This window comes from Patiria miniata, unplaced genomic scaffold, assembly GCF_015706575.1.
Source record: "Patiria miniata isolate m_02_andy unplaced genomic scaffold, ASM1570657v1 HiC_scaffold_9, whole genome shotgun sequence".
In the NCBI taxonomy this organism is placed as follows: Eukaryota; Metazoa; Echinodermata; class Asteroidea; order Valvatida; family Asterinidae; genus Patiria; species Patiria miniata.
The window spans coordinates 25,698,128-25,770,216 of NW_024037076.1; the positions used below are offsets into that span (position 1 = coordinate 25,698,128).

Below are 72,089 nucleotides of genomic sequence, written 5' to 3' on the forward strand. Positions count from 1 at the left end.
GTCCAAGTTTCGTGGACTAAATACACGAAAGAAAAAACATAGAATCGTATTGTTCGTTCTAATTTACCATAAATGTACAAAAGCTATTTTGATAAACCTATCAATACACAACAATTTATAATTCAATTTCAAATCATACGGGAAAACCTTAATGTTGAGTCCGGTTCAAGGTATCGTTTTGATTTAACTTTATGATATGACGAGGAAAAAAAAAATCAACAGCTAACTTGGGGGGGGGGGGAGATACACTTCTAATAAGCAAAGGAATGGCGGTTAAATAATCATGCAGACAACCAAACGTAGAAAAAAAAATCAACATGGAGATACTTTCTTTTTTCACATTTCAGCCATTCGGAAAGGTTTTTGTTAGGATATTAGAATATAAAATAAAAATAAAACAAGTAAACCAGACGAATATTTTAGCCTACAGCAAGGTGAGGTTTCATAATAATATTGAAAGCGCACCGCCTTGTAGATTTTCACCGAGAAATATCTCGGAGTGTGTTTTTGACAAGTCTATATGAAAGACAAGAGCCAGTATTTGGAAGCAAAAAATACTCTCCAGTATTGACTTAGTCAAAGAAGACTCAGTTTAAAGTTGCGTGTTTACACGCATGTGCTTTTATCTATTATTTTATCTTCCACGAAAATAATCTTCTAAGATATATTCTGGGATTGATAATATCGTTGAATGAAGAGTACATGGAGGTGACTTTCAAATTAACGGAACACAATTAATCGTTTATCTCCAGATATCATGACGGTGTATTCCTCCCCGCGAAGCATTTTTCCAAAAGATTGAAATATAACTAATAGCACCAGCTTCTGAAGAGAGACATTTTAAACACATACGTCTGTACACACGAAGAGCAAAATAATTATGGGTAAGCTCTAGCACACTGGCACACACCAGACACTATGTTTGCTGCCCTCTGTTGACATTTTTGTCCGGTTCAATTCCATGAATTTATTGCTCATTTACAAACACTGGACGCTACTTTTTAAAGTCACATTACTAAAAAAAAAAAACATTTTCAATTTTTCTTCTTTATAAGATGGAATTTGCGTCTGGGTGAAGGGCAAAACCTAATAATAATTTTGTCTTCTTTTTTTCAATAACGGCCAAACAAATTTGCGACCATGACGTAACGAAAGAAATGTCCATTAAATTAACACCTTTTGTGAGGATTTTGAAATCACGTTTCGTCCTGATGGTTAATCATGAGAACCATGGACTATGTTTCCGACAGAGGGCGTCTAAAATTATGGACACAAAATGGCTTCACCCAAGCCCTGGTACACAAAGTAAACGAATGCATTACCACAGTACACATTTTTGTAATACGTGGAAAATCGCTATTTACCAGATATTGAAACCGTTAGGCCTCATTTTTTTCTGTCGTGTTCCCTGAATCCAGTTATTCAAACAAAAACGAGCGTGCCTTCGCACATTCGCAAAGTCGCCAGACGCTTTTTGTAATGATTGCTGTGTTTGCCTCGCTTTCAAACATATTTTGCAGCTGGGCCCAAAATATGAAACGGGGTTCATTCATAAATGAAATGACTATATTAATCACAGCACATTATCTACATGTCCTGTATATCGCCTATTCCAATAACATGCAGTGCCAACAATACTTAGGTAAATTATTGGACTGCGCCCTCAGTAGTCCAGACTTTTAACTTTTTTGTGTTCTGATATTTTCAGCTTTGTACAAATCCTATGGAATGTTTAAGTTTACTTTATATCATAATTGAAATTGATATAACCCCAGGGTACACGTGCGTGGGGTACGTTGTAATATAAGTATGCTTGATAGGTCAAAAGTCATCTTCTTATCAGAAATAAGGTAAACAAAAATATAAACATGATAGATTGCACTGCTCCAAGCATGGTAAATATAAAAACATCTCCAATCTGAAGCTACAAGCTACTCCAAGGACGATTACAATTAACACGCTTTCGTAGATGTATTGTCGGCGTTAGGTGCTCAGTTAAAAAGACACCGTGCTCAAGTTACCCCTTTGTGACACACGCATGCGCTTGTTGGTGTAGTTCCACTTATTCTCTCAACCCAACAATGTACAGCAGCGGTGATTTGATCATTCAGCACATTCAGCCCGAAAGCAGGTTGAGCATGGCACACTTGGGAACAAATTCAGCCTTTGTAGTCTTCCCTCAGGCCACTATGAGCGTTCATAAAATTATTTCCACTCCGTTGTTGGCGTAAGGTTCTCCTCCGTGTCCGATTGATATTTGGCGAGCCTGGGCCCGATATTGTGCTCCGGGTATGGCCCCTCCGTCTCCCCCTCGCATTCCTCCTTCAGTGATTCCTCGGTGACGAACTCCGTGATGGCCGTCAGCGTGTGTGCTGGGGCCGACTGCCGGCTGCTCGCCCCGGCTTTGGCCTTCTTCTTCCGCTCGTTCTTATTGGAGTCCACCTTACCGTTGCCCATGTGCATGAGCAGCGTGACCGTGGTACTGTACTCCATAGTCCGGTCCCGCAAGAACTGCTTCTTGCAAAGCAGGCGTTTGAACGCCGTGCGGAACTCCCGGTTTGTGGCGTAAATGAGCGGGTTCAGGGAACTGTTAATCCAGCCCAGCCACAACACGATGGTGAACACAGCACCGCTGATGCACTCCTTGCAGAAGGGAAGAATACAGTTGACCACAAAGAAGGGAAGCCAACAGAAGACGAACACACCCAAGATGGCCCCCAGAGTCTTGGCAGCCTTGTGCTCGCCCTTCTGGTTGTTATCGAGCACCCTGTTCTGGCTGCGTATACTCTGCTCCTGGCGCCGGGCCTCGCGGTAAATCAACAGGTAGGTTATGATCATGACAATGGAAGGAACGTAGAAGCTAATGCACGACGACAACACGGCGTATATTCCGTTCAGGATGAAGTCACACTTGGGCGGGTTGGCCAGGATGGTGTCCTGGGCGTCGTCCACGGTGTGAATTCCCGACAGGACCGGCACGAATGACATGACGCACGACACGATCCAGACGCAGGCTATCATCAGGAGGGCCCGCTTCCTAGTCATCTTGCTCTGGTAGTCAAAGGGCTGCGTGACGGCCCAGAAGCGATCCAGTGCGATCACGCACAGGTTCAAAATGCTCGCTGTGGACATCATGATATCCAATGCTTGGTGCACGGCGCAGAACCTGCCAAAGGGCCAGTAGCCGATGGTGAAGGCCGCGGCGTTCCAGGACATGACTAAAAAACCCACCAGGACGTCCGAGAGTGCCAACGAGACCACGAACCAACTCGTGATCTTGTGCCGCAGCTTCCTCCATGAGGTGACGGCGGCGATGACCAGTATGTTTCCGAAGACGGTCAACAGCGAGATGATGGCCAGCGCAATGCCGGCCGCCACGTTGGGATCCCGGCGGGCTAGAGGCTCCGACTCACTCATTGAGGCATTACGGTCGGTCCACAACTCACTGTACATGTACGGCGCGTTGGTGGTGGTAGTGGTGGTAGCAGCAGTGGTTGGCTCCTGCGTTAGCGAAGACAACTCGTCTAGTATGGTGCCCAAACTCACAGTCATCTTAATCCGCGACTCACAAGGTAGATCATAGTTTTCCACGTCATCAGTAACCAATCGAGTCCCGGCTCACAATCACACACGGCTTTTCAATGATAAAGATACCTTCGTTCGCCATCCACTATTATTGCCGTCAGGCCTGTGAAATTAAAGAAACAAACGATATTTAAACACTAAAGGCTGTGTAAATCCGAAATGGCTGGCGGAGTTGACGTGACAAACACACCGAGTCTGTGTTGCCTTTGGTTGCTTGGTATCTTCACGTAGACAAGTCAGATTTATGCAGAGTTTTTGTTGATACACAGCAAACCAGACGGCATATCGCTATCAGCTTTGATAAGGGAATAAATATGTTCCTGGAGGCGGATAATGGCCCAAGCCAAAGGCGATGCCCCTAGACAGTTTTAAACGAACTTGTGTTATACCGGTCAAGCACATATTTATTTCCATTCATAAAAACCTTTCGGTCAAAAACACAAAACAAAAAATCACAATTTTCCAACGATTTTGTTCGGCGCTGATTTGCACCTCATGTTTTGTGAACACCCCTCTGACTATGAATATTGGTGTGTTCCTCGCGCGCGTAGTGCTAAAGCAATTCCTTTTATGGAGATTCGGGGGCGCGTGGCGCGTACTGCGCGAAGTGTTTAAAGCCACCCACGTGACGGGCTCTCGACCAATAGGAGTGGGTGAACTGTCTTAGGTATTTATGAATAAGGTTTCAAACATTAACACGGTACACATTTAGCATCGGATGCCCATGGATGCGAAGCTATATACCAGGAGTACGTCCTCCCTCATTAAACCACTATCATACCATTCCGTACACTGATCGCATACCAAAATCCCACAGCCACAGTTCGACGAAAGCAATGCTGTGCGATTTGTTTTCCCCGTGACGTCACAGTCGTGCCGGGCGTGCGTGTTATTACTGACCACGGATTATGTTCCGGATGAGTAGCGGATCGTATTGCGGATCAGTTGCCCTGAAAACTGGTTCTTGGATTTCAGTTATTTGGAAAGAGTGAGTGAGAGAGAGAGAGAGTCAGGAGATAGATAGGTTTCTTTTGCTTTATAAATCAACAGAGTTAGCCAAAGAGAAATAGAATGACACTAGGTTGCAATAGGATCTGTTGGGATTTATAGGACAAGATTTAGAGATTTAGAGAGAGTAGGAACATCCGGGTGAGCTAAGTTTAAAACACTTTTACATGAAGCGAACATTACAAAAGAAGTAGAAGTTTTCGCAACAAGAAATCATGTTTGCCAATGTACTCCGGCTGTCCTCGTAATCGTACTGCGGTGTTTTTCTACGGCCTGGGAAGGATCTCGCTTGCGTGGCTAGTCTCCAATGCCACCTGCCAAGCCGTTGAAGCGATTAGTAAAGGTATTCAATATCTAATTACAACATTAGCCAATTGATTGGCGGCGGCTGGAACAGAGGCCAACCCCTGCTATGCTTATTTCAAGTGTCTGCATATGCACATGCACGTCAAAAATAGCTGTTATCTTCGATGCGCAAATGTTAACCAATTATGATAACATGACTATAATTTCACCGTATTTTTAATCACATTTTGACCGCCATTTTGAAATGAAATCTCGTTTTGCATATGTTCAGTGTTTTCAACATGTAGTTGAGACTTGGTTGTTGAGTAGTCTGAAATAACTGCATGATTCCAAAATTAGATACGCGCATTAGTCTTGATAAAAGACACAGTCGTTACATCTTACCATTGTTACCATGGTTTGATTTATTTGTCAATCCAGAAAAATAAATCACATTTTGCAAATACGAAAAGAGAGTAGGCCTATAGAATTGCTCCTAGTTTGGCTTAGAAACCGAATTTCTAAAGTAAACAAACTCTGCCGACACATTGGCCAGTTTGCCGTCAGTTTTTTTTCTTTTTTATAGTAGCCCCCACCCTACGTCTGCAAGTGCAGCAATCTCTTGCCAGTTGGATGCCGCGTGGCGCACCGCAAAGGCTGCCGCCACTTCCAAAGCATGCCGCCTCGGTCCCATTCACATATCGACATTCTGTTCCCGCGACGTGACCTTTTCCGAATATTGGACACTGCACTGTCTTCTCACGAGAAGAAAATAAAAATGTTCAAGTCGACAAGAATGAGAGTAAATTTAAAATCAGGTGAAATCGTGCTTGCAAGACTAAATTTAGATCCTCCTCTATTCACGCGCAAAAGACCAGGCGCAAGATGCCCTCGATTTTTGATCCGATTCGATCAAAACACAAACATCCTAATGCCGAGTTGCCGTTTTCAGTGACAGGGCAACTCTCCAAGGATCGTTCGAGCGTGAGCCACTGCTTTTTCTTTTCTTTTTGGCTACGGCAGTCGTCCGAAGAATGATGTGAAATCTTTGGTGGGGGCGGCAGACCCAAGGGTCAGAGTGGCCTTGCATTGGACAACTCCAACTCGACTGTATTCCCAGAACGGTCGGCGAGTTTGAAGCTGCGATTAACGGCAAGAGGATGGACGGCGATCTCCAACTTGAGAAGAGAGTTGTTCGGAGAAGTGGAAAATGTGGGGTTCTGCACGTACTTGCGCGGAAATAAAAGTATCTTTGGTGGAAGGGGAGACGGGAGAACACTGTAAAAAATGTTGGGCGAAACACTGTTGGGCAATATAATTTTACTCAACATTGGTTTGAAATTACCTCATTTGGGTAAAAATTGTCCAACTATGGGGAAGAATTTTCCCAAGAGTTTAACCTCTTTAACTGCTGTTTAAATCATGCATGTAGCATGTCATATAAACCACTGTTGTCTGATGTTTTTGAATAATCACAAAATTGAAATCGGTAATCTTTCAGGGGTGTCACTATTTTAAATAATGATCCAACGTACGGTACACATGAACTGCAGATCAATTGCCAGTTGAATTTGTCAAAATTCGAAGGAGGACGTCAAACATCATGTTTGACAGTTTGAGTTCCAGACGATCACCTATAAGATCATCCAATCACAGGACAGAGAAATTGAGAGGGGCAAAATATTGGCAAGTTGACATAATAAGGTATGAAATTCAATCACCACACAAAAGATGAAATAAAACGTTCAAACAAACAGTTCTTTTTTTGAGATTGGCCCGTCGGGCAGAATGGAAAATAATAGAAGTGGATATTGAACGATTCAACAGGAGAGACTCCCGCGGGCCGGTCGATCGGGCATCTTGGCCCCAGAGACACCCCCCCCCCCTTTACCTGACGAGAGAAGTCCTGAATGACATCTTCAAGTGACTGCTATTGATTCCAAAAAAGTGGGGAAATACAAGAAAAAGCAAGAAAAATCGTACTGGCACGAGTATAACCGCGCGGGCCGGGCAGCCTGGGGGCAGGATTCCCGGTGATTTGTCGCAGTGCGCGCTTTTACTCCCCTTCGGAAATATCATCCCGCTACTCAAGGAGAGTCGTTATAAGAGCGTTTTGTTTTGAGTAACGGTAGCAATAATGGCCGGCCGTAAGGACAATTTACCGGACGACAGTGATTTGTGGGATGAAATTTTGGGTCGGACAGATATAAATTCAATACTGTGTTTTTCTCTCTCCACCTACAGAATTTCATAACCACTGTATACTCAGTGTTGTCCGAGGGCTTGCGAGGAAATTTCACAACCTTACTCGGGTGGAATTCGAACCCACAACCTCCTGCTTACTATACAACAGACGTCTTACCACTCGACCACTGAGCTTGCGGGTAGACTGGCCGGCTTGAATCCGATAAAGGCAGGGCTGCCCTGTGCATGAATTTCTTTCGCAGTTTTTATTGTTTTGAAAATGTGTAGGATGACAATCAAAACATGGCTGCCTTGTGCATGAATTTCTTTTCGCGTTTTTATTGTTTTGACAATTTGTAGATACCATTATACTGATCTATATAAGGGAAACCCCATTTGCAAAAGGACCGATCTTGGTACAACTAACCACGCAAGTTTGCTTAGAGCAAACTAAATGTCGCTTAGCAACAAAAGGTTACCAGCTAGAATGTCATGTGATGTTAACGGTCATGAATGGTTCCCACCTATTTTGTTCACCACTGAAAAAAATGCTAAGCATTTCTGCCTTAACACCTCCATGAAATTTAGGCTTAATTCACGAGTCGGCCATATTGAATTGAAAGCGAGGTAAAACTGTTCATTTTGGAACTTGCGAGTAAAATAAAAGCAATGAAAGAAAAAATTCATTACAAATTAATACCAGTCTGTTCTGATGAATATTTTAAAATTTGTGATTGAACATATCCTAATGTTTTAAGCCGCTATTAAAAAAAAATTTGAAAGTGAGGCTTGGAACGAACTCCAATCATCAAATAGTCTGGCACCATTCCATTCAACAGTTTACAATTTATAAAATAGATTCAGGAAACACGATCGAAAATGGCTTCCTTGTGAATAGACCATTATCATTTTGCGGCCATCTTGATTTTTGCCCCATTCAAATCAACGTAACCAAAGCGAGGCTGGAAGGACAAATAGTCTGGTTCCTTTTTGCATAAAAAACATTATCATTTAGTTCTGTAACTGGATACAGGGAACATGACTGGAATGGTGGCAGCATGATTAAGGTCTATAAGGTCTCTCTGGCTCACAGCGTACCGCCACACCAGGCAGTTGCAAAGTAAAACTGAAAGGATTGAAACTTGGTTAAATTGCCAGAATTGTGTTTGAAAGTAAACAAAAAATAATTGATTGTTCGTTATACCAAACTCAAACCTTAAACGTAATTGATGAACGAACAAAACTCACAAATTTGAAAGGGCAGTGATACAGCCAACGCATTTTATATTTGCCAAAAGTATCATCACTACGAATATTCTGTTTGCCTTAATATGACTCACTTCACAGAAACAGAAGACTCAGAAAACATCATTTTTCATCCTTCGCTATTTAAAATTCTAGACTGCACATGTCAAGTACCGCTGTTGTAACTGGTAAAAAAAAAAAGCATCCCGTGTTTTGCACGACACCCACATAAACGTCCGCTTGTTTGCCTGGAAATAATCCTTCTCTCTCGAAAGCCCAGGGCCCTCAACAATATGTCAGTTCTGCTCCCGAAGGGACGGCGAATATAGAAATACATATTTCTCCCCCGATATGCAACTGGTACTTATGTGGTGGAGTGCGGAAGGTATGAGTGTTTGCCGGTTGAAAGTCTCAACTCCCAGGGCGCCCATCTATAGCGAGCTTCCTCCCGTGCCCACACGGGCCTGTTGACCCTCTGTATCAGGACGCATCATCACGCTGGAACAGAAAAAAACAGGGGTCCTTTCCGAGATCCTGCGTTTCTTACACATGCAATGTTTGTGTTCCGGGTAGCCATCGTATACTTAAACACAACAGCCGTACTATACCTTGTTTTCAAAGCCACGAGTAATTTTGCAACCATGGATCGATTTACGTCGACGGAGGGCTACATTTTTTTCTCTTTCCCATACGTTTGACCCATTTCTAATACACAAATGATAGCTGACATTGCCCAGAAGCTAAATGATATAATACAGGAAATTATATTAGAGGTCTCGATGAACGGGCAAGAACACAGGGAAATTGAGCGAAATTAAGTTATCATCTATTCTGTCCTTTGCAATCAAATTTAGAGTATGATAAAACAAAAATATGCAACGGAACTGCCTATAGGGAATTTACTCAGGGGTATGGGTTTCAGTCACATCCTGTTACACCAATGCTGTACTTCGTTTGTTCGACAACTACCGTAAGCCGAAACCGACCACGTGCTGATATTACACGAGTGCAACCTGCGCATGCGTGCGCATGACTGCGGACAGTTTAGGCAGCGATCTGCAATAGCCGCGCATGCGCGCACAGGCGCGTCGTCTGCATGGTCAGACTGAGCCAGGGTATTCTCAGCACGCCGGGTCGCGCCGGAGGATAGGGAAACGGTGCACAGCGAAACTAATCAAATCCACTCTCCAAGTTCATCAGACCCATTTCCGACCGTTCCTTATCTGCCCTCTGCGCCCTTGCATGCGTGCAATGCAGCACTTTCATACTCCTTTTTTTTACGTTAAATGGCGGTACTAATTTAGAAAGACAAACCAGCGATGTTCATTTGGGTTTCGCGTAATGAAACCCGAGTTATTAAAGGTATTTCTTGCCGTAGGGGGCTTGGCTGACACCCCCCCCCCCCCCTATCCTTCCCTACGACCGCCACACTGCGCAGCCCTTAATGGGCGACGGTGGAAAATTAAACTCGCCGGTGGGCACCGAAGCTACAAACTTGGAACTATTGATCTTGGGCCCGGCGTATACAGTGAATACACTTAAGTGTATTTTAGCCCCTGGTTGTGTACATATTAATGGGTCGAAGCCAATCAGAGTCGGCTAGAGTTGCAGTGAGTGGCCATGATACGGCGCTTCCGTTGCCCGGACACAAAGGTTCGTTAATATCGGTTACAATTCGTCTTATAAGACCTTCCGATTTCGACAACAGGTATGTAAGTTATTAAGTCGGCCACAGGTTGGCATTTTATCAAGCTAAATCGTTGAGCAGCATTTTCTCACAAGTAACATTTAGCTAAAACGTATAGTAATTAAACGCATTGATTGGAATGGGGTCTACCCGATCTTCCCCAATACCTATGTTCTTCAAAATCCTTAGGGTTAGGGTAAGGGTTAGGGTAAGGGTTAGGGTAAGGGTTAGGGTTAGGGTTAGGGTTGGAGAACATAGGTATTGGGGAACATAGGTATGCACCCGATTGGAAGTCTGTATGTATAATAAATGTGGAGCTGAATTGTAATTAACTTTCGGGGTGTTGAAAGGTTTCCTTTATCTTATTTAGGTAATAATGGTGTTTTGCATGAAGACATCTGGAATACCTATACCAAAGCTGGCACTAATAAAAGTCGTGGTATGCCAAAGACCTTAAGTGAACAATACCAAGCAATGCAGCTGTCATGCAACGAGCAGATATTGGGAGAAGTTTGCCGATTATCCACGCAGAGTGACGAACCTGACATAGAAAGGGTTCTTAGAAGAACCAACATTTTAAACTAAAAGTTTCGATCAGTAGACTTAGGCCGTCATAAGAGGAATCAGTGATGGCATCGACAGGAGTCATTGATGACATCATCATCAAACAAAACAATTAGGAGACAGAGAACGCCGAGACCAAATTCCGAGAGGCAAATTCCAAGTGTAAGCATTTTAAATCTTTCAAAAGAATTTAACTCGCCGTCGTTAATCTAACTTATAAACAAAGAGAAAATATTCGAAGTCACACCCGCACAGATTACTGGTTGTTTTTAAGAAGCAGTTGAAGCAAAGACACCAACAACGTCTTCCCCTTGAAATGGCTGCAGTTCGGAAGCTCTGCAGTGTATACTCCATAGACGAAAACACCGCACTTCTTCAAGAAGTGGAGTACAAACAAACAAGGGATTTGTTTCAGGGAGAGAGAGAAAAAATAGAGAAACAGTTTCTATTATGCTTGTCCCGCGTATGGATCTCTGCCCCTAGGTAACTAAGCCTGATGAGAACCCAACACCTCTACCCTCTCCGGGCAGAAATCCGAATTGAAATCCGAGCCGCTGCCGAGTACTCAAGACAAAATCCAGGGTCTTAGCCCGGCCAAGACAAAGTAACATGCATTAATAAGAACCAACCCCGGAATAAAAGGATACTGTACAGGGTACAGTATATACGGAGCAAAGTCTCACAAAGCTATCTGCTGCGTGGGTGACACTTGAGGGCGCTATACCCCACACAGCAACGGATGGGTTTTGAAAGAGAGGCAGGATCGGTATTCTTCAGCGACTTAAATTGATCCTTACGTATAACAACCTACATAATGGCAACGGTTTGCTAGGGCTTTTCTATGCCATTTTAGCCTCACTTTGAGTCCATCATGGCGGTTCTGTATAAAGAGCGAATGGCATTGTCACACTGGATGCACTGTGGTGTGACGCTCAAATGTCCTTCAATTTATTTTTTAATCTTTCAATAGCAGAGAGTTACAGAGTAAATTTGATGGAAATTTTTCAATTATATTCAACAAATTTCCGAAATGCCGCCTTTACTAGTCCATCAATTCATTTATATTAAATTACCAAGCAAAGTGGTAAAGTCTGTATGTCTGTTGAGTCGGGGCCGTATATGCACAGTGTTAACACAAAATCAATACGCGAGATCCGACTGACATTTAATTGGCGGCAAAGCACCTCGTAATGTTTTCATTAAGTCAAAACACCCGAACACCTGTGATTGTTATGGATGACGTTCAAATTTAGACTGTTTGTATTTTAGACTGTTTGCAGGCGCGGTTCTACGGGGGGGGGGGGGGGGGGGGGGGGGCTAGGAAGGGCTTTAGCCCCCCCCCCCCCAAATTTTGTCTAGCCCCCCCCCCCAAATATTCCGTAAAAAAAATTGCATTAGCAAAAAGAAGGATTGTGATGTACATGCGAACGGTCTCCCCCTAAAGAAATAGTCGTGACAAGGGTGCATTTGTAGTTAATATAGTGTGAATGATTTTAGGATTTTATTGGCGCTCCCAATTGAAAATATTGGCATGAACCCCCCCCCCCCCCACCACCTATTGATTTTCGGAGGCCCAAGTGTCTGAAGAAAATAACCGGTCTACATTTAGCACGCCTCCCTAAAAAAAATTCTGGATCCACCCTGCTAGCCCCCCCAAAAAAATATTGGTTCTAGAACCACGCCTGACTGCTTGTATAAAAAAAGTTATTTAATTAACACAAAGAATGATAATACTTTAAAAAACAGTTTTTTTCACGCCATCGTGTTCTCGGGATCGATCGCTAAACGTTACTATAACGGATCAGGTTACATTAAGGCTGGATGTACATTATTGAAATATAACAGAAAATTAAAGTCAGGCAACGACCAACCCAAGTGATCATCAGTTGAAGCATGCTGAATATTTCAATATGGATTGTACCCTATATTAAGGCTTACCGTAAAAACAAGTACATGCACTTGTGCAAGGTATCAATTTTGCAGGAGCTCATACCGTGGTGCAATAATAAGAATTATGAAAAAAATATTGAAATGAGGAATAATTCTTTTTAAAATGGCAATGGTACACATTTATTGTTTGTAACACTTTAACCTTGCCCAAACAAGGCTGATAGTTACTGATGCTAAAGGGTTATAGAAAGGACGGGCCCGCGGGTCGCTTGCACCTGTACCCAAAACCACACGCTGTGTGAAAGCGGTACGTGCTATACAGAGTGGTGCAAAAAGAAGGAAACCCACATTTGACAGGAATTTTAACCTACTTACTTAACTTATTTGAACTGTTTTTTTTTTAAATGTAGTGAAGTATACGTCTTCAACCATATGTGGTGAAAAAATCTGTTACAAAATCGCAAGAATAGTGTTATTATGCTAATTTGAATACAAGTCACCAAAATCACTGTTGTCCACGTGTAAGTGTAGTGTCGTGTTTTTGTCTTCAAATCAAGCTCCGGAGCTCGGTCAAGCGGATGGAATAAAGCCGTCCGTGGACAAACAGGTTTGGCACACGACATTTTAAAACTATCCCAACAGAGACAAAATGTGCGTTTGCAAACTTTTTTTTTCGTCACTTATGTTTAAAGATCAACATTTCAATACCAATAAATTGAATGTTTGAATTGTGCTCAACAAGTAGGTGAAAATTGTTGTCAAAAGTTTCCTTATTCCCTGTATATGACCTATACTCTGAACGCATCTACAAGGGACTCATGACACATCGTGCTCAATAGAGAACCACTTGGGTGAGGGTTGGGTGATCGGTACAGAATGTTGTAAGTTTAACTCCCCTAAAACAACCCTACCTCAATTCCTGTTACAATGAAAATGCAAGTGACAATTTATTCATTCCACATCTGAGCAAGGTGACTAACCTCTTTTACGCGGCGCTGAGAGCGACACCGTTCAGCAGCGCACGGAGATAGCGGCGGATTCCGATGGAATCTTCAGGTGCGATATTTTATGTCTTACCTGTCGTTCCAACACACCGCACTCCATATCAATTATCTTTAATCTGATCAAGCTGTCATCGGGAGCTATTTGTCGAAATAGCGCGAGGAGTAGGCAGTCGAGTCCGCGACGGGAGCGTATACCGGTAATCCGTGGGGTGATGTACCGAGGCAACAGGCTGCGAATCCACGGTGGGACGGAAGACGCTCGCTACGACTAGTCAGAGACGCGGATGGAATATCGTAGGGGATTCAGATGACCTCAGCACGGATGAACAACGAAACTGTGTGTGGAATAGGTGATGCAACTGTGCGGTCCGTGGAGGACACACTCACTCATCACGAGTGACTCCCAGCGTGTGTATTTGCTCATACCGATAGCGGACCGACCGCCGGTAGGAGAAACCGAGCCAGTATAATTGTGCGTCGTGCTTACAGCGATCCCCCTTGGGAGACTTAGCCCGAGCCCCGCTAACCAGGTTAACATGATCACGGCGCGCTAAGTACCAGGGATGGCCGTGCTTTATCTAATTTTCCTCCCCTACACTAACGGCGAGGACGCGCGCTCAGCGCGGAGAGTCCAGTCGAGTATCGAGGCACGGATGACGCGAGAGAGAGAAAAAAAATGGGAAGTTGGGTACACGAAGATGTGAAATCCATCCGAGCGGAAAGGGACTCAGATTTAACGGGAGTCATCTGCTTCAAAGACGGCCGACGTTTATCTAAGGAGCCCCCTATTCCCCCTCGGAGTCTTTTTTCTTTCTCGTGTGTCTGTAGATTGTTTGGATAACTGTGTAGTTATTCCATCGTAAGAACACGCATGACAGGCCGTGACCATAAGATTGCATCGTATGGTTATTACTGTGAAACACTTTCACAAAGCAGAAAAAGGGAGGTTGTTCTGATCTGAACACCCCGCACGAGATGCTGATGGACAGTGGCAATCGGCAAGTAATTACAGGATTCGCTGGGACTCAACAAAAATATGTCCGGGACATGTCCACAATTAGTCTGTCTCATCTCTCGTTACACGCCTCATCTGCTGCGATCCTTAAGGACGCGATTTCTCTATACAAACTCAAGGAGGTTATTATACGAAGACTTTAACGGCTGGTCGCGGAGAAGCAATTACGCGATCAGGAATTGGACGCGCGGTTTGTATGCGGTTCTTAAGTGTCCCCGAGAAGGCAGAGGGTTGGCCCTCTCCGCGATTAGTGTCGATTAGAGACGGTAGAGGGCTCTTTAGGGTCGTTTCCGTGCGGCCGTCTTATAATTGGATGTCGTGGAGAGACACCTGAATGGCCGCCTAGAGTTCAATCAAATGCCGAAGGTTATCATGATAATGGACGCATTGGCAATATCAAGATAATAAACAAAAAACTTAACATGAAGTCCAAATGAGACAGAATTGCCATTTCACTTAATAGGACAGTTGCAGACTGAAACCTAGGTTAATTTTTCTTCGGGATAACACCCCTCGAGGGTGCTTTGTTCAAGCATAAGAGGGAATGGGCAGAAAGTTCATGGTGTAGGCCTATTATGGGCATCCAAAGTATCACTTGGGACATGCTTCGCTCTATCTATAGAAGTCTTTTGTTGGAAAACAACCCAGTCGGGCAGGGGCAACACACGACATCGACAGAACAAAAGAGGCTGCTAACATACCTCATATTAAACTTTCCTTTCTCTCTGTTTCGCATCAAAAATTTCACAACTCACCTCAAACTAAATTCAAGTGCCCCTTGAACAAAGATATTGACGTATTGGGGAACCGCCAACACAGGGCTGGATAGCTCAGTTGGAAGGGCACCGGAACGGTAGTCCGGAGGTCGCAGGTTCAGGCCCCGTTCCAGTCAATTTCTTTGTTCAACTTTTCAAACTTTAAACCACTCAAAAAAAGGGAAGTAATCTCCAAAACGTTCTTCTCATCTGTGTCTGAATATGACAGATCTACAAATTATCGCAGTGCATGCTGGGACTATTCCCGTCATGCACCTCGACAGTGCATTAAGATTCCGGACCACATTCCACAGCCGATCAGAGTAGCACATGGGTTTGCGTACACGACGTGTGTTTACGATGTTCTCCGTTTTCCCGTAAAATGTCATCTACCTCTCGCCGTTTAGTCAATCCTTAATCCTTGGCCGCCTTGCAGCATGTACACCTGGAACCGCCAGAGGGCATGTTAGTGTATATAGATCGATCGTAATAAGCATGATCGGTACCGATCCTAAAAAATAATGTTCACGCTGTGTCATTGCCCCCGTGTACATTGTGGACCGTCGCCGGCTGGCTGAACATTATTAATCACGGTGAACGACATGCAGCGCATTTTTACATCGTTTATATCTTCCACCCGACCTACATGCAAATCTTTTTTTTAATTTTTCTAGTCGATTTACGCACTCTCATTAATAACTATAGGAGATGACTTGTGGTCTGGGTGTAGAACGCCAACTTTGAATGATTTTGGTGTCGTCATTGTGTTATGTTGAAACTTCGAAATCTAGTGTACATAGTACGTAATAAATAATAATAATATTAACAATGGGCTCTTATAAAGCGCTTTTAATTAAGATCAAAGCGTTTTACATCATTATTACCCCTGTTTATTTGGCCAACTGAACATACCAATTCCATCTTAGCTCCCTGGGGAGTATACAGCTCGATGCTGCCCAAGGAAACGCGCACCATAGCCACAGGCTGCATGGACTCGAACCCACAACCTGCAGAATTACCCGCAGACCATGAATTTAATGCTCCAGACCACGAGGCCACAGCATTACCTTTTATTGAATAACTTTAGGAAAACAAAGAAATATTTTACAACAACATAATTGTCTTTTGCACGCCATCAGTTTTATGAGTGTCAAAATTACAACCAAAGTTGACAGACATAATGCAGGAAAACAACACCCTTTGGGTTATAATTTTTTTTAATCACAAATGTTAAAGAGAACAGAAATATACATCACGATTGTATGTATCGCAAAGGAGTGAGGTCAGAGATTTGTCTTTCCTTCAACAGCATGATCAGCCGATAGTTTCCTAGCTTTTAGGCACATGCGTACTACGGTGCTGTTTCGAATTCGACCCGATCACAATTACCGTTATTAACAGAGGTAACCGTGACAACCAAACACCCCTAAAAGTGAGAATGAGAAACAATTGAATTTATACGTCTCGAATCTTTCTCCGATATTGTCAGATAAACTAAGAACTGATCAGTCGAGGCAGAGGCCTACATCACGTCGAAGCCTTGTCAAATCTGAGCAAGTCAAGTACATTATAGGTTCGGTAACTCAAATTTGAACATTAAAAAAGTAGGCATAAAGTGTGACAGGCGAAGCTAAACATTATCAACAACATCGAAATACCATGACGTAAACACGTCCCTTCCAAAAATTAATCAGACAAAATTAGAGTTCGCCTCAGGCCTATGAATACATGCACTTAAAATGTCGAGATTACAAGTACTTCAGATGATTTCAAAGTACGCAGTGGAGAGAGAAACTAAGAAAAACACAAATGACAAATTACAAATGGTCATAGATGGGGCATTGGAATATCAGCAGCGAATCTTCAAACCATATGTATCTAAACGAGCGAACTCATCAACTATCGTACCCCGATAGCACGCGCTCCGCGTACGCCGCCGTGCAGACTTCTAATTCCACCACGGTTGGCGCCGCTGTTGCAATCTAAGCTAATTATCCACCCAATCCGGTCCGCGCGCCCTGACAGTTCAAACTGTCCGGTTGAGCGGGCAGCGACAAGTAGTATAATCACGGGCGAACGATGAGGAGGAAGCAGGGTTTCAAGAGTACGAGATTGGGATGGGAATTATGCGGTATATAAACTCGTTCACGCTTGGAGTAACGGGCTTCGACCTCGAAAGACGCCGACCCGAGAAAGATAAGGACAACGACGGAGCAGATAAGGATGACGAGGCTACGCATAAGCACTTTTAAAATCTCAATCGAGGACGCATAAGCTTTTGAAAGGTTTTGAGAAACGAAGGCGTTCCTTGACGCAAAATGACAGTGTTTTTCAAAATGGCTAGACAAACATTAACTATGGGTATGGTATTTGTTCGAATGTCCTTTCTTAAAATAAAACAAGCTGTAGGGTCGACACAGGTTTAGATTGTAAGTGCAATCTCTGGCTTTATATGATGACATTTCATTCAGAGTGTGAAATATAGAAAGGCATTCTTTGGTATTCCATCAGTGTCAAACAATGCACAGCTCATTTGCAGCACTCATAGAACAGTCGTCTGCACTATTCACTAGAACACCCAAAAAACATCTCCCCAGTAGCCTCGTCCACTCAAAACTAGTTACAAACTAACTGAAGATTGTGACTGGCGGGACTGAAGTCGGTAGATATGAAGAAGAAAAACAGGCCAACGTGCCTCATCACTCGGTGTAGGGATATACGCTCGGTTTGCCCCCTCCCCCCCCCCGATTGGGCTAATGTAGGATTTCCCCTTCTTGATTGGATTGTGGTTCTTTTCTTTTTCTTACTTTGCCGAGGATCCATTAGAACGTGGTTCCGTGGGCTCCATCAGAAAGAGAGTGAGCTCAATTCCGCTATCATATTGCAATCCTGTTTGAGCATTAAATACCTATCGGCTTGTTTTGTTGAGTCATTCCCTCGGTTGCTTAGTCCCTAAGACCTGGGGACTTCCGGTTGGGGGACATTGACTGATGAAGTGTTTTTCTTTTTTTACAGGTCGGCGTTTCGTAATAAGCCCGGGTTGCGTTTTGGTTGGTGTTCACAAAATGCTATCCTTCCAGGCACAAAACTTTCTTGATGCAATTACGTTGAAGGTCTGTATACTGCTGATAATACGCATCAGTTAATATGAGCAGTTACTTTATGTCTACAGGGAGATTTTAAAAAAACCCGGAAACCCAAATGGTGTTCCTATTTTTTAAAGAAATTTCTGCATGTAGCGCTTTCCAGATCTAGGATAATTATGAAAGCCCAATTAACTTAGCTTTCATTTAGTGAAAGAATCATGAAAATCGCTCATGCACTTTTCCAGTTATGGAACTTTGAACACAAAGATCCTTGTCCACGGATCAAATGAAGGTACGTGATATTTCAGTAAAAATGAAACCATGTGGTAGGCCTATCCAGAAAATGATATCAGAATAATCCCATAAGTCCCCAGGGTAGCCAAGTAGAAGACAGGGCAAGACTATAAACTCTTGATATTATAAAGCATGTTATATAAACATTGGAAGCAGCAGGTTTTTAAATAAATGTTATGATAAGTGCCAGTTATCTTGTTTATGAGAGTGTGCTGATGTGTGTTTTTATTATGCGAATAGTTTTCGTTTTGCTGAATACCACTTATACCTTCATTGTGATCCGTTGACAATAAAAAGGGTGTTTGTGTTAATAATTCCATAACTGAAAAAAAGAACATGAGCGATTTGAATTTTTTTCCCCACTAAAACAGAGCTTATTAATTGGGCTTTCATATCCTAGATCTGAAAAGCGCTACATGCAGAACTTCTTTTAACAAAAAATAAGGGGCACCATTTGGGTTTCCATTGTTTGACCCACCCTGTGTAGCTGCTTTCACGAAATGAGGATTCATTTTGTTATGCTGAAGCCTGGACAAAGATCCTGCAAACTGCGAACAAACGTTAACCTGACGCAGTACACAGAGAAAAAATGGCAAAAGCTACTTGTAAAATCTGGTATTTAAAAGACTGTCATACCTTTAGCAATTTATTCGTCCATAATGTTGCACTTTAAGCGCATAGGAAAAAAAAAAAAACTCATGTCGCTTTGCCACTTTGTGTCAGTAAATAAACGGTTCAAAACAAGGAAACAAAATGACCCTTTCAGTTTGCAGTGTATAGCCATTTGTTTGCTCAAGACGAAACCGAAATGAAATCACCGCGTTCAAACGACTATAAATCATTTATGGAGTCATCATCGAGATAATAACATGCAGTCAATTGAAGCACTTACCGCCTCAAACACGTCGGCATAGTTTCCGTCAAGTTTTTTAAACCAGGACGCTGAAAATGGGGCACCGAAATGATAACATTACTGTGCCGTCGCGCCAACTCGAGGTCTTTTTGTTTTTCCAGGAGTTGAAACGGACAAAGTCTGAAGCGACGCTCGTAAAAATGCAGCGACACGACTGTTCTGAAAAACCGATTGTATCTCTACAAACACAATTTCGCAATTATTTATATATCCAATATTGAATGTCATCAGACGATAGCCACGTTAATAAGCGCCACATGCGCAATCCCCCCTAACCGTGGAGGGTCGCGGGTTCCGTCAACACTTTGTTCGCGAAATGGCCCCAGAACTGGGTCAGTGTTTGACCAAAATAGCAGAGACCGGTTATTGAAGAAAGAAAAAAATATTGGCAGCCCCTGTTTGCCGCGATAGTCCGCGGCCTATCCTAGCCAAATACCGGCCTTATTATATACGTGAACGGCAAGCCGGGCATGTAGCCTAGGCCTACGTGAAGCGATTGTACCGTATAACCCGCGTGTGTTCTTCAGTCAATGTTGACCGAGCCCCAGTGTCAACATCCACTCCAGCGTCTCCAACGGCGCTTTTCGAGTGGGGTTGTCTCCTTTGCCACTCCACCCTACGATTTAATTGCGGCCATCACACATTTCTGTGTACAGTGTTTAGAGGATAGTTACTGTGGCGTGTGTGCGAGTGGTAGAGATAGGTTAACAGACAGGTGGCTAAACACACTCGAGGGAGGTGGTGGGGATTTTTTTTTTGATTGTTCACACAGTTCAATTTGCGAGAAAATTGAAGGAAATTATTCTCACCTTGGACATCGAGATGGCGTGCGAGCAACCACGTGACAGTTGTAGAATGTCACCGCGGACACGTGGCAGGCTAGGAGGTTCTAGTCAAACTGCTGTACGTTCCTGTAACGAGTAAAATCAAATGCACATGAGTATCAACTGCACCGTTAAGATCGTTTGTTTCTAGGACACAGTGGAAATAACCAAGCTGACTAACAGAGGGCGCTCGATGTTCATTGAAAACAAACACTGTTTCCAATGGGCAGACTCAGCGACACCAGATTGTGCAAAAAAGTTGCCAACCCCTTGGGACAATAAGTTTTGTTTTTACCAATCGCTTATATCTTATATGAAAAGATCCTACGCTGTCTGTCCGTCTGATATCTGTGTGTCACGTTTTTAGTAAAAGGCCTAATGAGTGCGCGGAAGCACAAAATGCAAGGGTGAATGGAGAGGCTTGGTTATATAATATCAACGGTTCCTTTGATTATGCGGGCATTCAGTGTATGCAGTCCTTAAATGGTATAAATATGCTCTGGTTTCACTGTCCTCTGAAGTCACGATTGACACGTGTACAAACGATTTTTTTTTTTGACAAATTTGTTTCTTTGAGACTTTGAATAGTTAAATATTACAACATTATCTATATACACCAAAACGTATCGCTATTACGCAAAACATAACTTTGATGATGAAAATGTGGCAAAATTGCTTCACCAATGTTAATACCACGCCCATTTTGGGCTAACATGCAAATTGAGGTCAATAACCCTCTGACCGTCCATCGTACAAATTCGTACGATATGAATATGCATTTCAAAACCTGACTGTATACAAGGGCGGATCCAGAACACAATTTTGGAGGGGGCCAAAAAAAAATTTGGTCCCCCAAAAAATGGGTCAAAAAAATTACGGCGTGGGGTTCGGGGCCCGCTTAAGGGCCCCGAAAAATTTTTGGATTCTAGATGCTCTGTGGTGCGATCTGAGGCAATTTCTGCCCACTTTAACCAATGTTTTTTGGAGGAAAAGATGGTGGTGTACTCATTGCCTGCCTTTATTGCGATGTCACATTAAAAAAAAAAAAATTGGTTTCGTTGTTTTTTTGGGGGGGGGGGCCATGGCCCCCTTTGGCCCCCCCCCCCCCTGGATCCGCCTTTGACTGTATAATGAACCCCTTCTCAAAAATACGTCAATTGAGGGCGCACTGATCATTTGTATGATTCACAGCAACGTTATAGATGATAAATCCATCATGTTCGTTGGTAAACCTCTCAAGTTTTCACTTTACGACTCCACCCAGCTAGCGGGTGCCACGACTCCACCCATAGCGGAAGCGCGGCACCCCGCTCGTATAACAAAATAAGGAGAGAGATTGAGGAACTTAGAGAAAATCCTTTGGAAATGAAAAGAATTTGACCCACTTCTCGCTCGTTGGCGGGCCTGTCAAAATAAACACTCGGAAAATACATTGACGACCCGTTAACGAACGCTTGATTACGATTAGGAATGCGTGTCGCTTTACGGTTTGTCCACTGTTATCGTTTGTATCATATTGCATAGCGGCATTTTAGTGATAACACCGCCGCGTTGACAGAGGCGAAAGGTCCGGGGAATTAATTAGAAATTGGACGGCCGCCGGGTAGCTACCGTTATGGTCGATTGGCGGTCGTTTTGTAGAGCCTATGGCTATTTATGCTGTAGATTCAACCAGGAGACTTTTCCAAAAATGTTTTTAATGTATACAGATTTATCTTCCTATGTTTTTTCTTTGAACTGGAAAACATGTATCGCGTTTGTTTACGCTTAATAGTCGGATTCCTAATTAAACATATGCATATTTTTTTCGCCTTCCAGTTTCCACTGGTCAGTGTGGTAAACACGGACACCAATCAATACCGCCCTCATCGACCTGCTGTCAGGAAAATGATTGAGTTACACCACAGACCATCCTCCATCCGAACTCTAGGCGAGAATAGGAAATGAATGCACGCACACAGTGAACGATAAGATGGAGCAAGTGGCCCATCAACGTATAGGATATTCACATCCTCGTGCTTTACCAAGCGTCGTTCCAGAATGATTCATGATGATGAATTGACCCACTTTGCCCAGTATCCGGACGAGACCACTTTGAGATCGAGGGCCATTTTATTAAAACGAACACCCAAGTTTTTTGGGGGGGAGTAGAGTCATTGATCAAATCTCTGAGACTATAATTCATCTTGGCAGCTGCTGTATATATTATATCACTGACTCATATATACAAAAAGCCCTATATACAAGTTCTCCTTGGGAAACTGGAAACCAGCTTTACCAAATGTCAACACGGCACAAAGTGCAGGGCACCAAGGAAAGACGCAAAGGAAGAACATAACCTAACATGAGATTGACACCAAAATTAAAGAAGGGCATCCCGGAAACTAATCTGGGAGCGCATTTTTGCCGGAAGGCATATTATGAAAGCAAGAGTGACCGGGCGGCGAAATTTCAGAGAGGACACCGCAGTTTATTAAATCATACGGACGGGCAGCCTGCACACCAAAAGTGCAGTGGCGAGATGAGAGATATATCAAAAAGTTACTTGCGATATTGCTTTAAAGGGGTACGCTGATATCTTAAAGAAAGAACTTCTCATCCGCCACTTGGCTAGCCCCTGTGGAGATACTTCAGTCAGTATGTTAGCAGGCCTTGAAGGCAATACAACAGGTAATAAAGAGTTGGCCTACCAGACTCTAACAAGACTTGTGCATATGCATTTCGTTTCAGAGAGCATTTCGTTTCAGAATTTTGAACTTTGTCAGATTTCATCAAGGGATGCTGTGCTCCATGCCAAGAGTACACTTCACAAGTTAATGCATGATCACATAACACCCGTGCAAAGGTGATTATGATTTTAATACCATGTTTGAAATCTATTTATTTATTTATCAATATATTTTATTTCGACGACATCCAACAGTAGAAGATGCCGGAAGGCAATAACAGTTTTAGTGGTGGGAGGAAAACCCCAGAATTAGATTCTGGGGAAACCCCACGGAATCAGGTAGGGACCGAAAACCCAATCCACATGTTGGCCCAGGAGGGATTCGAACCCGGGTCACAGCGGTGCAAAGCGAGGAAAGAGCCGCTACGCCACACCAGATCCCCATGCAGAAACTGGTTTCCAAACTGATACAGGGGAAATTGCAATTAATGCATTTTTTTCATGATGCTAACTTTGAGATTATGAGATTGTTTCTTTGGGATTTCCACTTTTCAGGCCAACTATTTTGGGAGTATTCATTTTATGCCGAAATCCACACACGTTTAGGGCAATAAAACGCGTCTCCCCCCCCCCCCCCCGAAAAAAAATATATAATGCAACAACAGCTTCCGACCCTCCCCCGCAAAACCATTTTTCTCTCGGCTTTGCGTTTCTATTACACAAGGGGCAGGGACCCCTAGATCAAGAATGAAGGATGTGAACATCAGAATGCAAAAAAAAAAAAAAAAGCTGGAGAATTATTCACGAATCTGCATGAATTATTTAAGACTCTAGAACTCCCTCCATCTTTAGCGGGGGAGGAGGACTGAATGTGTTCGCGCCAAAGTCATTCAGGCGATATCGATCATTGTGCAGTCGATTCGATTCCGGCCATGCGTGCTAGCTTCGCGCGTTATCATTATTGTACAACACTCATTTCCGCAATTATCCCCGCGGTTTGTTTGGGTTGACCACGCCGCTGTGTTTTATGACAAAACACAGCTGCCCTGTGTCAAGCCAACTACACAGGAAAGTCCAAAAGAAAGTAACCTAATGAGAGAAAATATTTAAAAAAAAATATGATTGTGGCTCGTTTCACCTGATTTGCGTACTATGTTCACAATGTTTATTTTAATACAAACATCGCAACATTCAGCTGTCCACCAATGATCATTAACCGTTCAAATACAATGAGACAAAGGCGTATTCCTACATTCACAAATAAACGCAAATTTGCACATAAAAAAAAGACAAATTTATTCATATATTAATTTTATTTCTTATTTTAACTGGGTAGCCCATTCAGTGGAATCCACTGATCTACCATGGGTCCCAGTAAAGGGAAGACAATGTGAAGAAATTACAGTTTTTAGAGGTGGGAGGAAAAGCCCAGAGGAGTATTTTGATGAAAACCCACGGAATCAGGTAAGGACTAAAAACCCAATCCACATATTGGCCCAGGCGGGATTCGAACCCGGGTCACAGCGGTGGAAGGCGAGGAATGTACCGCTACGCCAACCTGACTCAAAAAACAAAAATCACATCATTTTTTTTCAGAAAACATTTCCTCATATTCAAAACACAAAATCTGACAGTATAGTGTTTCAGTCTGCACGATTGTTTGTTCAATCTCAATTGTATCTGAATGCCTGTGTGTAATCTCTTGTTCTTACTCAGCTCAATAGCTTCCAATGGCATTTCATGGACAGCTGTAAAAATGGACTCTTTTAGTGAAATATGCATAACTTCTCATTGCATGAGTCAATTTCAGTAATTCTTAGTGTTTTATTTTATAAATGAGTGAAAGAACATGCTCGTTTCATACATGCTTCGTTGGTGTGTAAAATTTAATTGCTTTTAAATGGGGGAAAAAAAATCAGTAATCCAGGTCACTTTCTTGTTGACTCGCCCTGTATATACTCCGGGTGTAAAGTTCATTTTGGACGGTGTCCTTTTAGGGGGCAGCTCGTGTTTATGGCGGGAGTTGAAATTTGAACTTCAAGCCAATGATTCCGAAGATAATGATGTAATATTGAGGGCAGTTACCAACCACGTTAACCTTGGCCGGTCATTTCAAACCTGGCTATTTGGTGCTAAAGTGGACTTCATAAAGAAGACATTAAATGAAAATACATGTATCAATTAATGCAAATTCTTAAAGACTTTATTGCGGGAATTTAATATAATGTATAGTTCACGCGCCTGCTCACTCAAGACTGGAAAAAACGAATGTATACATTTCGTCACCGACACCACGAACTGACACCCGGTGGTCAGCGTTGCAGAAATACAAATCGGAGAAAAACGCTTTTAAAGGTTTGACACGAATTTACTCAGTAAAATATTCCATTTCTCTTGGAGGTTTAAGTATCACTCAACGTAAAAATGCTTTCACTACTCAATTATAAACGTTATATTGTAAAAATCTGCTTAGTTAATTAGCAATTAAATGATTAAGATGGGTGTCAGTTCGTGAAAACCAAAATTTACGTGTTTTCGGAGAGTGCGCACATGCAATAGCGTTAGTGAGTGTCAGTTCGTGAAAACCAAAATTGACCAGTTTTGAGAGAGTGCGCGCACACACTGCGCATGCGTGCGCGCACTCTCCCCAAACGCGTCAATTTTGGTTTTCACGAACTGACACTCACTAACGCTATTGCATGCGCGCACTCTCCGAAAACACGTAAATTTTGGTTTTCACGAACTGACACCCTGTGCAGTGTCACTTCGTGGTAACCAAAAATACCAGAATTGACAAATTTCTTGAAAATTCATTAGTAAAATTCGCTTATTTTAGATGATTTCAGCAATTTTAACCTCGTCATGTTAAACTTCATGATACAAACTGCTAATATGTGCAAAAAAAGAAAATTTGAATTTTTATTTTTTTTGTACACATGTGATGCAGAGGGTGTCAGTTCGTGGTGTCGGTGACGATTTATTCGTTATTATGCATTACAAGGTATGTGGCATGCAGTAGGCTGCAGTAGACTACGATGCATCGCATCGCAGACTGCGGTTATTATCCTATTTTTCTTATAAGAAAAACAAACACCTAGTTAGCTTTTTAAAATCTTCCCCTCCCAGAAACGGCCAGTGATTTGTTTTTCTCAAACACAGAATAAACAGATGAAGTTACGACAGACAAACACTATAAATAGAAACGATTGCAACCATTTCACTCCCAATTCAATGCAATTCAGCAAACATTGATGGCAAGGGGCTCCTCATCTCCCCCAGAGAGCAGCGAGTATCGAACAAATATTGACTTTCAATATCTCATTATCTCATTAGCACGCTTCCCGCGTCACCTACCACCTAAAATAGATCGCCGAACTGGCTCCCATGTCACGTACCAAAGAGACGAGTCGTCCATCGCTCCGGACGGGTTCGGTCTATAATCCATTTAGTTTGCACCAATGTGGCTGAGATTAGCAACCCCCTATTGCCACTAACCAGGCATCTTCTTCCCAAATATTATGAGACCGGAATATTCATGCGGGGTGATATATTTAGCTGGGGACGTGGGATCGAGGCGTCAATATTGCATGACTTCATGCTTGGGGCGCGCGGGGGCAAAACGTGGAGAAAGTAACATAGTTTGTGTTTTTCCCCTTGTTGTCCGATTGTGGAAGTGGAATGCCCGATTAGCTCAGATTTAGGCCAAGTTTGAACCGACTGTTGTCCGATTGTGGAAGTGGAATGCCCGATTAGCTCAGATTTAGGCCAAGTTTGAGCCGACTGTTGTCCGATTGTGGAAGTGGAATGCCCGATTAGCTCAGATTTAGGCCAAGTTTGAGCTGACTGCGGGGTTCAGCTACACTCATGGGAGGTCAAAGGTCATTGGTTTGTGCCAGAGTTTCTAGTCGAGTAACTTCGGTAGAGATCGAATCCCGAGTCAAAAGTCACGTTGTTGTAGTCCGAGTCCGACTCAAGAGTCACTTCAAATTAGCAATCTACCTCGTACATTCTTCAGAGACTGGGAAAAATATTAAAAACTAATTTAAACAAATAATTTAATAATTAATATTCTAATTTCACTTACTCCGAGTCCTTCGATACGTCGAAACCTTGATTGATTTTAATAGCATTGAACATGCCGTTGCCATGGTAACTATTTTAATACAATGCAATAGACATGACCTGTGGGCATCGGTAAATCATTAGTGTGCCGTTGCCATAGACACACATCTGTGTCTGATGCGAGTGATGAAAACATCAGTTGCTGTTTTTGCCAGGAAGCAAAGCAATCCGAGACAAATCCAGTGAAGTTCATTATTGGCACAGAGATTAAAATCCACGAGGGAATCCCATCAAATCTTGCACAATTGCAGGATATGAAGTGAAAGATGTGTACAGAGTGAAGTAGGACAGGGGTATATTTCTTTCGGTCATTCACCAGAAATCTCGGTGCATAGTTCACATTCGACAAACTCTTCCCAATCGGGGCTTGTTTTCCTGTGCTGTGCCCACCTCTACTGTGACAATTTGCAATTGTTGCTAAAATTCTTGCCCAAGTTAAGTCGTTGCAATAGCCAAAACACCCCCTCCTCACACCTTTGGACCAATACTTCCCACAATATGGTACAATATCATGACTGGAAATCAACAATTAGTTCACATTTGACAAACTCTTCCAATCGGGGCTTGTTTTCTTGTGCTGTGCCCACCTCTACTGTGACAATTGGCAATTGTTGCTAAAATTCTTGCCCACTGTCGTCACTGCAATGGCCAAAACACCCACTCCTCACACCTTTGGACCAATACTTCCCACAATTCGGTAAAATATCATGACTCGAAATCAACAATTATTGTAGTAAATTCACACCAATTAAAGGGTAGATTCGCATTGGCAAACAATTTTTAGCAGCTACGTCTTCACAGTGCACATGAATCATGGATAGGATCCGGGTTGAGCACGACAACCCGGCCACATCGAAGTGCCCATTTTCACGCTCCAGCTCAGGAATGATTAAAATGCAAGTGCAAAATATGCCTCGGAGTGTATACGCATCCCCCTCGCCATTGGGGAAATATTCATCAACAAACTGACCGATGGTATATGGAAGCTGGTGGAGTGTCCAAACCACTTGACTCCAGGGCTGCAAGCGACCTTGTTTAATCTGATCTCCAACGTCCGTCGGTATGGCCTCATTCTAGATCCATCCCATAGAAAATCATGTCCTGCTCTTGCTGTCAGATTTGCACAGATAAGACCCACGGAATGGGGTCGGAAGCCGATGTGAAAGGAAAAAAATGAATGCATCCTTGTTTTGAATAGGGTCAAGTGCATCTATACGGGCGTTCTACCGTATCTGGTATCGGAATAATGGCTGGACTATCAAGAGAACATTTCATACTTCGGTTACGCTCAGTATTCATGTTGGAGGGATGCGATCTTAAAGATGAGTTTTAAGTCGCCAAATTGCTCCGCTTATCTCTAACTCTAGAAGGTTGACAATGGGTCTACAGTTCCAAGACTCATCTCGAGATCTATCAGATCCGTGCACGACCAGTGAGGGCGGTATACACGCACGTGACAAATGTTCTTCGTTTGCAGTTATGAATGGCTACCGTAATTTGTGACGGAACAACGTTTTGATGCAAGAGAGCATCACGTATCACAACCATATGCACGTACGCAGTGGTTAAAGTACAAGCAAGACTTCATCCGTGGGAACCAAACACAAATTGGTTTGTTACAATAAGAGGGGAAATCACGAAACATGTAATTTAGAATGTCAAATCAATTGCAGTCGTGAAATGAATAATGTTCCGTAGAATGTGATCGTGGAGCTCATTCTCCATCCATGTCACGAACACGTCTGGAGGCAGCGCAAGAATGTATTCAAACAAAGGCAAGAAGTCGACTGGGGAATTCGTCATAATTGAATAAAAATAAGACGCGACTAACCAACGGATTTCCGCCGGAAAAAGCATCTTTTCTTTCCGCCTTGACCGAAGATTTTCTCCAACTATGATGGAGAGAAAACAACCATGGGCTATGGGGAGGCGAAGCCGACCAATGACAAAGAGAAAGAAGGGCATGCATTTGATGTTCGCTGTTTAAAGTAACCACTGTGATGAAGAGGGAGGTCTTCCAGTGTGTGGTGTCACAAAGGACTAATTTCTGTCTAAAAATCGTTATCGCCATCGTCACATTTTTTTTCTCAGCATGCAGTTTTCATACGGTTACAACTAGCACGGTCTAATTTTAGAAGCTGCTTAGCAGAAAATGGTGCTTAGCAAAATGTTCATGCTAAGCAGGACTTAAGAGAGAACCAGTCACAAGCAATTATAAATTGCATTGTAATTTGGCTGGTGCCCTGTGCAAGTACGTCGTATTTGCTTAGCAAAACTTTTCCATGGCTCAGTAAATATATACTCCAAATAAATATGTGTATGCACCAACTGCATGCTTAGCAGAAAATGTCCAAGGCAAGACTTCCGTACTTAGCTGAGATCGGGAGGAAATCAGCATCAAGCAAAATGTACACTGCTAAGCAGGACTTAAGAGAGAACCAGTCACAAGCAATTATAAATTGCATTGTAATTTGGCTGGTGCCCTGTGCAAGTAGGTCGTATTTGCTTAGCAAAACTTTTCCATGGCTCAGTAAATATATACTCCAAATAAATATGTGTATGCACCAACTGCATGCTTAGCAGAAAATGTCCAAGGCAAGACTTCCGTACTTAGCTGAGATCGGGAGGAAATCAGCATCAAGCAAAATGTACACTGATTGGCACTTTGGCTATAATAGCAACCCTGATTTTGCTCAGAAAAATAGATTCAGCATTGTCGTGGCATTGCCAAATGAAACTGTTTTAGTGCTTCTCATCGGTCTATGCATGGAGGTAGTTAGTAGCCAGTGAAGCGATGTTGCTGCTGTCTCGTTGACGCTGTCTACTACATGTATTAAGACTTCAGTCAATTATCATTCAATAGATCGGCATGGGGCACGGAGTTGAATTGGAGGAGGCGTGCAGAGCCAAACTACTCTGCGTCAGACTCAGAATGAAGAGGGGTGACGAGTTAGAAACTAATGACATAGTGACAAGTGATCAGATGATTTAATCTTGTCCAACTACATGTTGGTGCTCATGCCAATTACAATTTGGTCAATTTGCCTTGAATACAAATTATAGAAAAGTTGTGTTTTCTTTTACTGGAAGCCAATTCAATCGCCCTGAACTGTCAGGCCTTGTCCGGACGGGTGTCCAGAGTTGGCTACGTCTACGTGCACGTGCATGTTCCGGCCCCACCTAAATGGAATGGTCGAAAACCCAGACACCAATCCCAGACAAGAGAATCTGAAGTGGCCGAAGACGTTTCTTCAACTAATGGCAAAATACAAATAGCTCCTAAGGCTGATTACCCACAAGAACAACTCGTCCTTGCATGTCAGCCTGTCAAGCGTCTCCCAATTAAGCAAGTTATTACGCGGGTAACAAGGTGGGTAAAATTGAAAGATGAAATCTCCGAAGACGTCCACCAGAATGTCTACAAAATAATGGAAGTTGCAATGTTGGCGCAGCTGAATACAGGCAGGGTTGTTAACCTCTTGGCAAAAGTCCAGCCCACCTGCAAACAAATTAACTCCACTTACTGTCAATCCAACAGAATAGCTTCGACGAAGGGGCTTTTAACTCCTAATCGTCCAAACAGCTCATCGTGTCACAAACCAACTTTTTACAATTTGCAAAAAAACTCCGGACAGTTATATTCATCGCAAATTGTGCTTTCGAACGGAACAAATTCGCGTGTACAATACCCCCTCCTCAATATTGGTCGGTGGCACAAAGAGTTCGTTTTCCTGTTCCAAAAGTACAGTTCTAAACTTTTTGGGGCTGCCCCTTTTCCTACTGTTATATTCAAGGACACACATTCTCAACCCAATTTGGTAATACGCAATAACGTGAGGGATTTAGTCAGTATAGGTTTTTGCTTCATTAATTTCTTCAGTACCTACACCCAATGACACTTGAGAGACCTGCTTACCAGTGGGATTGTGTGCAGGAGCTTTTAAGTGAGGCAGCACACAAGAAAACACCGTTATATCCCTCGGCCTATATAGATTCCAACGGACATCGTGACACTCGATTGTCAGACTTTTAGACACTGGATTTGAGGCATAGGTATTGCAAGAGTTGCAAGAGTAGACCCTGGTAAGATATCGGCCAAGATTTAAAACTGAAGAACAGTAAACAATCTCATGTAATAATGTTTACAGCCATGGATGGATTTCAGTCAGTCTTTGACTTACAAATATAAGGATATTGAGCATTTACATCTAAAAGTAAAACTGATTATGCATTGAAGGACTCATTTTACTTATTTTCAATTTTCGTCTTGTCATTTTCAAGGGTCTTTTGGTTACTTATGCTAATGCAAATTTCCATATTCATGAGCAGGAGTTGATGTCATTTCTGGCCGAAACCGCAATGTGACAGCTATTGCAGCACAAACAAAAGTTGCCAGAAATTGGGATATTTTGTTGTCCTAAATGTTCTCCTTTTTTTTGGCGATTGTTTTCGTTGTTGTTGTTGTGTCAGTACATGGCAGTAAGCCAATGAGCAAAGTTTTCGCACAAATGTTTTTAATGAGCAAATGTCTGGGTTCACAATTTGAACCGAAAACCCATAAACCGAACAGTGTCTTCCTGATATGACGTCACAGCAACAGCGCTCCCAGTTGTTCAGAAAAGCATGGACATTAATGTCTAAAGAAGTGCACTTGTCAATAAAATTAGCCAAAAAAGGGATGTCAAATAATTTTCATACATTTAGGAGGAGTAAAAATTTGCACAAAATGTGTTCTTAAAAAAAAATCATCTCATGGACACTTTGAAGTCCGAGTCACCATTGGGACAAAATTCAAATTTCCCCCACCAACCTGCCATGATAATCAACCATGTCAACAACATTTCTAACGAAGAAGTAATCCTTTCGACCAGGCATAACAAGACACTTTTGACGTCAGCATGTACCTTCCAGAGATATTAATCGTGAATTTCCCCCTTCCACCGAGTACCTGTTTACTGCGGCCTCCTCACTGATGACACTGAAAAATGTCAAATTGCCAAGCATGTCAAAATGTTAAACCCAGCCTCAAGGGTGGCGCGAAGGGACCGTTTCTCGGAAGAAAGAAAAAAAGAGACAAGTCAAGGAGGTGAAGAAAACTTACGTCACGCAGACAGCGAGAATATCTGATACATCCCTGTCGATCAGCAGCATCCCTGTACCAACACGTCACGCCATAGAGCAGTAACGGTCACACTATGTGTACCAGACCCCGAAAGACTGCCTAGCTACCCTAGGCCGCCACTTGTAGGGTCTTTGACTCAAGGCGCTAAGCTGTCTTTGACAACTTCTCCTGACAAATTACCAGCACTGGCAACAACACAAAGCAACCAGTAGTTCCATAAGCATTCAGTTAGTTTTTTTTTGCGAGGTCCGTGGGTGAGTTGTCGCCTATCGAACCCTCATTATACGGTTGAAGTCCGTTGAGCTGGCTTAAGGTTCTTCAGGCTAAGATCGGTGTTTGGCTTAACGCAGTAGGATGGCTTCCTTTTTACAAAAGCTGAAAGAACATGTCCATTCTTTTGCTTTACTCCTCGGACTAATAATGCGACCAGCCTGCGCCACATGGGAAGCAACTCGACGACTCACACATGCCCAAGACATTCACCAAGAGTAAAATACGAACGGCAAACCAAAGGCGGAAGCTAACCCAAAATGGTAACTTTAAAACCTCAAAATAGACAAACGAAACTGTACGAACCCCCTAGGTTCACTAACAAGTTGTGATGTTTCAAACACTGCAAAAGCTACAATAAAGAACCTACATTAAAGGGGTATATGCTTGGAGGTTAACAAAGGTTTTATTTTGGAGGTTTTTTTACGAGATAGATTACGAGATAGATTATGCATATTTAAAATCAAATTTGTGTATTTTACTTCCTTGCGCTTTCCAATATTTTGCAACTTTTGCAGTGGCGCAGCAAAACACTTTTGGATAACTACTTAGTCTGGAATATCGATATGTGTACAAGTTTCCCCGTTTACTTTAAACATTAAAATAACGTCTCGCAAACTAAACACCACTAAAGAAAAAAATCCCTAAGGCAATAAGCATGGAAAGCCATTATAAACGTCAAATATATGCCTGTCAGGTTCATCAAGGTTGTAGTAACAGTTACGAAATATTTAATATCCGTTTGTGAATTTTCAAAGAACGGGACCCGCGTGATCCCACGTGACCTCACATATTTATACTAACTCCTGTTGTATTTTCAGAGATGTATAGTATTGACATTGTCGCACACTCTAAAATAAAAATCCTTTAGAGGGAACCAGCTATTTTAGCGAAGAAAAATCAAACATGATGACAAAAACTTGTCAATGGCTTTTTTGCAATGCAGAATGCGCCCGATAGAAAGCACGGGGAATAAGAGCAAACAACGTTTCTGCAATCGAGTGGAAGTTCACGGGCGAACCTTGTTGATTCTAAAAATAACCAAGGCATGTCACTGCTTTCACGTGTGACACCCAATTTACCGAACCAGACGTGTTACAAGATGTCAGTCGGCTGGTGTAACTGCGAGCATGCCATGATGAGTCAACACAATGTTGTACCTTTTTAATAGCCCCATGGTTGGAGCCCGCAGCGTTTTGTTATTATTTTCATGCATGCTATCGCTAGGTGAATGCCTATGTTGATTTAACCATTTTTAATGCATTTTGTAGGGATAAAGGATCGTCAAAGCAATGAACATGTAGTAATAGTTGGGCATGAATACTACAGCCTCTGGCGAAACTATGTATTGATTCAATTGTAAACTATTAGCAAACCTTACAGGTAAGCAGCCCAGGATATGTAGCGATATACATGCATGACAATTACTGATAGCAAATACACTACATGGTTACATTTATCTTTTTGTAATTACCATTTAAAGGGACGTGTGTAGTTCATAGGCAAACTGGTTGATTTTTGCCTTTGAGAAGGATTCCGCTAGGGTCTAAAACGTAGGATCCCCTTAATCACATGGTTTATAATTTACAGCCAATATCATCAGTCAAAATTATCATAGTTCTTTTCTATTTGGTCGCCGATAGTCTAATTTTTTTTTTCAAAACTGAAATGTAAAAAGCTTCACAGAGCTAAATATAAGGGTTTTGAATTCGGAGTGAATTCCATAGCCTGACCTCTTTGAAGATTTGCCCGAGATTAGCTGGGGGAAAAAATGAGAACAAGTGCTGTCGGTACTTGGGTCGATCTACGATCTGCACATGAGAGAAAAAAAACCCGGGATATGGGGCGAAATCCACTCCGCATAGTCTGCAGAATAAGCGGTCAAACTTTCAGCCGATATTCATGCGCATGTGCTTCCCCCACTGACTGACACTCTAGATCGATGAAAGGTCTTTTTTTTCTCAGTTCAAAATCCGAACGCAAGATAACGGGGCATGTTAATCGCACGGGGCCGAAGAGTCTTTGGGGAGCAGTCAAAGGCCTTCACTCAAGAGGCACCCGTAGTGGTTTTTGTTTTGATCGTAACAGTCAATAAAAACGGCGATCATTAAGAAAGAAGGAACAATGCGAGTGTCAATGAGTGGATCAGTTGATGAGGTGACAGACGCAAAACAACAAGTGTAGCCCGACCCCGACCGTGAATGATTCGGAAGTCACCATTGCACCTTTTGTGTATAGGCATTTACAAAATGTTGCACAGTGGCAATTAAGCGAAACCATCAACATATTTATCTACATATTAACTAAAAGAGATGCCACAATGAGGGGTTTATCAATTTGAAAACAGAGCATGCTTTGTCTACTTCACTAGTAGAGCTAAGAAGTGGCAGAAGTCCCAAAGACTCATTCATGAGATGTGGGATATAGTGGTACATACAGCACTTGTAACAAACATAAACTATAGACTGAAGAAAGTCAGATATTGGTTGACGAATTACACCACTTTCAATTTCGATCAAAATGACAATTGTCATGCCTAGGCTGATCTATTCCAATGACCCGCCACCTAAAGACCCTTTTGTGGTTTTCTTCTGGAGTGTAGGCTATTTGTTTTTTGTTTGTTTATTGGGGTGTTTGTTTGTTGGTTTGTTGGGGGTGATTGTTTGTTTGTTTTCCTACAGGTACCACGTTGGGTATATAGTCCCACATATATGTACGGCAAACTTCGATCAAATAGGTTGTGTATTGACCGTAGGTTACACACCTATGTTCCGACTGCTCATGTTCTTAACTCTAACCTTAACTGGTTGAACTTGTCGGAACATAGGGGTGTCAGAACATAGGGATGTCGGAACATAGAGCAGTCACCGACATGTAAAGCTTAGTTAAAGCAAAGCAGACCTACTATTAGTTCACGGAGCTACACTTGGATTCAAAAAGATACATGTGCTTCCTATGATATTTTTTTGGCGTACAGCTAATGTTTTGCAAGCATGATATACGAGCCTTATTGACACTACTGTCTTTTCGACAATAACATACCCGTGGAGCTTCCTTGCGATGACTGCATATTGCACATGGAAATTCTGTAATAACCCGGAAATACCATGGAGGTGGAATTAGTATACCAACCTTTTCAAAGCTCCATGGTTAAAGGAAGTTCTTGCAGGAAAGGCAATTGGTGTGTATCAGCATGCACCTCATAGTCGACGATGAGAACCACATGTTAAAGAATCGGTATACATCCACAACGATCCTTGGACGAAACAAGTACATCAGGAGCTATGAACATTGTCTCAATGTATCCGTGCAATTCTCCACATGTTCGCTCACAGGCCAAGGAATGATTCGCAGGCCTCAGCAGGTCCAAAAGGTACTGACAGTTGGGATTTTACACGCTGCATTAAACAATTCCGAAAGATTAAACCATGATTAAAGCACGACCCAATACCGTGCACCGCGTGCGTACACCGATACCGCAGCGAAGGACGCGCGGTGCCGGTTACGTAACTCGAGTTGTGCCAAATCGATACTCGGCTTAGAGTCGATTCCCGCATTTAACGGTTCGGCACACCTCAGAGTGTTGAAGAGGCACATTACTGTCGTCAAACAAGACGAGATTATGCCCAAGACTTCCTGAACAATTGCACCGGCTTAAACCAGCTTCCCATAAGCCCCTTGTTATGACGTCGTTATATGCGCCAGTTATCGTTTCCTAATTGCTTCATATTGATTCGTAAGCCTTTTTTAGCTGTGAATTTTACCACGACCAACTCTCTCTCACCATCATTCTTGATCAATGCATCAAAATTCGAACCCAAGTGAAAGACAGGAAGGACTTATTTTGAGTTATGAGCACGTAGATCACCTTTTAGCCCATGAAGTTTCGATCGGGGATACCACCGGTTGCTCATGTTTGCTGCCCTCTGCCGTGCGTGCGCGGAGTAGATAAGACAAGCTGCTATCCCAGATCACCCATTTAAAGTAATCTTCCCCACTGTGTTCCTTTTGTGATGCATTATTATACACTTAAATCACACTGTTTTTACTACATTGTTTTGGTTGCTACACCCCAATCGGATATTTTCTGTCTTCAAATACTGTCTTAACTGTCTTTGGAGGCAAATGAAAAAGAAGAAAAAAATGATTTTAAACTTTCCCAGGGCATCATTCATGTGCTCGGGCTATGTTTTTTGTTGGTACCGGGCAGTTCACTCTGGACTCACAACTCATGATTTCCCCACAGACAAAAACACCCTCTCCCCTCCACAAAAAAATATATGTTAAATAAATCCATGATTTTGAACATACACACATGTAATAACATGGAAGGGTATTCCCTGGATATCGAGAACAATAAACATGTTTTTCATTTCTTTTGATAAATCGTTTCTTTTATTAGAGAAAGAAGATCGACGGAAATCCGACACTCACCACCCACGCGACGGTCAACTGCTACACTAATCTATCCTCCCTTCCCACGCACGCATGTCAGAAAACGACACAAAATTCCTGGCAACGAACTGACTACAGCATGCTCTATGCACTGAAGTTACTAACCTCCGAAAATCCGGGTTTGATTTTGGGTTATGAGGTGATACTAGCTCCCCGTACGACAGCGAGTCAGAAAAGGCTGGTCACTCACCGTGAACAATGTGATGACAATTGCTTGTCAATATTCTCACGTAAACGTTAACTTGTAAACGGGATAAAATAGCTAGCGGTGAACACAAAGGTATATACACTTCATACAAGCGCCGATCAAAGGCAAGCATTGGGCCGCACAGTCATAATTTCGTATCCTGTACAGGGTGAGTCATAATGATCCGGACCCATGTAGCAGTTATCAAAACAAGTGCAAATGAGATATGTTATAGGCTGGTATTTGGGACATATTTGGTGAAAGTTTCATGCATATCCATTGAACCATTTTGAAGAAAAGTGCTAGCAAAGAACAGACGCTTAAAACACTCTGACCACGGTTCCATGGTTCCAATTTATTGAAATCGAGTACCGATGTGAAGCAGTGCAATAACAAGTCAGTGACTTGAAGTTATTGACACATTTAAAAAAGGCCAAACCAATTCCGTGTGCAGACTGGAAAATGAGCCACTTCAATAAAAATGGCATAACTCCTCACCGCAGCCACTAATTTCAAAAATTCTAAATTCCTGTGGAAGACAGGGTAATAACCATTCATATGAAACACTCAGTTTGTTTCTCAATGCACTCTTTTGCCACAAACAAATGGTGAACTTGGGTCCAGATCATTCTGAATCACCCTGTATTTAAACCAAAATGAATGTGAAATACTTGTTGCTTGTTTGCGTATGCGTATATATAACATAATTTTTAAGGGCCAAATGCAATAGATATCTCAACTGTATCACAGACGTGTTTTCGTTTCATGGCTTTCAACAATATCTTAAAAGTATTGAGGGTGGCGGTAACGGCAGAAATTGAAAAGCCACTCTCGCTGACATAAGTTCTCATGTTACTGCGCTGCTTTGTGCTTGGAAAAGAGTCAAGGGAAACTTCAAACTGCGACAGTGAATTACTGAAGATTAAGTGCATAATCTAGAGGGAATTCCGACAATGGAAAACCGTTCCGTAATAATAATAACAGGTTATAGCACTTTTAACTATGATCAAAGCGCTTTACATTATTATTACCCCTAATCATTGGGCCAAATAATCATTCCAAATACCATCTCAGCTCCCTTGGGAGTATACAGCTCGATGCAGCCTGTAAGGGGCAAGGACGCTAATTCGATCACAATAACCATCTCTGACCTCATAGGTACCCATTTACTCCTAAGTGGAGAGAAGCAATGAGTGACAAAGTGCCTTGCCCAAGGGCACACGCACCATAAACCCCAGGCTGGACTCGAACCCACAACCTGCAGCTTTACCCGCAGACCACGAATCCAATGCCCTTAACCACGAGGCCACAGCACTATGGCATAATACTGGCATAATACCATGCTCAGCATTTCTGCTCAGCATTTAGTTTTAAAAACCTTAACATGTTCATTGATATATTTTCATTTACATACACCTGTGTCCCCTTATCACTTTTCTTGGGTATTTCGGACCAGTCGGGTTCATATGTGGGGGTGCAAGAGATCTCAGATGAGTATTGTGACTAAAAATTGATAATGAGCTGTTCAAGTAAGCGAAGCCTAGTCAACACACGGATTACGAAGAGTACAGTACAAACAGACGTTTCTAAAAATGAGTAAAGGCGAACAAACATCTAAGCACTGGACCATGACGACAGAGTTGGGATGAGAAAGGATGCGCTCAGAAGATGAGGATTGTAACCAATGTTACATAGAGAGAGAGAGAACTTTGCTTGAGAGAATCGGTCATATCTCCAGTTATGATCTTTCTGTTTGCAGTATGAGTTGATGTGGACCACATCATGTGTTGAGACCAAAAAACCGAAGGACTGAACCATGACGACAGATTTGAGATGAGGAAGGATGAACAGATAAATGATGAAAATGCGCACAGAAGATGAGGATTGAAACCAATGTCACAGAGAGAGAGAGAAGGTTGGTTGAACAATCGGCTATATCTCCACTTTTGATCTTTCTATTCGCAGCGTGAGTTGATGCGGTTGAGAACCAAAAGGTCAAGCCGGAGGCAAAACATTGATGAGCATGCGATGTTCCGAGGGCATTGACTGCGGAAGATTATTTCTGTCTGGAGCCCCGCGGGAGGTTTCTGCCCAAGGACGTGACACGCGCGTCCCTCCCCTTCGTTGACGATTGTTCCTTGACTCCCCTGGGGGACAAATGCCCTCACCACACAATGACGAGATTTCTTCACACAATGACAAGAGGCGAAGGACGAGTTGCTATCGTCATCATCTTCAGACCCTTTCGATTTCCTCTGCAATAGCAGCCATCGATTGGAAACAAAAACATGAATGAGATTTTGCCTGCTGTGACCACCATAGGTGGTCATCTACCACAAAGGTATACATAGGTGCATCATAAGTGGCTTCAATAATAATATGGAAATCAACATACCATTCCAACAATTCAATGAGAATATTTTCTACCCGAAATAAATACGTTTTGCTTAGTCTCTACCCGAAATAAATACGTTTTGCTAAGTCTCCAAATATGAAGATTGCCGCACACTTTAAGAGCTATACATAAACACATTTCGTGCTAAACAGAGTTTCTTTTCAGACAGGCAAACTTAATGCTTTAATGTACTATTCCTTGACAAGTCTGAAATAGATGATCTAGAGATGTCCACAACAGTCAACATATATTTATTTTTTACAATTAAATATCAAATTTATTTCCCTACGCCATTTTGTTCCGTAAAACAACGTAATGCTATAGTAAAACAAAAATTGTATTCGTCAATAATGCTCCGTAACTGTTTCAGACGTCGAACTCAATACAAATCTTCGAAATAAGTTAATTCGTTCGGAGTCTCGAAGGGACGTTTGAACAGGGTCAAAGGGCAAGTAGAACTCGGAATCGATTCGATAAATTCAATATTGCCACTAACACGGAGGCACGGTTACTTTAAACATATGAGTGACTGCATGTCATTATAAACAACCGGCCAATGGAAAGACACACAATGTGTACTGTAGTCAACCGAATCATGTTGGTGACTACATTATGTTATTGACTATCACCGTGTTATTGATATTTTTTTATCACTATGTTATTCACTATCACTATGTGATGTATTTGTATTTATCAGGCATGGCTGAGTTGTGTCAACATGTCAAAAGTGGTTTCAGAAGAACAGGCCTTCGGTGCGTGTTCGTCTTTGACATTCTGAGCAAATCATTTTGTAAAAATCACAAGGACTGTTTGTTGTTGTTCCAGTCTACTTTTTTTCGGCATACAATTGCTCTTTTTTTTGGTCACCCATCGACCCGTTATACGCGGGGCAAGTTAGTTGCAAGGACGAATGGCCAATTATTAACAGTTAGGTTGGCATAAGATTTTTTTTTCCCGAGAACGTGCATCGATAAAGCTCTCCTTGGTTTGGCATCATGTTGCCGCGATAATGCAATATTACTTCAATTTCAAGCCATAATTTTGATCATTTAAAGGGCCCATGACATTATTCTTACTTGGGAACATATTTCGTACACCTTTCTACTCCTTTTAGTGTATGGAAACTATTTGACATCCCTTTTTGGTTAATTTTATTGGAAAGCGCACTCCTTTAAACATTTAAAATGTTCACGTTTTATTGGACAACTGAGGGCGCTGTTGCTGTGATATCGTTTCAGTAAGACACTGTTCAGTTTAGTGGTTTTCTGTGCAAATTGTGAACCTAAAAATGTGTTAAATGAAAAGAATTGTGAGAAACGTTTGCTGATTGGCTTACTTGTACTGACACCACAACGAATCACAAGAGAACGAAAATGTGCACAACAAAAACATATCCAAAATTCTGGCAAATTTTTGTGTTGAAATACTCTGCAACATTGAGGTTTCTGCCCGAAATGACATCACACATTTGCTCATGAATATGGAAATTTGCATTAGCTTAAAAACAAAAAAAGGCACCGAAATACCTTTGAAAATGGCAAAACGAAACTTGAAAAATAAGGTTAAATGGGACACAAAGGTGCATTTTCAAGGATTGCCCCTTTAATCATGTATTTCGTCCGTGTACATTACAACAATGCAGCCAATAATCCCGTTCGAGAGAAGACAGTGAAGGAAATTAATGTCCGTTGTAAAGCGTTCGAGGAAATCTCAACTTTTTACTCGGCTAAAAAAACAAGCCAATCAAGTAAGGAATATTAGAAAAGCAGGCGCGAATCGAACCGGGGTCACTTCAGCAGAGGCTAGGGGGTATGATGGACCCAGGCCAGCTCAGTGGTCGAGTAGTTCAGATGTCTGTATGAGTTTTAAAAGCAAGAGGTCGGGGGTTCGAGTTCCACCGAGCAAGCTTGTGCTTTTGTCCCTCGCACAGCACTGTCTGTTCAATTTTCATAAAATAACGACGCTATTGTGAGACTCCTTCTGTAAAAGGTTTAATAGGAAGGTTAACCATCAAAAATTGCTACAGTGCTTAGATTCCCTAAACCAGTGATGAGGAACACAGTGTAAAAGTTACTTCGACAGCTATAATTCTTTTGGCGATGTAAACTTGGAGTACAAGTGGAAATATATGCTGACAAAAGAATAGTGGGACAAGAAATATTATAAAAGGTTACTTTGAAATTCATATGTGTTTGAACTTTGGAAAACAGGCTATAGTGTGGGTTCCACAGCCTTCGTGTCCTAGTCGAGTATAGCTTTCACGGAGTTCTAGTGTATTTGTAGGAAAAAAGTGCACGCGTACGAACGAGGATTGCAACAACACTTTGTACAACTTCCAATTTTGAGCTTTTTAATAAAAATGAAAGGAAGGGCATGATCAAGGGGGGGGGGGACTCAGAGGGCGGCTTTTGCAATTTCTGTTGCCGTTTTAATCTCCGGGCGGCACTTGTCAGGAAAAGAACCCCTCAAAAAGTACTCCAACTCGTCCTCTGTCAATTTTTAACGTTCCTCTGTCCTGGTATGAAAACAACTCCCAGGGATCGTTGTGACAACAAGACTTCAAAAAAAAAACACTCTATAATCTGAGATCCGACATGGCCAAGTACCAAGGGGCTGACAGCTTTGGCATTTGAGGACAACACCGGATATTTCCTCCCATTTCTCCTGCGCAAAAAACATCGATTTTTTTTTCAACCAGGAAGGCGCGGGAAGCCAAAATACGACCGTGTTGGATAGGGAACCGCATCCGAGTCCTCTCCTCGACCAGAACGGGCCGCTGTACATACCCGAGATAATACGTATTATTGCCCGTTATTGGGCTCCACAGGGACATCCAGTACAACTTGTCAAAACCCTTCCCTTCTCACTGACGGGAGAAACTGATTGTCGGTGCGCGATGAATTTTAATCGAAATGACAAGTCAAGCACGCGGCGAGTTGGGAAGGAACTCATACCCGAGTCAATATTGAGGGTCTCGCAACAACATGGGCACATGGAGAGGCTGATTCATCGAGTTGAACTGAACGGAGAAGTTGACGTTCAGATTATGAATATCGTGATGTATGGCTCTCAATCATTTCGGGACACAAGTATGTCAAGCGGCGTTTATTCATCCGGAATTCAACTACCACAAGTGCATGGGATGAATTTGTAACCAAAAAATGCTATTATGATCATGCAATTAATTTTTGAATTGGGGTTGGCCGGCTAGTAGTGTAAAAGCAATATACGCACGTTGCCAATGACAGTTACTCGTGGCCAATACCAGAACCGAAAGGTTTTGACGGAGTTTCATAAAATAGCCGTGGACAACACAAATGGATTTATGTTTGTTGTTTAAATGTCGACATAAAAAAAACGAAAGTTCACAAGCTCCGCATCTAAATTACATGAAAAAATAGAACGGATAAAATCTTCATTGACAGAGACCGAAAACATATACTCAAATTTATTGACCGTTTACAGTAGCGAATCTGGGGGGGGGGGGGTTGCCCTCCCCCCCCCTCCCGTTTAGCCGCTGACTAAAGTTATGATACTGGTAAAATGGAGCAAAAATACTAAATGGAATACTAAAAATCTTAAATTTATATTAAAATTGCCTTAGAATGCAGGAGAAAGCGTCGTAGATTTCAAAATTTTCCGGGGGGGGGGAGCCCCTGGACCCCCTAGCAAGGCGTGCCTTTTTAGCACACCTTCACTCAACCCCCCCCCCCCCCCTTCATATCAAACACCTGAAAGCTCAATGAACTGGTTGCAATAACAGGGCTTAAAACTATACGAATTGGTGTCCGATTGTAACCATCAATCTCAGAATCGTCCATAAGCCGAAACACTTACTTTGCCGTTGCGTTTCCTTGTCACTAAATGGAGTGAGGTTCAAAACGTCAGTGCTCGAGTAAGTCAAAGAGGGGTCCTGGAGCGGGCTGAAGTCAGAAAGATGCCAGATTTAACTCTCTTTTTTTCCAGACTCAAAATCAGAGGCAGCGGGAGGCATATCATTACACACATAAGGTCACGACGATGTCGACTCCAATATCTCAAGATCCGAGGGAAAATATTTTAACCGATCATCGCCATCCTTGTATAATAGTCGTGGCATCCAAGTTGGCTCGCCAAGGAAGAGTTCACCCCTAGCCCTTTGCCAATAGGCTCGCCTCGCATGATCCGGGAATCCAAGCACGCTGTGACTATATTACCACAGACTCTCTCGACAGGCAGAGTCCATGACTATTATACCCTGTCCACATCAGACAAAACATTCCGCTTTATGGGTACATCATCTGCAGTCCTGCCGGTCCCCGCGCTGTATATTTACCCAAGACCCAAAGTACACCGTTCCGGTGTACGGGCCGACAATGGCGGTTGAGGGGGTAGCGTAAGAGTCTTTGCACGTTTCGAAGTCATCCTATTAAACTTTTTCTTTGGTCGGTATATTGGTCGGCGCGTATATTGACAATGCTCCGACGAGTGTGGGTTTTACAATGAAGGGAATCGCAGTTTGACGCGAACACTCACAAGTATTTGGTCATCCCTTTTTGAAGAAGGAAAAAAAAGCTGGGCCAATATTTGAATGCGGGGTTCGCTCGTTCGCTGATGATGACGATGAAGAGGTTTCATTCAAAAGAGTCGCGGGGGAGGGAGGCCTGAGCTTCGGGACTGCAGGCAATTTAAGATTACTTGACTGACAGATTGGATCGAGATATGAGTTTTTTCGGTCCTTATTTTTTTTCCTCACAGCTATTATTTGTGTTTGACTAGGCAGTGCAATTTTATCCCTCGTCACTTTTAGATTTAGGTCTCATACAATGCCGTTAAGTATATTCACAATTTGACTTCTTGTTAGCACACACGTTGACATTTCTTTATCATGGAGACTACAGACACTTTTTTCGTTCCCAGTTGCCCGTTACGGCCTTTACCATTCATCCCGTAACTAAGGATCCCCAGATATGCCACCCAACTTGTGTAAATACTTCATTACTCGAGTCAACAGAGCATAATGCTTGCGCATACATTTTGATTACCAAGAACGCCTTCGCCGTGTACCGTCGGGATCACCTGAACAAACCAGGGTTAGGAGTACCAGGAATAATGTCACTCGGTTTGATTAACGATTTGTACAAATTAATAGAAAGTTGCAGAAGTCCCCTGAACTATATGCAATGATATTCACGTGTAAACACGGATGTATAATCATTCCTCAACAAATTTTGAAATGGTTTAAACACGTGGCTATATATTGCGACCACTCGGTGTCCTCCATCAACGCTCAAAACATGAGCAAAACATAAATGATCAGCATGCTTTCATTCTGACGGATCTTCATCCCCGCATGATAGCAGTATACTGTAGAGAGATATTCCTGGCTCGGACAGCTGCACAAATAGACACTGGGTCCCCAATGAAATGCAGCAAAACATCGTTTACTGATTGGATCTCCTTAAGCCGAAAAGCAGGTATCTCTTTGAGTTGTCGTATACACCCACGGAAAAAAAGCGCATTCACAGAGCAATTAGAACAGACAGGAAGTATTGGGGAAAAGAATCTGGTTACATTTATAATTAAAAGTCATTAATATTATTCGTGTAATGGTACCATTAAGGAGACACGTTATCGTAATTTCTTCGCACCATGGGAGACATCGGTCATTAGGAGACATTTTCATGTCTCCCTAATGTCACAGCCCCCCTTTAGAGGCACAATTTTACTGTCGCAATTAGATTATATTTGTTGCTCGTGGTTTAGTAAACATACCGAAATTCGATGAGAAAGGATGTCGATGAGGATGTCTCCCAAATGTCCTATCCAGGGTAATTATTACACTTCAAATTATTAAAATCAATTAGGGCTACTCTAAAAATAACGAAGAGGTATACAAAATGATTATTAATTATGGGAACGGTACCTTTGACAGACAATCCCACAGACTTGTGCACCGAAAAATCCGAACTTTAATTACACTTAATTAACCCTAACCTACACTTAACCTACCGTCACCAGACTTTGTAAATGTGGGTTTTACATCATGAGTAATCGATTTAGGCTATTTGCGACATGAAAGTTAACCCTATAGAAATAGGACTTGAAACATTAAGGAGACATTCAAATGTCTCCTTAATCTACCTGATCTCCCTATTAAAGGTACAACCGTTTTTGGCAAAAGGTGTCTCCATTTTGCGAGAACTAGTGGTGACATTATGTACCCAGTCATGATGAATGAAAGTGTACCAGTCACCCCTTTAACTTGAACACCGACCTGGCCGAGTAGGTGTTGAGATTCCCGTTCGGCCACACTGGCTGAGGTTGAGAGGAGCCCTCAAGCGTCAGGTGTAAGAAAACCTACACCGGACGGCACCCTTAACCTATTAAAAATAACGCGCGAATCGCAGCACGAGACATGCTTTCGGGGATCAAAGCAACGTGCCAAATGTTCTTAAAACAACCACGTTCGAGATATTCGTTCACGAAGACAAAACAATCTGATATCCAACCTCGTTCTCAAACATGTAAACCAGAGTATGGACAGACCAGATATACCTTCCTATGATTCATTATTGAAGATAGAGTTTGAAATGAAGACAATTATACCCTTGGAAAGAGGTGTTAAATGTCAAAACAAATATATTTGTTAATATATACCTGAATAAACATATCTAATAATAACTAAACGTTATTCAAAACAATAATAAAATAAAGTTTGGCTATGACTTCTTTTAAAACAAAGTCCACATTCAACATTCATTTTTTAACGTTAATTGCCCATTGACTCATGTTATTGAATGTTTTGAATGTAACTTTTTTTTCATTTTCAATTTAAGCATTCTTAGTCCGTCACACAGGGGTGTGAGTGACCAATGACAAAAAAAGCTGAAAACAGCTTAAAAAGGTGTAAAAAAGCTGAATTCTGGAAATCTCCTATACTTTTGTACACAGCAAGTGAGGGAAAAGCTGAAAAAAAGCTGAAATCCAAAACAAAAAAAAGCTGAAATCAGCTTTAAAGCTGAGATTTCACACCCCTGGTCACAATATGTGGTTCAGCATTCCTTTAACACGGCACTTTTATCAATTAAATACACAATACTCCATGTTCGCTATACTGTAACATAATCCACATGCATCCACACAGACATAATGTTCCAAACGTACCATATCACTACCATTCAGAAGGATTATTCCGGCCTAGTTCACGCAGGTCTTAGGCGTCATATTGCACCATTCAAACATTCATCCGAATCTGTTTCCAGACATTTGATGCACGTTATAATGTATGCCAACAATGTCAGGGGAAAAACGCAACTGATATTACAGGTGAAGCGGAACGAGTGGGTACGTGCGCGTACTTTCTGATTCGCGCTGTCCGATCGAGCGCGCTCTGCTTCGGCCTGAAGGAGTGCATATTCTCCCCCAGGGGCCACAAGACAATACATCATAAAAATAAAAAATCACGGGTGTTGTATAGTGCTAGGATACTCCAGTATATGCAACCAGGAAGAAATGATTATTGTTTATGTCGTCTGAACAGTGGTTGGTGGGGAGGGGGGGGGGGGGGGGGGGGGGGGAGGGGGGGGAGGGGGAGGGGGGGGTAGAAAATGTGCAATGTGCCGGTAATGTAATGGGAAAAAAATAGTACGGTCGCACGGGGAAACCGCTTGGATTATGAAGCGAGAGGAATGCGCGGGCGGTGGTCCACGAAATGCTGCGATCGCTTTCATGAATTTAGACCAAAGATTCGTGGATGATTTCCAGGCGTGTCTAATGAAAACATTAGCGAGTCATGACAACGCCTTAGACTGATTGCCGACTTCGCTAATTGCAATCGACGGAGCGGAATTTGCATGGCATTAAAATGCTTAAGTGGCTGTATGTAACATCATTGATTCACCTGCATAGTGTATGCTCTAAATTAGGTACAGCGCACTTTTCGTTACGGTTAATGTGATGTCGGCGTATTTGTAGTAATGTCCCGTTAAAAAATAAAGAAAAAAAAAATTCTGACAGAATTAGCAGACGCTTTGTACTTTAATTGTCACTGAATTTAAACAACAAACCCTGCCCACAGTGAGGGCGCTCTGTGGAGGCTCTTCGTTCATAATCGGGGTCAGCAAACACTTTTGGCTGCGTGTCATTGAATTAGTTCTGTAACAACCTCGTTCCCAGGGTGTCGAGCAGTACGCTCCCACCACTACCTGCTACCCCACCCTGGTATTGGATCATTTTGCATATCCCAAAATTGTTGAATACGTATGCAAATGAGGAATAGTCTGGTGCCTGCCCGTGCTTTACATCAGCGTTTGTTTTTGTAAGTCTGGGGCAAAAACAGAATCAATTCGTCGCGGAGTGAGTTACGAAGACACCAGTTTTTTCAAAGTTAAAATGTTACAATCTTATTTAGCCCATATGCACATTTCATATTAATATGAGCATATTGGAAAGCAAAGTATTCTTTTTGAGGTCTTGACGTCATAATTACGATGAACGTCAAAACACGTAGGCCTAATACACGTTGAAATAATAACACCAAGTACACGATATAAATCCATTACCTGCTAATTGCGCCATCGAATCAGGATACAGGAAGCAAGTTCCCATCTATCGGAAACGAGGTTGAAAATACAGTAAGCCCTGGTGACGAGGTGGTTCTGTAAAGCAAAAGTCCAGGCTGGTACCGATCTCCTTTCATTGAACAGCGATGTGGAAACTGCTTTTGCCTTTGTGGAACTAGACCAATATGGCCTCCGTAGGCTCCGTGACTGCACAAAGCTCTACAATTACACTTAATCCCATGATGACTGCGGTCTTACAAGAACAGCAACATCCAGAAATGAGATATCAAGTATCAAGTGAACCAAGGTGTAACATCACCCGATGAAATTCATCGTAAACACGTAAAGTCATTTTGTACGTTGCAAAAAGCGCCACGGAGTCCCCACGGCAGTACTTATCGGCGTCAGCGACGTACGGCGCGTTAGCGTCGAGAACAAAAAATACCCATTAGGCACAACCTTTTTTCCCTTTTTTTTTTGAGGAACATAAAAAAAATCTTTCCAGAAGTCGCGAAGAAGTAATCAAGTATAGAAATGTGAATTAACTCGTCGAAGCGCGTGCCATTGTCGAGCTGGTCTCAGTGGAATATTATATTATAACCAGCAGTCCTGGTTTACCGCATTTGTAATTACAAAATCTAGGCACTATTTATAAACTAAACAGCGTTTTCTTACGGTGATTTTGATCTTGTAAAATTCGTGTAATTTCATTCACATTCACGGCTAAATGCCATGGATATGATACGCAGAAAATAACTGCTCAGCAAATTTAGGTGGTAAGCAAAAGCTCACGGCTAAGTCATATTAAATGCTCAGCACTTTAGCTAATAACCAATAACAATGAATATACATCGAGTAAACAGTTTGTATTCAGCAGATATTTTCTGTGTTCAAAACATTATGTGATTTGGTTAGGCCGATAGTAATAAGAAGGATAAGGATTTTCCAATAAAGATACCCTGAATGATTCAAATAACTCTACAGTGTTGACAGCATCAACTAACGGGCAAACAGCAAAAGTAATGCATAAAAAGTGACCACAAAGAAAATTATACTGGAACCCATGAAAATGGACTTAAAAATGGAAGAGATGTGAAAAAATAATAGTGTTGTTGTATGCCAATTCTAAATTACTAGCTGTTACCCTCTACTTATAATGCCCTGCCCACTTTCAATCTACCATTCAGCAGGCATAATCGACATGCACTACATACAGTGGTCATCTGTCGTCTAGGTACCAGACAGGTGACCCGCCATATAATTCAATAGGCATTCAACCCACACGCCTTTAACTTTAGGTAGACAGACTGTTCCGGGCCAGGATACTATTAGTGAAATGCTGTCCATGGAGTCAGGTTTTACCTTCGTCTCTTTGTTCAAATCCTGGAAAGTATAGGAGCCACAAGACCCGCCTGAGAAGAGACTGGTATCGATTCGCATCCTCTCAAAAATCGAGGAAATGCTATCAACAAAATCTGGATGGTAACTTAACACTCGGTGGTAGCTAGAACACATAAAGTATAGGGTGGGTAGCATATGCACGACAGCGTCCGGTTATTAAGGGTAGCTCGACTCCATGTGGCGGGAAAGCTGAGTTCCCGCCAAAATGCTTTGGGTCACTGACCTAGATCCATGCTCCTGTTGTGAATAATAGCACCGTTGTATTGAAGGCGCCATCTTGTCAGTACACATTACCTTTTTTGACAGAAATCGTGAACATTCGAAAATTTCAAATTCATGTGGCCAGACACGACATTCTATTGTCTATAAAATCGACGTAAATACCACAAGAATATGTTATGAGTATATAAGCTGTTGTTAATGTTGGTGCAGTTAATGCATCAAAGCCATAACACATGCATTGCAACTATGTATCGTCTAAAAACTAATATTTCTTTCTATTTTTCTACGTATCGATTAAATGAAGTCGAAACATGATGGTACTTTCAACATGTAGAGTATGTTATGTAAAACACAGTAACATGAACCCACACTCTTGTTCCGTAGTTGTGGGGACATACACTCGTCTGTACGAGGTATTTGCGGGGACCGAAAATGCTGTGGGGACAACAGAAAGTCCCCATAACTTGGTCCTAATTTGCCTAACAAAAAAAAAAAAACTTCGAAATAACGCGGTGTAGGCCAGGGCACCATAAAAAGATGTAGGCCAGGACACCATTAAAAGATGTGTAAGTGTTTGACTGTATAGGCCAATGGTTGGCTTATACCTATTTTTTAAGTTTTGAAATTTTTATTCAGATCTAAATTTGAAAATGCCAGAAATTTGATTAAATAATGCAATAATGCGCTACTTTTCGCCCTTAATGTCATCGTAATTCGCTGTCAAGCCCGCGTCAGGCTGACGATCTCGCATTGCGGGCTGAGCGCGGCTGCTCATGCATTTTTGATGGGTGAACTACAGATTCAACAAAAACTCCCGAATTAGCTCTTTAATAATTAACGAACAAATATGACAGGAATATTGACTCCGAATGTCAACCGTGTAGTCAGGCATGAGCAATGTAAGCTCGCCATGGATGAGTTAATTTTGGATTAATGTTGGCTCTGCCAGCGTTACCTGGATACCGCCATCTTTTGTGGTAACGCGGTAAGGCTCAGGGGGGCATTTCGCAGAAAATTCGTCCCGTGATGCTTTCGCAAACTGAGCATGACAGGAAATATTTTCACGTGAAGTTAAAGGTAATATACAACATTTGCAAACATCAAAAACAAAACTACCCAATTATTACAAAATGCCTTACTTGACTGTAAGTCAGTAATAGTGTCAAGCATCCTGTGAAATCATGGCACCTGGTGTGCTGTCATTTTCAAGAAAAGTGGATTTTTTGTATCAATTTCTAACGATGGTCGGCAGACCATCGTTTGAAAAAAAGGGATTTTTTTTCTTCAAATACTGCCACCAATTTACCAAATTTAGCTAGTCCACACATTTTGCTTGCAAGCGGTTACACATCCGCGATGGACGGTTGCGAGCCAGCTAGTCTCGTTCCCTGACCTGATAATTCCCCGACGTCTATAAATTGCTCCGTTTCGTCTGAAGTAGGTCAGGGAACCAGACTACAAGAACAGCATTTTTGCCCTTGGTTTATCAAGCATCTATGAACACAACATTTAAACAGGTCAGTGTAACAATATTTGCTATTACAAACTTAACCCCAAATCCATCCATTTCTGAAAATTACTGCAAAAGCAAATGTTGTATATCATCTTTAATCTCGGGGAAACTTCATTGAAAATACGTCCCATCATGCCATTGTATCCTGAGCATGACGGGACATCTTTTCAATGAACTGCAGCCTGAGATTACCACGTGACAAAAAATATGGCGGTATCCGTGAGACGATCTATGGTTTGGCTACGTTTATAGGATTTTAGTTACCATCATAGGATTTTAGTTAACCACTACAGTACTATAAACACAATAACCAACAGACAGGCATTATATGGTGACAATTTTGTATGGTGGTTTTCATCCAATGAAAGACGAATTGCGAGTGATCATTGAAAGTTTGGAGATAGCTTCATTGAAGAACCAAACAAAACCAAAACATTTTTTTGTTTTTTGTCACCCCGTGATTTTTTTTTTCTTCCAAACGATTACAATATTGCACACAATGGAGTTCGAAAACAGCGTACTTTTTTGCACATCAATTATCAGTTATGTGCAAAAAGATAAAAAGTACAACAAAGTATTCGTACCATGCGAAGATAATTAAATTAGGAACCGAACACATACACATACAGTCGTGAATTTCTATACGCTCGAGGACAATGCTTTGCGTTTCCCTTTGTCCCTGTAATATAACACTCTCCCATAAGCACATAACCGTAAGAACGAGGACCGTTTTCAACAAATGACCCAACACTCGAGGACTGAAAGGATCTTTTGTTCAACCTTTGTGTGTCTGTCCTCTATATCGTAAAGCCATCTGTGAACAAAGTGTGTAAACACCTTCAATCGTGGACCCCCTATTGTCCCTCTTTTAAGTTTTTAGGAAGACCTCCTATATGTTTTGAACAAGATCGTGAATTGTGGACCTTTCAGAATTGTGAACCCTGTTGTTCTCTATTTTTCAACGTCCCCTATTGAATGAAAACAAGAAAAAAAAACACACACGCACAAAACCAATATATTTTCTGCCTTTAAAAATATTCGTAACAATTCGCCATAAAGATCAACACATTCTCCACAGTGGATATGAAAACAGCATACCCGTTGGTAAATAGCATTATCAGTAGACGAAGACCGAGCACGTGCTCATTGCTATGAACCGTTACCGCGCACGCAACTTTCGTATACTGGCTATACGTGACTTCACTGTACCTAATGGTACCTTTACCTTTAGTGCGAAAGGTTATACGTGGAAGCACGTGCGGAGTTGTTGGATGAAATTCTCCGAAATGTCGTTTCCAATTCCTTCTTTCACGCAAAAAAAGAGTGGTGCGAACGAAAGAGATCACTATTGATACACATCATTACATTAGGATATACGTCATTAATTTTATGTGCTTTTCAATAATTGTATTTTATTGGTGTTACGTCCCCACGACATAGATAAAGTTCAATTGGATTGAGCATGAGTAGTATTTGTGGAAACGAGGCGATGTGATATAAAGATGTTTCATACAGGTGTTTAACCTGGTGCCTTGCCGTGTGGCTCGGACCCCGAAATCCCGAATTAAAAATGGTTTCAAATTGACAAGCTGTCAGCCCAGCACTTTATAATATATTATAAGGTTTTCAAATGTATTGGTTTTAAGCACCGAATGCCTTGCTAAAAGTAGAACGAATGTAGGCACTTAGTGTCGAGAGTCACATGAATGATATACAGACGTCATGTGTTATCAGTACAAATCGAGGTACATTCCTACCTGACTGACGTGTGTATGGAGTTCCACCGACTCTATCTCATGAAAAAGGGCTTCCTGTATATAGCATTCCATCCAACGTCTTCAACAAGTCAATCGAGCCAAACATGCCAAGCACACGCACACAATCATGAAGGGACTATAGGCCTACGTACTCCGGGCCATCCCTCCAATCTTCCCAATCCAATTTTCAGCGTATTTACTGCCGTCAAGGAGAACCCTGGTAAAGAAGGTACAGATGGGGGGATCACAGTCCTGTTTCTGTCATTCCGAGATCCCACGAGTTAGTATCCAGTTCCTCGGAGGGACAACAGTTGCGATTCGGCCCCCTTGTCAAGCCGTATCTGATTCCCCCAACGCCGTATACGACCGGTGCGATTGTGGTAGCTCCCTCCTGTCTGCTGGGAAATCTGTACAGCCCGCGCGTCGATGATTAGAACGCGGTTAGCGTTTAAGCACTGCCCCGCATCATGATACATAGAAGAAGAAAAAACCACGGAGAATTATTCCCGACAAGATCTAGCGGCCACTCAACCTCCGGGCAAGGACTTAAACCCCGTGCGTGATTGAAACAAAGAAAGAGAGAGATGGAGGTAGGAAAGTCACACGGGTTTCTTGCATTATATATACACACGTCGCCTGTGCGCATGTGTCGATGAACACACTAGTCCTCTTGATCTCTTTTAACTCGCCAGACCAGAGTGAGAAGCGAGACCGCGGGACGCGTTTTTGGCGGGAGAACAAAATATATTCCCGCCAAAATGTCAGTGGAGATGCCTTGGCCTGGGATGATGGATTTGGCGCGGATGGATTGTACGTTTTAAGGTTCGCCGGTGAGTAAGCAAAGCTTCGCTCGCGGACCTGCGTTCCGGAAGCTCTGTCGCGGGGCCAATTTTGTTTTCATTATACACCACGGTGGCTCTAGGTGTAAACCTACTGCTTATTTAATGTCGGTGATCAATCAATCTTCTAAGTGTTTCAATATCTTTTTTTTCTCGACAGAGAGACAGACAACAAAATTATCCACATCTTCACCCGATTCCGATCTTACAAAACCGGCAAGATATTACAGACAAATCGATATCCGAGGATAGCAAATTAAATTCCAAAGTTCACTTAAAATTGCAGACTGTTTTTATTCACATTCCGATTACCTTGATTCAATAACTGCTACTCCCATAGGACCGCCATTTTTTGTCTGATCGATAGAATTAATTATGCGGACTTTCAGAAGAATTGAGAACATAGGGTGGAAAATTAAGTCGTTCAAGAATTGTAAACCGTTCTTATTCGTACTAAAGTTTAGATCAGACAGTCAGAATTAGATGTCAATCCGAAGGGATTTGTTTCTCATATTCTGTTATCAAGAAACCATCTGGGGACAATCGAAGACATCCAATTTTGCAAGAAGCCATGGGTTCAGTATCCTAAGACGTTAACCAATTAGATGAAACAATAATAATGTCTGGAGATATTGAGAGAAGAAAGAGATAAGACTTCAAGACAGAAGCCGGCAAACGGAAAAATCAGAGGATGCGAATTACACGAAATGAACAAAACACCTGGTGCGGGGCTTCGCGTTGTCGGAACAGTTGATGGGTTTGTAATCATCTCCATAGTAAACTCTGCCGTTGCTGCGGTGGAAATCTACCCCCTGAACAGACCTTGCGTGCCGATGTTAAACATCTTGAAAAAAGAATGCTGCAGCTAATTTTGTGTCGGCATTTTTATGAGTTCGTGCAAACGAACATGACATTGAATACGTCGACCACAGTTAGACATGATAACAAGGAAACAACATGATGGGGATGATGCCATATCAGAGTGCACTCAATAATGAAGCCGTTGGTCCCTGTCTCTATTGACGACAGTTCATGGTTATTCGAAAGATTTATCGTGGTAATTATAAACGTAACCTCGTAAAACGTATATGCCAATTCATTATAACTGGGGTCGAGCTTAGGGGTCGAGCTTAAGGTCTATACTGGTTGGGGACAGCTTTTTTATGATCTGCAGCGGTTAGCGCGTCCATCGAGGCACCAAGCTGGAAAGGGTGGGTAGTGTGTCAACAGAGGGCGCTATATCTAAAACGAAAGTCTATCTGAGCTGTCTAGAGATATTCTGCCGATTCCACATCAAATTTATTATGTAATTTTGGAATTGTATTAACCCTGCTTTCACGATCAGCTGAAATTTAGATCACGTGTTGCAACCTTGAACACGATAAAATATCGGGTTACTGTAACTTACTAGTAAATGGTCACTTAAGTCTTGATCGAAGGGTTACCTTATAATACCCTACGATACAATACTTAAAATTCTTTTGCTGAAATAAGGTGGCCTAGCTATTAAGGGAACGGCCCCGATCAAGGCATGCACACACCGCGTTCCCAGCGCTAGGAATTCATTAAGGGAAACTGTATTAATAGTAATACAAGAGTCTTATATAGCGCACGTATCTACCAACAATTAGGTACTCAAGGCGCTGGTAATTATGTCTTTTCTTGACGAAAGGTAAATAAAGTTTATGAGAAATGTGAGACCCATTATGAAGCGACTTATAAGGGTATACAAGGTGCTGCGGCGCATATTACAGCCACTGCCAGAAACACCGGGGCAAACACCTTATCTTAGCGATAAGTGTTACTGGGCTCTTTAACGTGCATTTCACAACACACAGGACGTACGGCTTTGCGTCCCATCCGAAGACGAAGCAATAATAGTAAAGTGCCTTGCTCAAGAGCACAAGCACTATGTTTCCATATGGTCAGGATTCGAACCCATGTACCACGGAACACGAGTCGAACACCGTAATCATTGGACCACAGCAATCCACATTGTATAGTTTTTTTTTAATGATGCAATTATTGACTACCTTTGGGGAGCAATGAGTGTCCAAAGGTGCCCCCGCAAATGTTACCCTATTGCATTGTACATTCGCAACCTTCAGTAAATTAACAATACAATTTTATAAACTATATTTCGACTGAACCCTGGCTGCAAGTTTTTGCGTGTGTCCGACTTTACGTAAAATGCACAGGCCCTTGAACGGTGCCACAATATAGCCTACTTCCGTTGAAATTGGTACGATTTAATCATTTAATCTCCAGCACGTGACTCATTGAGCGTGCATCAGGATCAGCGGTATAAAGTGGCACAACCACGGATAGATGTTCGTGTAAGTATCCCTCCGCGTTATACGGAAAGAGTATACGGCGACTGCATCCCACTATTGCCCGGTGAAGCATGATATAGGTCCTTAGATCCCGGGGGAAATAGTCCAAACGGCTTACTCGGTGCGGGTCAAATCAACAGCTTACATCACGCTTAACCTCTCCAATCAGGATTCATGTTAGAGAAAAGTGCAGATTAAAAAAAAAAGCGGATTGACCCCTCTAGCCGACCGGGATTGTAATCATAACAGAGTTGTTCATTTACTAAAGGGACCGTTCTTGTGCAGGTGAACTTATAATTCCAACGCATGAAAATATAATTTGCCAATATATAGGTAAGAGGATAGGGTTCTTCTTCGGATTAAAAGAACACAGACTTAATACTTCCCATGCATTTTAAGATATACAGGGTGGATAAAAAAAACGAAACCGAGATATTATTGCTAATTGGAACAGAAGTAGGGCACATGTGAATCAAAGCGAGATATCCTCTGTAAGGGTTGAATCTCCTCTTTAAAATGACACCCAGGTCATGTCATTACATTCACGGTTGACTGAGCAGCGACCAATTTTATGAAAGGGTATATTTAGAGAATTGCGCCACTTTTCAATTGTGGTTTTTGTGGTGTCATTTGTCACTTAGTGAAAGGCTATGGTTGCCAATCAAGGCAGGTGGGGAAAAAAAGATTTCACCATGAAAAGTGGCGCAATTTTCTAAATAGACCCTTTCATAAAATTGGTCACTGCTCAGTCAACCGTGAATGTAAGGACATGATCAGGGTGTAATTTTAAAGGGGAGATTCAACCCTAACAGAGGATATCTCCCTTTGATTCACATATGCCCTACTTCTGTTTCAATTAGCAGTAATATCTCAGTTTCGTGGTTTTTAATCCACCCTGTATTTGCACACAAGATATTATTTCAGCAAAATTGGTAAGCGTAATTCCAAATTATTATTTCATTCAATAAAACGGTCCATCATATTATGGTGTTTTATATGGTAAAACAAAGCTGTCCCAAGTATCACAAAATTGCATCTAAGTATAGCAAAAAAATAGTTTTGATATTACTGTGATAATGTAATCCGGTTTGCCCCATCCCCCTTTTAAGATTTAATTACTTAATACCGTACAAATACAGTTTCAAGCTAAAAGTTCAAACTTATTTTATTTCGGGAAGCCCTTTTTCGGCCAATGGTTGTAAGAAATCAACATGGCGCTAGAGTGATATGATATGTTGTGACGACTCTAAATAGAGAGTTGTTTTCGACTAAAAATCAAGATAAAGTGGATGATTACCTTGTCCGGCAATTGATCATTTTCTAACCCTGTTTGGTGTTGTTTTGGCCAATAGTCTCACAAATATTGACGACAACCAATTTCCTTGGTATTAGTGAGGATCATGCACTTTCCATCATTAAAAGTGACACTTTTTCCTCGACAACGAACATTTTTGCGATAAAGTCTATCACTGCGCGTCCGATAATTCGTCGCAGATTGAAAGATATCCGGTCAGCAAGAAAGCTAATTTTCTCCGAAGTAATTCCAAGTAAGCGGTTTGATGACTTGATATTCTTTATACACCTGTCGCGCAAAGACGTTAAATCTGTCAATCTTTCTCGCACCGGGAGCCGCGAACGATCCCGAGGTGGTGTGTACGTCACGGCGCCGTAAAAAATAGCCAGCATACCGATTTCCGTCTTAATTTTTTGATTGACTGGTGAGTAACGAACTTGAAATGACGCCCTAGGGGCATTAGACGAGGTTACGAGACAGATTCACCCGTCCTTTACTCATTCCTTGAGGATTTACAGCTCGATCTAAGAAAGAGCGACGGGCCTTAATCTCATTCCTCGCAAATTTACCACCAAAGTGGCAATTTGCAATTGACGACGGGAAAAGGTGCTTTCCTTTTCAGAGACGTCAAATTGAAAACAAATAGCCCACAGTGTAGACTTCAGATTATGACTACCAATATTCAGTAAAACTGAATTTTTTGGACCATCGAGGGCTTTCATATTTCTGTATAGCAAATCCACGTTTAAAAAAATGGAAACAGAAGCTACGTCCCTGAAATTTTCGAAGGGTCCGCCTTTGAAAGAGAGAAAAAAACGAAGAGGAAATTCACGAGGTTTTGAATTTTTTGAATTCTTTCTAAATACGACTTAGACCATAATACACACCTATAGGCCATAGCGATTTTTACCAAATATGATAAAGATCTTGTTGAGATCGCAACGTCATGCCGCCTTAATTTGTTTAAATATGATACTGAATAATACAGTTATTATGGAAGGCGATTTACCTGATTAATTTATAATTTTATTTCTTTCTGGTAATAAAATCAAGGATTTCTCAAAGGTGCCCTAGAGGTGTAGCTCAATAGCCTGAAGAAACCAGTAAAGTGAAGACAATGAAGAAAATACAGTTTTAGAGGTGGGAGGAAAAACTCCGAAGAATATTCTGGGGAAAACCCAAAGAATAAGACAGGGTCTGAAAACCCAATCCACATGTGGATCAGGGCAGGAATCGCACCCAGGCCATAGCGGTGGAAGGCGAGGAAAGTAACCACTGCGCCAACCCGACTTCCCTCAAATCATTGCAGTAAAGTGTCTTGCCGAAGAACACAAACGCCATGTTCCCCATCAGGGTTTGCAATGTACCATTGCACGTTGAGTGGGACACAGTAACCATTGGACCCGGGCGCTCCACATCTATGCCATCTTTCAATACTGTTTTATTTTTAGACCTATGTGTCAACCATTCTACTCTCACTCGGCCGCCTTCGTCGGCGAGTTAAATTAACGGATGAAGGGAGACGCTCAAGTTTACGAACACGTGCCCGGTTGTGTTTTTCGGTCAATGCTTCATTCGGTCTGCCGGCCCCCGCGTCTCACCCACGAGCAGAAGAGGGTGAACCCCACGAGGGAAATGAAATAAAAGCACAGAGAGTCTGAAGGAGGAAATGAAGAAAGTAATGAGTTTACAGTCCGAGATCAGGAATGATGCCGCCTTCCCCCTCCCCTTGTTTAACCCGTCAGGTGTTCTGGAAAATAATAGAAGCCATTACTTCCATGTGGTTTGCTTTTGCAGCGCAGCATATACAGACTCATAGTCCTACACAGAATGTGCCCAAAACAAGTGCAACATTCAGAAAACAAATAATTACAACTGTTTAATGGGTTGTTTTTTTTTAATGAAATTATATATTACATTAAAGCCTAACTATTTCTCAATCCACTCCTATTTACCCCATTCCATTTGGGTCCATGGATCCAGAAATACAATCAATTAAGAGAAAGGTGTGAATTTTTACTTGGACCACTTTCACCTGTGATGTCACCAACTTCGCCTATTCAATGCCTATAGACCATTATCATGTTGGGGCCATTTGGATTTTGCCCATTCAAATCAACGTAACCAAAGCGAGACTGGAAGGAAAAAATAGTCTGGTTCCTTTTTTGCATTGGGACTGGTTGAAGACTTGTGAAGAGAACCGGGCAGTGCTACCGAATAGGATTCAGCCTAAAACTTAAGACCAATGAACTGGTTCAATCCGGCCCATTACGTAGACCAGATGCGAGAAGAGACTCCCAGTGAATACAGCCATTCTAAATCAAAATGGATAGAATATGTGTATGTTCTGGACCAGCTGAACTTGCTTTAGCTATTGCATGTACCTGATAACATGTCCGTGAAACCATTGCCGTGAAACCATGTTATCCATAGACCAGTTGTCTGTGTCGTTATACACTAATAAACACAGATACTGCGCTGGCATCAACTAGCCGAAGTCAAACATCCAGTTCGGAGCGAACTAAAAGTAATCTACGTCTTCCTTCGGCCTCACCATCGAAGGACGGTTGCCCCTAGCAACAGGACCCCAGCAACGGATGAGATATTTCAGTCGGTCTGCTCTTATCGCCTTACCCACATCTCCGTCCCCCCCCTCCCTGACATGTTCGTACTCCAGAAATCTAGAACTTGTCAAATCGATTCGTTCTTGAAACGAAGGGGGTTACATCAGAAAGGGTGTGATAAAGTTCTTTCAGTGTTTTGACGGACCGGATTTTTACAGCATTTACTGATGAGAAAGTCTGGTTCGGTTGTCGAGACATCGCATCGTCATTGAAATTAACTGAGCTTAAAACAACAAAGATCAAAGTACAACCCGGGGAATGCACAGTAAGGATTTTGCAAAGCGGCATCGATGTTAAGGGGGTTCTTCATGCTAAAAGGGTTGTTAAGTTTTATTCCTTCTCGTCTGTGCAATTTTATTTATGGATCTGTTTGTGTTGGGGATACCGGCACACGACAGAAGTACGAATAAGTGGTCTACCTATAAAGGGTCCATGAAATGGATTTTTCTCAGGAGCGCATTTTGTGTAACTTTCTAGTCCTCTTAAATGTATGAAAACTATTTAACATCCTTTTTTGGTTTATTTTATTGAAAAGTGCATTTCTTTAAACATTTAAACATATTCCATGCTTTTCCGGACAACTGAGGGAGGGCGCTATTGTGAACCCCAAAGTTTGTTCATTGAAAACTTTTGTAAGAAAAGTTTGCTTTTTGGCCTACTGCCATGCCTGCATGTACTGACACAACAAGGAATCTCCAAAGAAAAAAATTACAACAGCAAAATATCCAATACTCTGGAAACGTTTGGTGATGAAATAGCTGCAACATTGAGGTTTCTGCCTGAAATAACATCACACTTTTGCTCATGAATATGGAAGTTCGCATAGCAAAAAACTAAAAAGGAACCAAAATACCTTTTAAAGTGGCAAAACGAAAATTGAAAATAAGGTTAACGTCCACACAAAGGTGCATTTTCAAGGATTGCATTACAAAATATTACATTGCATTGGCCCTTTAAACACGCTTCGGATTCATTAACCGAAGGTTCACATTCATGAAAGTTTGTATGAAACACAAAGCCTAAACTCTTAAATACACTATTCCATAAATACGACATATTTCAACAGATTCAGAATAAGACGATAAGTTTACATTTTACGGGTACAACCATGGCACCGTCTACACACGACAGACGACAATAAGGGACGACCTTTGAAACTGGGTCAAGTGGCCATTCTGAAGCGCCCTCACCCGCCCGATTTTTGGTCGAGTGGTCTTGATCCTTGTCTGTTTATGAAATTCCCGATCCTAGCAAGATCAACACGGCCGCGTTCCCTGCGCACGACCGGTGTTGTTATTCAAAACCAAACCCGATCGCTCAGACTCATATACTCGCGCGCAGTTTATTCAAATGACAATTTTCCCTCCCAAAAGGGCGTCAAGAACACAATGCTCAGCCGCTGGGAGTTTTGGTGATGCGCGCCGTTGCCATGGTGACTCCTCCCGAGTGATTTCTCTATATATTTAGGGGGTGGTTTTTTTTCTTCTATCTTTCTTTGATCTGCTCGTCTGTGGTAAGGAGTCCGATGAGAATGCTGTATTTTCTTTTTGACGGACGGTGGTCGCGGCCTTCTGCTTGGGGGACTGTTTGGGGCCCGGTGCATTAGCAAGGCGAGACGGCAAATTGTGCCAAGTCTAGCAGAAAGAAATCGAACCAGGCCAAGCGGAGAACACGACATCATCGGGGAGGTATGATTGAGATGTCTTCGGATATGTCTTCGTCTTCTGGGGTGTGTAGATTTAACGCCACACTCAACACATTATATGACATTGTAGAGACGTTTAACCTTGAACATGCCGTCCGACAATTCTCTTTATAATTACATCTCCATTGAAAGTTTCATGACCACAGGATCACAAGAGGGCGCCATTGTTCGGATGTGCGTTTAAAGCTTTACTCAATAGGAATTTCAAACATATACAATAAGCTACTCCGACAGGTTTATTTCTTTGTGGTCGGAATTAAAGACGGAGTGTAAAGATTCTAAGATGATGAGGTTCGAAGCCATCCAAATAGTTTATGCCGATTTGTTCTATATAATGATCGCACTAGCGCATTTGCAATAACTGGTCGTAGAGGGCGCCGTAAAAATAAGAGGTGAATCAACCATGTTGAACCTCTTTCCCATTGTCTTAATTGTGACCTTAGGGTCTCAGACTGGGCGAGGGTTAGGTTTAGGGTTAGGGCGAGCACTAATTTTGATTGTAAACACGAAATGAAGACGATTTATAATTTTTTTAAGCTCACCTATTGATTTAATGCAGCAGAAAATGTGCGAAATTAATGTGCAATGATTCAGCTGTAAAAACTAGAACTTCCGCAATAACAAAGAGAAAACCGTTCAGTACAGGTTTATTACATTTAATTTCCAGTGAACAGATGCTTCCGGAATAATTGCGGTCAGACGTATCACCGACCTTTTCAAACTCAGCCCCTGTTAATAATGCGCGGCAAATCACCCATCGTCGCACGATGATAGACAGCGCTCTGGCAAATGTTCGTCCCGCGTTGTTTTTGCCAACCATGTCATGCATTCAGAGAGGCCTGCCAAAAGTCCTCTTTTACCCCTTTTGACTGACTGACTGACTCCCCGACTGACTGATTTTTACTTGTGAATAAGAGTTGCCTAAGTCTGTCAATGAAAGACTGTCACTTGTTAATTAAAGTGTCCATAGAATGACTTTCACTGAGAAACTAATTTTGTGCAACTTTCTACTCCTCTTAATGTATGAAAGGCATTTGACATTCCTTTTTTGGTTAAATTCATTCAAAAGTGCACTTCTTTATTAAAAACATTTAACATTTTCCATGATTTTCCGGGCAACTGAGGGCGATGTTGCTGTGATGTCATTTCAGGAAGATACTGTTCAGTTTAGGGGTTTTCTGTTCAAATTTGAACCCAACAATCTGCGCATTAAAAACAATTGTTAGAAAAGTTTGTTCATTGGCTAATTATGAGGAACTGACACAACAACGAATCGCCAACGAAAAGAAAATTGACAACAGCAAAATATCAAACATTCTGGTCACTTTTTGTGCTTAATTGGTTGTAGCATAGAGGTTTCTGCCTGAAATGACATCACACGTTTGCTAATGTATATGGAAATTCGCATGAGCATAAAAACCAAATAGGCACCAAAATACCCTTGACAATGGCAAAACGAAATTGAAAATAAGGTTAAATGGGACACCAGGGTGCATTTTGTTCAAGGACTGCATTAAAAAAAATACATTTCATGGGGACATTAAACGCGCTACCAACCTCACTGATTGGCTGTCACTTGTGAATTACACTGGTTATCTATCTCACTAAATAGCCGTCTCGTGTAAATTAGACTGGCGCCGCTTGTTTCATGTATACTTTCATATTACTTGTGTAACCAATAAGTCAAGTCTCCATGCGAACGGCGAAAGCGGATTTCTCATTCATCACATTACCAGTAAAGCTTATTCTACGCACTTTTTAGCCATTCGAAATCAACTGAATGGACTTCATTAAGTTGAATTTTTTTTCGGTCGGGGAACAGCTTTTAATACTAGCCTTGCCTTGTCTTGCGAGCCACGCAGGTCAAAAATATCGCAACCTTGGAATTGGAAGCTTTTCCGGCTTTCACAATAACCGGTCTCGCGAACTTGAGGACAATAAAATAAAAAAAAAAAAAGCCGAAGCCCCTGTACGGCAAGTCGTAAATTGGAAGGCCCTTTCAAAAAAAAAATCAGATAAAAAGAAGAAGCCCTTTCGAAATGTGTTGTTATAAAGCGGAAAGAAGCACTTTGTCCGGATATAATTTGATCAGGTTTTTTGTGTGCGGGTTTTCACATGGGTGGGTACAATGAGAAAGCGATACTCAATGACAATAGATAAATTCTTTAACTTGCTAATTATGGTTAAAAATAGGAAGTAAGCATAATGAAGGTAAAGGGCGAGGAAACAACATCACGAGAACGTCCTCAAGGCCCAAGAGGTTTGTTACGGTAAATGCTACCTGCGCTGTAGATAGCCTTGTATAAACAATGTATTGTAATTATTATTATTAACAAAAAACCTTTCAGTTTATGGAAAGAAAGCTGATTTGGAGCTTATATCTGCCTACACTATAGACCACAAGGACTGTACAAAATTTGGAGAAAACAATGTAAGGCCTCAATGTATGATTTTTCAATTTCCTGATTGAGTATGTCAGAAACATTTAGACTGGCGTTATAATCTGCATAAAAACGATAATTCGTTGGAAGCTCGACCTATGATTGCCACAAAGTACAGACCAACCACGTGATTTAAGTATTCATCTGGACCCAAGATTCCAAAATAGATTTTGGTTTCAAACCCATTCCAATGAATAATTTCTATCATATTTTGAATAAAAATGTTACTCCATCCTTGGGCCTGTCAGTCAGAGAGCGATTAGCAAACTATCGCACTTGACTCATATAAAGGACATTTTGTTTTCGATGTGAGAATACTCTTTAATTCTTTAATGTGCACTATAGGTAAACCATCTTGTCCTGTTTTCATTGCGGCTTGTATTTCGCGCCCAAACCCTTTTCCCTATTGTCCACAACCCAATTAAGACACTAAAATGAGACGACAATCGATCGTTGACCGATATTACGCGTCCCCAGGAAATTTGGCAACAAATATGAAAGTGCCTCCTAGAGCATCTAAATTAATCGATTTGAAATAACAGCACGTACGGCATAACAAGCCACGGTGTAGATACTAAGAACACATGGGTCTTTGAGGAAACATTATCCGCTGGATATCGTATATACAGACACGCACGTTGTTATTTTCCCGCGCGTTTGGTTACTTCCCGCCAATTTTTGGTTGATTTTCGATAGCAATGCACAAAAATGCGCGGGGTGTGTACGTTGTTCATCAATGCGGATTCATTCCGGGTATATACTCGTGTTCCGTTCCGTATTCCGCTTCTTACAAATCTATCGAGCCGAAACTTTCTTCGCTATAATTAAGTGCTGTCTAGTACAGCAGAGTGGTGATAAGACTGTTCAGTTTGATGATAAAAGTATGAAATTTGGCACACAGTCAGAGCTTGTCACGGGAAAAATATTTGGCTATAGGGGCCATCGCAGATTTGTCCTTTGAAAAAAATATCCGATTGAATAACAATTTTCAATAGCACTTTGAATAACAATTTTCAATAGCAATTTGAAAAGCAATTTTCCAAATTATCTAAATGGCGGCTATTGTATGTTATTCTATAATATTTTTTTCATAAGACAATTCTGCGATGGCCCTATAGCCATATATCTTTCCCATGACACACTCGGACTGCGTGCCAAATTTCCTGCTATTATTATCAAATGAACAATATTCTATCATATTTCGCACCAATCTGCCTGACAAGTCGGGAAAAGCGATGTAAGTTATTGCTATGATTAAAAATACAATTCGTCGAACCTCTTCATTGGAAATGGAGGTTGCCCCAGGCACTTGCACTGGCAAGACAATAAGCATTCAAAGATGTACAATGGTAAAAATTTCCCCTTCTTGAGGAGCGAGTTTTTCATCGTATTTTTCTCAACAACAGAAAACTGTCAATTAACGAAATGAGGTGAACTGACGATGCAATGTTAAAGGACTATAGTGCTGTTTGGCCAATCATCTAAATTTGGGTATTTATATCGCGCTTGAAATGAAAACAGAATCAAACATATTTAATTCTTAAAACTAATTTTATGACTGCGAGGATTCTGAAAAGATGAAATGACTCACAACGTGTGTCCATAATCGCCAAGGTCCTCTTACTAAAAACAGGAAGACAAAAACACTGCCCGATTTGAAGAAAATTCGAATGGGGGGGGGGGCAGGGGGACGTACGTGTGCCTTTAAGATCACTCCATACAATCAAAACATCATTACCAACCTCCACCGTTCTAGCATGCAATCGAAATTCTCTACTTTTCATTTTTACCAAAAAACTCGAGGGAAAATACTATCACAAGAATAATCTTCAACAAATCATCATTTCATTCATGTTACAGAAGCGAAAGTAATCTAATGTGCAGAACTTACCTCCTCGATAATTATATCCAGCAAAAAAAAGGAACACCACGTTCAATTTCCAGAACAGCGGATAAGCATGGTGGTTGTCAACACACAAAAGGGAGTGATTATGTATTTTTAGCCGTACCTTGCATCTTTCCCCATCCATAAAAGAGAAAAAATCCCTGGCAGAAGGACACACAACAAAACTCACCCGTTCAGCTCGTTACGGCGCGGGACACAAAATTGCAAGCGTTGTTTTGCCAGGTCGTACAGCGGACAGCATCTTGCAAGTCAAGGGCAGTGCGTTAATGGTGACATCGCTAATTCGCGTCTGCCGAGCATGTACGCGCCATGTACGATTCACTTGCTGGGGAACGAAACACAAATATACGGGTTAATTCCCACATTGTGGCCTGAGTCCCAGGTTCTGGAAAGTTTGCCCTGAATTATGAGTTTTGTTGTTGTTATTTTATATATGTGAAATAATACGAATGACGAGTCGTCATTATTATATTGATGAAAACATTAAAATCAATAAAAAGACCCTTATTAATTTGTTATGTTCTGCCTAGTATGATTTGATTTATTACAGTGCAATTGAAGTTCTATATGCAAATAATGAAAGGTAATTGTTTTCACAACTGCTGTGAAATTAATTTAAAATAAAATCTGCTCGTCTAAAAAGAAGGAAAAAAACGAAAAAAAAACCATCAGCCCTGTCGCTCTGTGAGGTTAAAGGAGAGACACAAAACAGTTTAATTTCTTTAAAAGCGCCGCCTTTTCTCCAGTTTCCGTTTCCGTACCAAATCCATCTGTTACAAATTCCAGCATTTTATACCAGGCAAAAAAATAAAACAAACGCGTTAAGTGTTAATTTCAAAACGGGCAAACGTTTATTTTAAAACGCATTGCGCGTTTTGAAAACGTTACGTGTATATTTCGTAACGGTAACGCGTTGGTTAACTGTGCTGTATTGCCAATATAACCCAGGATGCAGAGTAACAGCTTAACAAAAAAACAAAATTGCAAACCAACGTTTCCAGGTACCTTCAAATTGCAAACAAACATCACCCAGGCCCGTCCCTGAAGATGTTTAAGTGAATATTATTCAACGCAGAGTGCGGCACAAACCGTACACCTCAAGAGCGCATCAAAAGACTGACCGCGGTAAATAACCAAGCCAACGCCGTTCCTTCGGTGACGTCACGGCTCTCACGTGCTCTCTCGAGATTTGGGGATCGAATTTCACCCAAGACCCCCCTGGAATCGTGAATCTTTGCATTTTCGGCTCGAACGACCAGAGGATTAGGTGATATTCGTCTGTTTTGGCGGGATTTATTTTATTTTTTTCGTTGGTTTTATTTTTAGAAACAGGGCATTCATAGCCACGTTCCACTCACGGCGTTTGACGTAGGTTTGGACTTTGAGACAAAACTACCCCGAATAAAAGATTCAATGGCTAAATTTGGTGATCAGTTCCAGATATCTAAACACTCCTTATTATTAGATATCAAGTATCATTTTGAAGACCATATTAAGAACTGTCTATCGCAGACGCTACAATTTGCACGAATTCGACGGAGATCTCTTCACGTTACAATCGCAGTAACTTTCAGGCAATTACCTGCAATGACGTAAAACACCTTAAAGGGCACCATGCAATGTAATGTATGTTCCAAGTAAAATTCATGACATGGAATCTTTAATGAACTCCCCGACGTGTTTCAAGCAGGATTAAGCCTTCATTTTTGTGATAAATCTACCAGATTTAATGTTCAGGACTTCAGGTTCATGAGGGAGTAGTTGCCTGCACTAAAAAAAAATCCCAGGTAATATTTGATACGGAATCCGGACTCTCTTTGGCATAATACTTTCAAAGTCAAAATTGACACTTCTCTGGGTCAGAATGACACTTCCCTATATATCATTTTCCGGGTAACTTTGACCTGGATTCCCCATTTTGACCAAGGAAGGTGTCAATTTGGACCTTGGAAAGAATCAGGCCAAACACAACCTGTAGGCCTACACCATAAAACGTCTAGTTACGTTTGACTTAAGAAGAGTCAAACGTGCAACTAGCTGACTACAATTAGGGTCAGCCAGGTGCTAGTATGACTGTTTTGGAAAAGAGTTCCATACCTGGACATCGCTTGACACTCTGTGCACAAACCCTATGAGACTGGTCTGAAAGTGTTTTCTCCGAAAATGCTTCATTATTTTCCCAGGTACATTTGACTTTCAGGTCATGTTTTCGCTTTGTGATGGCTGACTGGTCACTGCAGGGGAAAATGAGTGATGTTCATGTATGGAATTCTTCCCACTGTCTTCTAGTCATGTTTAACTAGAGTGCTTTCAGAGTGTATTTCGGGTCAAAACTGACAAGGTACTTTTTTGAGTGTGGGGATATAACAGTTTAGCCTGAAGTTAAAGAGAAAATCCAAAGCACATTCAAGGAACGCCCAAGCTGTTATTTCGGATTTTTCAACATGTATTTTAACTTATTGAACTTCGTTCCATTTTCTTAATTGATTGTCTGCTCAAAGAGTGTAAAGTTCAGGAAACAAATAATTAATACTGTTTAATTTTTCTATCTTCAATGAAATTATATATCATGAAAGCTGGACTATTTCTCAATCCACTCCTTTTTTTTTTTTACCCCATTTCATTTGGGTCCCTAGATCCAGAAATACAATCAATTAAGTGAAAGGGTGTACAAATTTTTACTTGGGCCACTCTCACCAGGACATGCTGAATCTGGGTTAAGCATATAATTGATTTTGTTTCTGGATCTAGGGACCCAAATGGAATGGGGTAAATGTAATACATAATTTTATTGATAAAACATCAGTTTAAATTATTTGTTTTCTGGGTGCTGCACTAATTTGGCACACTATGTAAGAGACGGAGTGACTGATATTATATGTTTTATTTTAGTTGTAGAGAACAACTGAGAATATAGAAAATTACATTATCATTCCTTCACTGAATTTATATCGTTTCACTGGGTCTCCTCATATACATGAATTGACATTTTCAAACTATACTTAAAAATAGTCCCTGACTGTCAGTCTGCATTTGGCAATGAACGAATCCACTGTACGACCGGTCAAACGAGATAATTCAGTCCCATCAGTCAGGAACAGAACCAATCTTCGAAAATAACACCTGACTGGAAACATTATACCCCAGAGATTCATTCAATCCGATAAAATGTCAAATCTGAAATTTCACGGGCCTATATCTATTCCCTAGTGTCGGGTAATGCAATTAACATGGCGAATCGTGTTGTGCGCAAATGGATAGGTCGACTTGAAACAGAAGTTGACATGATGAGTGTGACACCAGGTGAACGGACGAAACATTTGAGGAAAATAAAATGCGTAACAGGTGAACGCACGAAACATTAGAAACTATGTGTAGCATATAAGAACCCAAAACCTATCTCAGGCCGAGAGATGTCACATTTTGTGCTAAAAAAAAATAACCAAAATACTAAATGGGAAGGTTAGAATAGTATTAGTAAGCTACTAATTATAATCAGGTACCTGTCAAATTATTTCGGAAAAAAAAGACAAAAATCGCACATTTTTACAAAAGTATACCTGAGAAATTTCCATTTCTTTGCATTTTAATGTGGACTGTTACTTTAAAAAATCTAGTAAGTCCCGTTTATACATGCATGGAACTGCTAACAAAGGTTATTTATTACAAAAATTTAGATTCTTAAAATAATCCACAGTCAGGTGTAGATTCGTAAAATAAACTACAGTAAAGTGTAGATTCGTGTTAATAGTCTACACTTTTAACAATAGTGTGACGTCACAGAAATAGTTTAAAGGTGCTACATAACGGGTCTCATATTTCTCATATAACCCTTAAAGGTGCTACATAATGGGTCTCATATTTCTCATATTGAGGGCCTCCATGGAAAGCAGTGCCCTGCAGTGATCGGAGCTACCCTCACTAAAGATGACGTAAATAAAATTGCATTTAAAAACCTGATTCGACTATGCGCCCGATTAAGTAACCTTCTGTGTCTGCGCCTCTGTACTGTACTGTCGAGTTTTCCAGCTCGCCTTTAATATTTTTTCTGCAACCACAAAATGACAAAAACACATACGCGTCAGTTGCTTTCACATGGTTCTTGGCATGGACTTAACTTCCACTTAACTATAGTAAAGTAAGCGGTTAATAGCTTTCCCCTGTAACGTGTTAAAACGTTTATAAACTGTTGCAAAAAGCGTTTGTAATGTGTTCAAAAGTTAAACATCTGGTTTTACAGTGCAAACCCAGTACATCCATGGGGGAGGGGGGGGGTAGAGTCCCGTAATTCTACAGGTAATATGATATCACCCAGTATTTTTGCACTCTATCCCCCAGTTAGGAAGTGTTGGCTCGAATATCCAGATAATTTCATCACCACTTTCCATTAATGACAGAAGCGTCCCCGCTCGTCAAGCCTCTTATCGGCTCGGTCAGAATTGGAGCGGGAGTGCGAACGAAAAATATGAAATTACCAAGACAGTGACATTCCCGCCAACATGGGGTTAGACTTGCCCCAGTCGATAGAACAGTTTTTAAATCCGAACCGTTAACTACAAAATGGCTTTCGCGTTGCTTCATACAACTTGTTTTTGTTCTTCTTTGTAGAGTTCAGCCATGCATTTACGTAATAAAGTAAATGCCGTTCTGAACCCCCAAATTTTTATATGATTTTGCACACATCCTACAAGGTAAGGGTTAATATTTGGTATAATTATAGTCTGTTAAGGAGCATTTGGACTCTTTTTTGTGGAATTGTGGCTATTCACTTTGCGTCCCATTAGACTTCATTATCGGTCTTTATATTGTCATTTGACGAGTGATACTAATGCCCATATTCACTGGCAAAACAAGGTTTATAAAGCCTTTCACCCTTCCGATTCTTTTGGTTTATCGGATCATGCATCGGGCCATCGGACGTACAGATCGGAGAGGTGTGCGCTGAGTTATCGGACAGAACTGACCGTACATAGGGCGACCGGATGAAATCGAACATGTTCGATTGTTTCGCATCCGATTTCACCGGATCCGATGTCACCGGGAAGGTGTGCGGGCAGCACTCCGATTTCACCGGACGCGATATTTATGTTAGCCAATCAGATTCACGGAGGAAGTCACATTCGAAATTGACGGCCGTCATTTTGTCATCATGTGACTGGTCATCATGTGACTGATCATCATGTGACCATTATTGAACGGAATCGGGCAAGCGATCGGGTAACGTTGCGATCTCCGCAACGGTGGGAAAAACGTGCCGGTTATCCGGTGATCCGGTGAACCGGTAAAATTGGACAGGTGTGCGGCAGGCTTTAGGCAGGAGACCGCTGTCTGAGCAGATATCAATGACAATTAATTCATTGTTCATCGAGTACATTGCAGCCAGTCAATGAGCACACTGCAGCATAGAAGTAAAGTTTTGGGTTAAATTTGTACAGAAACTCCCTGACCTGAAACGGCAGTAAATACACTGTCAACTCAGAAACAGCGCCCTCAGGTGTGAACACAACATGGGCATTGGCAGAAGATACACATTTCGAATGGTGCTCCTTGATTTCGCGTATAGAGTGCAGTGGCGCACATATTTTGCTCTAGATTTGCTTGAGAGTGAAATTCATTTTACGCGTTCTTTCTTAACCCTTTTAAACTCGGGCCTATTTAACAGTGGTTTTGCTCGCAACCGGAGACACCTTTTCGAGTCTACATCCTTCCGAGAGATGCACTCAAGTAGATTGGATAGCATAACCTCCAATCCGTTAATTGCTGTCTACAGGAGAGCTATACTACATAGAGGTCAGCAACACACAACACCCACCAGGCGGGGCTCGAGATGAGCTACCGGATACCTGCTCTCTCTCACCGCGGCGGGACTCAACGCCGAGCCCCGGTCCATATCCCACCCAAAGCCCACCAAAAAAAACCCATCACCTGGCGAGGTATAAAAGCCCAATGCGTC

The 72,089-nt window shown here is 41.7% G+C and overlaps 1 protein-coding gene across 3 annotated transcripts; it reads right to left on the reverse strand.

Moving 5' to 3' along the window:
* Nucleotides 1-1,684: 1,684 nt before the first annotated feature.
* Nucleotides 1,685-43,845, reverse strand: LOC119720515 (D(1) dopamine receptor-like). 3 transcript variants are annotated; one of them, XM_038190206.1, is made up of 3 exons: nucleotides 43,396-43,845; nucleotides 20,325-20,426; nucleotides 1,685-3,688 (listed from the first exon to the last, which is right to left on the reverse strand). In XM_038190206.1, the coding sequence occupies exon 3, from the start codon at nucleotides 3,550-3,552 to the stop codon at nucleotides 2,206-2,208; it is 1,347 nt and encodes a 448-aa protein (XP_038046134.1). In that variant the 5' UTR covers nucleotides 3,553-3,688; nucleotides 20,325-20,426; nucleotides 43,396-43,845; the 3' UTR covers nucleotides 1,685-2,205. The 3 variants fall into 3 exon arrangements, with proteins under 3 accessions (XP_038046134.1, XP_038046136.1, XP_038046133.1); XM_038190208.1 differs by lacking the exon at nucleotides 43,396-43,845 and adding an exon at nucleotides 36,956-37,088; XM_038190205.1 differs by lacking the exon at nucleotides 43,396-43,845 and adding an exon at nucleotides 35,654-36,014.
* Nucleotides 43,846-72,089: the final 28,244 nt, after the last annotated feature.

Excerpts from the sequence above, each read along its gene's own strand:
- LOC119720515 (XM_038190206.1), bottom strand. The coding sequence starts at position 3,552 with ATGACTGTGAGTTTGGGCACCATACTAGACGAGTTGTCTTCGCTAACG.